Here is a 69,254-nt window from a genome sequence, read left to right on the forward strand (position 1 = left end):
CTTTTCATATTGCATTACCTTCCCCTTAACAAGATGGGTCACCAACTTTTCTTAATATATATTTTTTTTCTAGAAACCTGAGGGGATGGATAGAAGAGCAGAATCTGCAATATGTTGAAAATGGAAAGGAAACAAGAGGAAAGCTTCTTGAAGTGAAGGACAAGGTACTGATTATTGCTGGGGATATTTTAGCTGAGAAATGACTGTCAACCATTTCTCATCTGATCTCTTGTTGTACAGGAGAAACTTTTAAAGCAGAAGATGAAGAATGAGGTGGCTGAAGCTATTATCGCAAAAAATGGTGTTCCTCTTTCATTTTCAGAGCATGATGCTATTGTGTCACAAGTAAAACATGAAATCACCCAGGTTCAAGCTGAGATGCTGGAGATGAGCAGGATATCCAAGAGTACGTTCTAAGATCTTGATGTTTGTTGTCTGATGAAAATTTCCAGTAATTTGAGTCCTTATGGTAATGTAAAACAGAAAAGGGTTCTCTTAGGAAGACAAGTTCCAAACATTTTGGTAATAGAAAACTTTGGTAAAAGATTTATTATATTTCTTTCTTTTCAGAGGACCTTGAAGGTGGTGGTACATTAGAAAAGCCTCTGCTAAGGTGTAGTGGGTGTCAAAACACTAGTAATTTTGCCATTTTTTTCCAAGTTGTAAAAATCCTAGTGAGTTTGTCATTAGATTTTGCGGTAAGGCTTCATCTTAGCAATTGCCTAACATGTTAACTGCTAGTACATAGATCTGTTTCTTTGTGGAATTCAGCTAGGACGAGAGACTATGCATACAACTGTATTAAAATTATACTCAGCTGGTTATGGTAGGACTTTCCAGAGACCCTATCACACGCACTTCGTGTTCTGGCTTTATGTGGTTATTGAGACTTGAGATAGTCGCACATCAGTATATACTGAATTGATTCTTGTCCTAATTGCATTGTCTTTGGCTCCACCAAATGTAGATTTCTTAATTCTCAGGATATTTGTGTGCTTTCAAAGCATAGTTTCTTTCTCACTTTACGTGCTAATAATGTTACAATGGATACTAAAAATTATGTAGAGGGGCAGAGATCAGATGCCGTTAGAACAGAGCCTGTCATTGTGGATGGCCAGGGGCATACCTTTTGGAAGTTGAAAGTGTACAAAGGTGAACCTGATGTATTGCTTCAAGGTTGGTTTTGACATACTGCTAATTTCATGTGATGTTAACTGGATAATATGACATTTTATCTCTGTTTACTTGCAGATGTTATAAAGCGTGATTCAGTTGTAGCAGAAGAAAAATGGACTGTCTTTGATTCAGAAAAGAAACAAGAAATTGACAGATACATCTCTTCAGTGTAAGTGTGCTAATAATATTCTATTAAAAGATGTTTGGTTTTTTATGTATTGCATTTATGTGACTTCTCTGTCATCATGAATTTTTTGTGTCAAGCTTGTTGTGCAATAGAACATTCGTAGACTCCTTCAAGAGTAGTTGATGTCTTTGTTGCATGTTAATTCTTTTCGGCCCTTTAGGAACCCTGTGGTGGTATTATTAGACCGGTGTTAGCTATCCAACTTTCCCATCGTCTGTGTCCTCCTATCTCTTTACTTTTAATTGGATAACTGCTCTTGGTTCAAGAGTACTATCATGTGATGCTCTTAAAAGAACATCCCTCCCTTTGTGGCTTAGGACTAGGCACAACTTACACTGAAAAGCTACAGTCAATCTTTTTCTTGAAAACCAGAGTTTGAATTTAAATTTCTTGTGCGAAGATGAGGAGCAGTGGCATGACCTTGGTTTTTTTCACGGAGTGCCCCATTAACATTGTTCACTTTATAACCTTCATGGAGCTAAAGATTCAAAGCCTTATCAGTATCATTTCACAAGATGATTGCCAACTATTGATAACTTAATCTAGTCAAATGACAACTCAACATTGACATGGCTTTGCCATATATGACACATCTAGTGTACATCTAGATTTAAATGTTCATGTGGATTAACTCTTTATGAATGACAAGCCGGTATCTTCAAAATCTCAATTCCGTGAAACTGGAGTAGATGAGTACCTTCTACATGACAATTTGGTGTGTACATGCTGCAAGGTCAATTTTGAAGATATATCTACTGAAAGCAATGGGTGTTCCTATGGAACGATTTCTCACCAATATGTATATTGATGCACTGCACTAATTTCTCTTTTCAATCTTGCAGGGTAAAAAGATCCAGTATTCAAAAGATCTACCCATGCACTAACTGATTCTTGAGAGCTGACGCAAAGAGAACGTGTCTTGACGACTCATGGGCTCAGCCTGCCAAAACCCTTTTTGGCCCCCTGTAGTAACAGTTGAAAGAGGAGTCCATTTTGTAGCCGCTGTACGACTCCTGGAAATCAGGAAGCGACATGTCGCCCTGTTCTAGCTGTGATCTTTAACCTGTAATGCAATTGCAATGTAGTATAATTCGTTTGGGTAATCTGATACGGCATCAGCCATTGTCTTATGGACAGGGTTGGAGTTCTTTTTTTTTAATCTTTTTTCCTTCTGAAAAGACCAAGCTGCACCTGATTTGAAGAATATTCACTAAAGAAAGACTAAATTCGAACCAAGGTCGCACTCCTCTCTCCTCCACACCCTGTCTATTCCAAAGCTAGTCATTGCTGAGCTGAGTTGAGCCCTCCGTTGGTGCTTGCTTCCGGCCCTTTAGGAACCCTGTGGTGGTATTTTCCTTTTTCTCGAGATTTAGGGCTTATTTGATAATGTGTCAAATAGTATTTGATTTTGTTTTTTGTTTCTTGAAAAAAAGGAGAATAGAAATTTATTGTGCAATTTTTTTTTTTGTTTTTAGGAATTAAGAAGTAGAAAAACATTTTTTATTCTCGGCAACAACTCTAGGATCAAGTTAAATCAGTTGTTCTTTCTTTTCTTATTTTTCTTTTATTTTCTTCTTCCTCTAGCTGGTTGCAAAAATATAAATAAGTTATTAAAAAGTTAAAAGAAAATTTGAAAAATATAATAAAGTTATATTAAAAATATGATAAAATTATATAATAAAATTTAAAAAATATGTAGTATGTAATTAAAAATATATAATAAAATCATTTTTTAAAGAATAAAAATTAAAAAATAAAAGAAAATTTTTAAAATATAATAAAAAATTATATTAAAAATAACAAAATTGCTTAAAAAGTAAATCCATGATTAAATCTAGGAAAATAATTTTTAAAAAGTAAAAATTACTTTTTAAAATACAATTGGATCTTGGCACTTGGGTATGAGAACCCTAACGCCAGTGCTTGGATGCATAGAATTCAAGCTTGGGACCTCGTTGCCATCCCAAGTCTTTGGTGGCCATGTCTAGGTACTCGACCTCTGCCCCAATCCGAGTCCACATATGTTGGGCCAAGGTCCTCAAGGCTAGGCTCTAGACCCTAGTGCTTGTGCTCGAGTTTCCAACGATTGGGCCCTAGAATCTTTGGTTCCTACAAACAAGACCTTAAAACCTAGGCTTGGGGGTCCTAGCGATTGGGCGGGGGTCCTCAAGGCTAGGGCATGGTCCCTCACCTTGAGCCACGGTCCTTGACACTAGGACTTCAGCATGTGGGCTTGAGTACCCCAATGTTGAGCCCAAGACCACAGCACCAGAGCCCAAAGTCCTTGATTCTGGACCTCTGAGACCTAGGATTTTATTTGAGACTTTTTCCCAAAAAGATGTGTTACGTAATTTTTTTTCTTGAAACAAATATTGGAAAATGACTTCTATGTTATCTGCAAATGACAGCCCAATACAGGAAAATATCATTTTTCTCGAAAATATTTTCCAAAAAAGTTCATTTTGCGTGGAACAAACGAAAGCCTTTAATTGCAATGAGAAGCGTATGACCCGAATTCATGGGGAAGAATAACTAAAAGCATAAGGCTACCCCAGGAGGGGATACATGATGATCTAATTCCAAGTTTCACAGAGCCCGAGGCTCCCCGAGCACCAATAAAAATGCCCAAACTCATCCGATAGTCACTGCAATATTCTGAAGAGATTGCTGTCCTATTAGCGAACAATGGAGAGGATTACTTTGCATATCACAATCCTAAAACGCAGTGGCGTCGCAATCGGATGTGTAGGACCGGTTACGTGCAAAACTCACATCTGAATAATTTTTTTGAAATGAGCATGATATTCAATTGATTGGCTCAGCAAGTTTGAATTTCCTCCGGCAATTTTAACCAAGAGAAACAGTCATAGTTCTGATAGTCAACTGGTGAAAGAACAGAGCAAGAAAAGACAGCAACCAGCAAAAAATTCAAAGTTGCAATGACCACCTAGCCGTTCCTTTTGCTTGGTTCCTCTTTAACAATGAGTGAAATCCGAATAATAATGACCGATTGGGGCTTTATTATTTTGAGACCAGCTTCCCTGGTCAACAGACATCCCATGTAATTAGCAATTATTGTGAGAGCCGGCACCTTATCCTTTGAACTCAAGAAGATTCTAAATTTTTGACAAATTTCTTTGCCTGCAATAGAGATAGGGAAAAAGTGACTTGTAAGGTGTTTATGCATGCCAAATACTACACGCGCATCAATATTTGGTGACAAAATGATGGCTAGCAAGTCATACCTGCTCTAACGTTAGGAACATGATCACATTCCAAGATCCCAGCCTTCCGAAATTTGGAATGAAGCCCTTATAGAATGCTAAAGGCCCCTGAAAAAGAAAATAAATTGGGAGTCAATTATTCCCATCTTCAGATGATTACAGCATTCATTTTTAACAAGAGCTCTTCAGACAAAGGACAAGCTCACAAAGATCAGATAGCAAATAAATAGAAAATGGACATGCCCAGATACTGAGATGTAATGGTTAGCAGTAAAGAAGCCAATAGGGATCAATCGTTTTGCTTGACAAGAAAGTACCTTTCTAACAGCTGCTAGAGTAAGGTACTTGAATGGATTTAACTACATAATGGAGGTGCTTAATTCTCCCAGTACAGTATAGGATAGAAAGATTAAGACTGGAATGAGTGCAAGCGGCAAACAAAAAAGAGGAAAATAAAACTGCTATCCTTCTGTGGTTATGCACCAGGCACTACAACATCCAAATGCAATCATAAGCAGCAAATGCGACATTCAATTGAAAAGGCGCCCTAAGAGACAAAAAGAACAGGAAAAGTGGAAACAGAAAAAAACCATGGACAGTACAACATTGTACATTCTACCCAGTTAAAGGACAACAAAAAACTGGAAAAGATGATAAGTACATCAAACAATAAATTGCAAGAAATGACCCTACATCGTTTCTCAGTGTCTTTGCGAAGCAATCAAGGGTGCTTTTGTAAGTAGGATCTCCCATCATTCTACTCTTGACCTGCCACAAACAATGGGAAAAGAAACTTCTTAGTGCTCCAGGAAAAGTCAGAAATGTCAGGATGTCAAAAATATACTCTACATAATAAGAAAAAACTGTACAATCAAAAAAGTGAATGAGCCCATTTATGGAAATGCCAGAAAGAAACCAAACACAGTGGAAAAAAAGAAAGACCGTGGATCCCCACAAATCTATTATGAACTTGTGAAAGCAAACAGTAGTCACAAAGCACTCTAATGACCTGTATGAACCACTAGGCATAAGAGGCTAGCATACCACATCAACTGGAGAGCCAATGCAGACGGCAAAAAATCCTGCCCCGAGACCAGAAAGGAGATGAGTGAAAACGTTGTCTGAGAATCCCGGAATTTTCAAAACAGTCTGCACACGGATACAAGTTAGAATCTGTAATAAAGATGCTGCCCAACAACCCCCTCCCCACTAGTGAAGCTTTTCAACAGGTGACGCTACCTCCTTGATTTGATCATAGCTGGCAAGCTCAGCAGCATTGATTATAGCATTTCGTGCTATATTTGGTCCAACACCCGTCCAAAGAGCAGCCACACCTTCCTAATTGTTGATTTGAGATCAATAAAAGAACAGTGAAAGACATAAAAGCTAGGCAGGTTTTTAAGTTGAATGCTACGTATATCTCAAATAAGATGCACAACCTGTCTGATAATTGTCGAATAAGCGCTAAGTGCTCCAGAGTAGCGTCTAGGTACACCAGGGGGCAATTTTCCTTCAGATTGAAGCCTCACTTTCACGAGATCAGTTGGGTTTGCCACTGCAATTCCTACAGCACCTGTTTGAAACAACACATATCCACTTTACAAGACTCAACCAGAAAGCAGTAAAAGTAGTCAAGGAATTGGTCTAAGGGCCTGTTTGTTTACACTCAAGCAAAAGAAAAAAGTACTTTTCAGCTTTCCTGCCAGAATTAAAAGTGTCATTCCAATTTTAAAAATTAGGATGAAATTATATGTGGTTCATGGGTCAACATTTGAGTGTTATGAAAATTTCTAGGGTTTTGGAATTTAAAAATAGTTTAAATGTGTGGATTCAAAAATTTAGGTTAAGCGAAAAGCTAAAAGGAAAAATTAAAAGTCAATCCAGACAGGCCTATTGGACAATGTACAAATCTAGGGCCTGTTTGCTTACACTTAAAATAAGCAAAAATCATTTTTTTTTCCTTTCCCAACCAAATTCAAAATGTTACTTAGATTTCAAAGTGATTATGGAAAAAGTCTATGTGAATCTACTTATCAACATTTGAGGGTTGTGAAAGTCTCAATAATTTCTGATTTGAAGTAACTAGTGGATGAGCTGCAAGAGGTTAAGCAGAAGTTGAAAAATAAAAGTCAATTAGATATGCCCCTTAATAGATGCACCTCATTGTAGCAAAACAAACCAATCGTGACTTAGACCTTGTAGAAGTCTGCGCACTAGGAAGACACTGAAAGCATGCATCAGTAAGCTCACCAGTTGTGAGGGCAGCAAGAATTTTCTTGGACAATGGAACATCTCCAACAAAGTCTTTACCCACATAGAAGGTCTTAACCTGTTACAATGCGCAATTTATGTACTGTTACAAAGGGAATTGCAGCAAAATGCAAAATAAAATGGAATAGACATTTTCAATGACAACACATAAAATAAAGCTTACCGGTTCATACATCCCGATTCTAAGCCCTCCAAATAGACACTGACGATGTATCCCTGGCACAATGCCTTTCCAAAGTGAAGTTAGACCTTCTTCCCTTGCGATGGTGGCAACCGTGCCAAGCATGCCCCTATACTTGGGCAAGGCCAGGGCGTCACCAGGAGCAGCTTTCTTTTGAAGCTGAAGCCTGACTTTGGCAGTATCCAAAGGAATAGTGCAGATCTGCATCAAAGTTAGATGAATTTCCATAGCAATTTTAGATTATAGAAGTTGTCAGAAGAGCAACTCAGCAAGAGGTGTGTCATCAAGCAAAAGATTTCCAGAAGTCTGTGAGAAGTCAAAGAACTATTCCCATCAGTCTCTATAGGTAGTCTTTCCAGAAAAATATGCTCTTCCAATGTGTAATCATCAGTCCGCTGGGAACTTCATTATGGAGCCATTTGACTAAATTTTAAGACATATAGATAAGCATGCAGCAGAAAGTCAACTATATCCCAATCAATGACCTGCTTTTCTTGTATCTACTTATATTTGTATTCTTTCATGCTCTCAGCACTAAATTGTCCAAAGCCATGGTGCCCCAGTATTCCCATTCAACTTGAAAAAGAAGGGTCCAATTTGCCACGGATATAGTTAAAATTAGCAGGAAGTACTCCATGGGACAAACTACGGAAAGTAGTTATAAGATTTTGCATGTAAGAAATTTATGTACTCCTGAGAAAGAAACACAGTATTCAAATATATCCATTTAATGTTCATATGGCCTTAGTACTATATTGAAATTCACATACAACAATTCATTTCAGAACTAACTCTTCCCGCACTGGTAAAGTAATTAATGCTAAGTGTCAGCCTATGAGTAAGCCAGAGTTGTTAGAAGTACTTTAACTTCACTGCACCTCCATTGGCCAATTTAAGCTTCATATCAATGGGCTGGGTTTAAGCATTCGCCTAAAATAAATCTTGCCAAATCTTGGAATTTGGATGCCATGCCGGAGAAAAAGTTTACCAAGAATGGAATGCACAAATGTGACAAGAAAGCTCTTCAAGTTCTTCCTTTTACCCGACAAAAAGTCTTAGCGGGTATAAGGATATATTTTCTGACTATGTATAGCTTGATTGAGTTTTTCAAGCTTCCAAAGTAATATTGGATTTCCCGGCCTTTCCCCAAATTATGCCCATTCCCTTGTGAGATGCAAGGCCGTTGATTCAGATTTTCCAACGCTAACTCATTAACTATCAAATACCACCCCACATAAAAACCCAGACTTCTTAAACTCTATCATACTTCCGCATATTTTCCAAATTTAGACATCGAAAAGTTCCCATATTTTTTGATGAATTTTGCCTTTAAAGTCCAGCGGTTATGCCAACTTATCACAGAATGAATAAATTTTACCAGAGAGAGAGAGAGAGAGAGGAGAGAGGGAGGGTGGGGACTTCAAATTTCCCCATAAAGATAGAAGTCAATACGAGAAAACATAAAAACAAACAGGTGTAAAGCACATAATAGATGTTAATTCATTCCTCCAAAACGATTTATTTCGCAAATTCGCTGCAACCCAGATGAAAAAACACGCGATCTAGTACACTCAGGCGCGCGCGCCACGAGAGAGAGAGGGGGGATGGAACCAGCTGATCAAAATCGCACGCAAACAAAACCCAGCTCGCAGCACACGACGCCACGCCGCAGCGATCCCCCACGAAGGCGGAAAGAAAAAAGAATCGGATCGGTCACCTCGGCGAAAGAAGCGGCGAAAGCGCTGCTGGCGAAGGTTCCGGCCAAGGAGATGTCGGACCTGGACTTCCCATCGGCCACCATCTTTCCGCGGACACCCCCACCCCCCACGCTCCACCCCGGATCAACGCGCGGGCAACGCGACGGAAGAGGAGAGAATCGAAGGGACGCCGAAGCGAAAGAGGGAAGAGGGAGCTCGCGATGCGAAATGGGTCCCCGCTCTTATATAGGCGAAGGAGGAGGGGCGCCGGGGATGAAAAGTGCAGAGCTCGAATCCAGCCCAGCAGAGGCAAATGCAGTAACCCAATAAATGGTGGGTAAGGTAGAGAGAGAAAGAGAGGGAATCTCGAAAAGAGAAGCCAAAAGGAGGAAGACAATCAAGAAAATGGAAATGGGCAAAGCGTTGCAAAAATGGCGTCTTGACTGTCTTTCCTCTGTTTCCTCTGTTTCTGCTCTGCTTCGTCAGCTCTTCTCATTTATTATTGGCCAACTCGCCGCCCTCTTTTCGTTTCTTTCTCTCTCCTTTCTTTCGTTTTTCCACCCGGATCGACTGCCTCCCCTCCTCCCCTCGGTGTTACTGAAAAATCCCACGATTCGATCCGAGTCATATGTCCACGTCTCAATAGGGGATGAGCATCGGTCCGGGGTGACCCGGGACCGACTCTAGACTGATCCAATCTTGTCGGTCTTAATTTGATTCCTAAAGAGATAGAGATTGGGTTGGTCCTTGATTTTGAGATGCCTGAACTAGCATTGTGCGCGAATTGATTCTCGATTTCGGTCTAACCTAAATCAACTCTAATTGTGTTTATTATATATAATATAATATTTAATATTTCATTTATAACACTTTTGCATATGATGTTACGAGTATTATTGATAGATGATTATAAGAACTTCCCAACTTGTCTCATAGTGGATCTTGTCCCACAGTGGTTTTAATCATTTTTTTCTTTATTTTAGTAGGTATAAAATTTCTATTGTTGCCTTAATAGCATTGTCAATGGATATGTGATTCCAAATGATAGGTTTATATTTTCAAGAAGTACAAAAAATGAAACAAAAAAATTATTAATTAGTCTTGGGTTAACCTGGGAACCAGACTGAATCCATTGAGTTGGTTTGGTTCTTGATCCTAGACTCAATAAGGTCAGTCCCGAGTCTCGAAAATTGAGGATCAATATTGTACTAGTTAGTCTTAGGATTAGGGGTGGATTAGCTCAACTGGACCATGCTTGTCTCCACACCTCAAATCCTTGATGCTCAATTGGAGCTCAATCGAGAATTGAGTTTCCCATCCGAGATTTGAATTGAATAGAAAAATCGAAATGCTCCTATCCGGTTGAGCTAAGCTAAGTTACAATTAAGTAATGTGTGTTGTGTGGCTCCTAGGATCGTCGCCCTTTTTCTATGACTATTAAAACATTTTAAAGGAATACATACGAGTCCGATTAAGTTCTCACGAGCACATCAAATCCAATATTGCTGAATTCGCGTATGAGTTTAAATGGTAAGATAGCAAACACTGGAAAGCGATCACTATTTATAGGTTTAATGGATATATTTGGCAAAATTCTAGTTGTCCCATTATCAATTATTTTCCTCTTGAATGAATTCGGCAAAACATTACTTATTGTATTTATTGAATCTTTTACTTAATTGAGCCTTTCAAATAAATGCGAATGAAAGTTATTGAATTATTTGCTTTGGACCTCATTGTGCCCTCATGATTTTGTTCTTTTAGGTTTCGTCCAAAAAACACGTATATACAAATAGAGAATCCAAAATCTTATAGGCCGGTGCAAGACTTTTTTTAGGAGATGTGGGACAAGAGACACGCCCCTAAATCTAGGACTGAGGTATGAATGTACCACCATCCCTTCTCCCCCTCCCCGTGCACTGCCACCTAGACAGCCACACTCTCCACCTCTTAGGAGTGTAGTGTCCTCCTTGTGACGCCACGTGCGGTCGGGGATTGTCTCTGATATCACCTATAATGCCGTCACACTCTCCACTGATGTCACTGTGGCCCCCACACGTGGGCACAACGTCCTTGCTATGCATAGCAATTTTAGGTTATAGAAGTTCAGCAAGAGGTGTGTCATTAAGCAAGAGATTTTCAGAAGTCTGAGAAGTCGAAGAACTATTCCCATAAGTCTTTATAGCTAGTCTTTTCAGAAAAAAAATATGCTCTTCCAATCTGTAATCATCAGTCTAATTGGAACTTCATTACGAAGCCATTTGACTGAATTGTAAGACATATAGATAACATATAGAAAGCTTAAAACCTCCATTCATCAAAATGGATAAAATATCCCAATCAATGACCTGCTTTTCTTGTATCTACTTATATTTGTATTCTTTCATGCTCTCAGCATTAAATTGTCCAAAACCATGGTGCTCCGGTATTCCCGTTTGATAAAGAAGGCTCCAATTTGCCAAAAATATAGTTAAAATTAGCAGGAAGTATTTCATGGGACAAACTATCAAATACCACCCTACTTAAAAACCCAGGCTTCTAAAACTCTATTATCATACTTCCGCATGTTTTTCAATTTTAGACAGCCCAAAAATTCCCATCTTTTTTGATGAATTTTGCCTTTAAAGTCCAGCGGTCATGCAAAGTTATCACAGAATGAATAAATTTTACCACAGGGAGAGAGAGAGAGAGAGAGAGTGATGAAACCAGCTGATAAAAAATGCGATCAAACCCAGCTCGCAGCATACGACGCCACGCCGCAGGGATCCCCACGAAAGCAGAAAGAGAAAAGAATCGGATCGTTCACCTCGGCGAAAGAAGTGGCGAAAGCGCTGCTGGCCAAGGTTCCGGCCAAGGAGATGTTGGACCTGGATTTGCCATCGGCCACCATCTTTCCGCGGACCCCCCCACCACCCCGGATCGACGCGCGGGCAACGCGACGGAAGAGGAGAGAATCGGAGGCGCGTACCGAAGCGAAAGAGGGGGAGAGGGAGAGGGGAGCTCGCAATGCGAAATGGGTCTGCGTTTATATAGGCGGAGGAGGAGGGGCGCCGGGCATGGAAAATGCGAAGCTCGAATCCAGCCCAGCAGAGGCACATGCAGCAACCCAATGAACGATGGCTACGGTAGAGATAGAGAGAGAGAGAGAGAGAGAGAGAGAGAGAGAGGGAATATCGAAAAGAGGAACCAAAAGCAGGAAGAAAAGAAAGAAATGGGAAATGGGAAATGGTGCAAAATGACTCGACACTCTTTCCTCTGTTTTCCTCTGTTTCTGCTCTGCTTCGTCAGCTTCTCTCTTTACGTTTTCTTTCTCGTTTTTCACCCGGATCGACCGCCTCCCCCTGGCTGTTTACCCAAAATCCATGGTTCAATTCAAGTCATGACAATCAATCACGGGCAATGTATTGTTAAAGCTCATGCGCAATTCATCTCAGATCCTCGGTGCTCAATCCTAGCTCGCCCGAGAACAATCAAAATACCGTCATCCATTTGATTGAGCTCGGCTCGATTACAATCAAATAAAGTGTGCTGCGTGGTTCCGGGGATTTTTGCCCCTTTTCTACAACTACTAAAACATTTTAAAGAAATACAGAGAAGTTTGATTAAGTTCCCATGAGCACGTCAAATGGAGTATTGCTGAGCTCGAGTAGGAGTTCGACATAATGAGATACTTATGTTACTCGAGCAAACATAGAAAAATTATCATGATCTATAGGTTTGATGGATATATTTGGCAAGATTTTAGGTGTCATAAATTATTTTTCCTCTTGAATGAATTCCCCGAGACATTACTTACTTACCATGGTTATAAAATCTTTTACCTAATCAAAAGCCTTGCAAATAAAAGCTAATGAAAGTTATTGAACATGATTAATTCATTAAGTGCAGAGAAAAATCCTTAATTAGATCTTTATGATTTCGATAAGAGAAATAATTACGTGATAATCTTGAATGTACTATGAAAATAATAGTTTATTATGAACTATAAAAAATTAAATCATAAATAATTATAAATTATTATAAGATTACTTTTTAAAGAATTTATGATTTACAATATAACGTTATTCTCACAATATTCCAAGCACTATTATACTAGTAAAACTCATTTGAGAATTCCTCTCGTTTCATTTTTGTTGGATTTAAATATACATTGCCCACGACTAGCTCGTGGCGCCGCGTAATAGGTGAGCTGGTTCGAATCGAAGTCGTCGTTTTTAAGGATAATCACTGGAACTGCTGACTCGTCTGCACCGTGGATGGATGGTCACGTTGACCAATTCGATTTATTTTTATTTTTTTGAGGTAAGAAAATCAAATCATTCCGACAGAAAATGACGACCTTCGGAGTGGGGACACCAGATATACCAACGAAATAGAGCTTGAATTATTTGCCCAAGAATATATATATATATATATATATATATATATATATATATATATGCGGGAATATATATATTTTAGAGTAGAGAGAGATAGTTATTCCACGGGAAGCATGAATTCAACTCTCTCTTGGAATATTTGCCTTTTTTTTTTTTTTTTTTTTTTTTTTGAGTATATCACAAATGAGATAGGACAAAGGAGTTAGTTAATTAATTAAGGGAAGCACGCTCGAGTACACAAGATTAGACAAGAGTTTATGGAGCCGAATATGTTATAGTTTCAAGAGGGGACGATTTTAAGAATCATCAAATTAGGTTATAAGCCACTCGGTTTGCTTGAAAGAAAGCTGAAAGCTCGTTATTGAAGGGTAAAGCTCTCGAGAGATGTGCAAGATAGCATGACGGATTGAGGTGGGTTGGAGCCCCATGTTGAATATTGATGCTTAGAATATTTGCCTAAATTAAGTCAAATTACAATATTCCTGTAGATGCATTGTAGGAAGACTGATTCCCTCGCCTTTCTTTTCTTAGGATCTATTTCTTTGTACTTCAAGATAAGCAAAACATATTTTTTGACTTTTCCTTTCCAAATTATAGAAGAGCCAAGATGTGTTACCTATAAGAAATAAAAATCAGTCTAGACTGATTCTTAATCCTAGTGCTGCCACTTGCCATGACTGTCTAGTTTACTTTGGACTTTCAATACAGTGGTGTTGAGTAGTTATAGTTGAAATGAATATTTGATAGTGGGCGTGAGATCTTTAAAATACGTTCGAAGGAGATCACTTGCAGTACTGTCCCTCCCCAAACTTTTACTTCGAAAAAGCAAAAAGAAGAGAGTCGAAAATGCTTGTCTTGACGTTACTTCGGTGAGGCAAGACCCCAAAAACTTGTTCGATATGAATCTATACCAAAACCCTAATGAGGGCATCCTTATAGATTCTTGCAGCCACGAGGCCAAGCAGCAGCTCAAGTTGGACATTGAAGAGGATTCTAATATTCACTTGGCAACCGATTCTTTACTTAATCGCGACGCTTGTCTAATTTTTTTTTATCAGCTAGACAATGATTGGAGGCAACTAGAAATCCCCATGCACTACTTGTTCATGTACACTTTGAAATTCTCCAATTACATAGAACTCCCTCAAATTTCACTCATGATCTTAGTAACGAATGCTTTTGACTTATACTCTTTAGAAATTGTGAAGTTTTTTTTTTTTTTTTTTTGATGGCTATGTTGGCTTACAATCAATGGATTCTATAGGTTAATAATTTTTTCGAGTTGCATTTTGAGTTTTGATGTTGAAGTCTTAATTTCTTAAGAGGCAGCAAGTAAAGTATTTTGAGAGCATTCATTAACAATTGTAGCTTTAAAAATAATTAATGCTCTTGCCCATGCTTCGCTTGAGTTCATCTCTAAGATTTATACAAAAATTGCTAATTATTAAAGAAAACTCATAATTCTAAATTCCACAAATCATGATATGATTAGACGTGTTAATAAATTTCTCTCTACCTCATAAATATCGTAGATAGTCAATCTTATCGCATATATAAATGCGATAAATTTCAAAAGATTTTACTCTAGTTCTCAATTTCTTGGCAGATTACTTGAACCTTCTATTTGGAAAAAAAATAAAAATTCATTCCACTAGATTTACTGCACAATCATTTAGTTATCAGGTTTCCTTAGCAGAAACCTTGTAACTTGGACAATACTTTTCTGTGTAAGAAACATTGCATTTCCTGCACATAGGGCACTAAAGCGGAAAGGAATGTGGCATCCGCATGGACCACTTTGTCGAATGCAATAGCTGGTGGTCTGGTGGATGATGAGCATCGGGTACCAGTGGAATCCTCTCTCATGTGCATGTCACAAATCATCTAATTATCCAAAGATCTTAACTCAATCGTCCAAAATGGTTAACTCGCTCTTTTATCAAAGCGTTCCATGGTCTCTTAAGATTGTAACAATTTTATCATAATTTCTACACACAATATCCTTATAAGAAAATAATCGAAATATTTTCAATAGATAACTGATTTCCTTTTTCTTTTGCATAGGTAAAACAGGAACTTTTATCTAGGAATGAAGAAGCACCTCCACTATCAAAAGCTGTAATCTTCTTGCGGGGATGTCTTTTTGTTGCTTTACAAAAAAGTTTCTACATAAAAGGTGAAATGATAGGATCACTGCCATTGACAACATGGTAATATTGCTCACGACAAGTTGAAATCTGCATCAACCTTTTCGGATATAAAGTCGAAGCACCAACTTTATCTCTGAGCATGCGAAGAAAAGGTTGATGAAATGCTTTCTACATTGCGTTCACGGCGTTGAATACAAGTGGTATCGTCCAATTTGCTTTGTACCGTTCGCATCGTGCTCACAGGATATGGACATGCATAAAACAAGGCCAATCAGTGAAGTCGGGGAATCAATATAGGTGAGAAAAACACAACCGAAATCACCAACTATATCACCCTCTTGGCTTCCCTCCACCATCATATTCTTCTTCTTTCCCCCAGTTCATAAAGGGCCAACGACATCATATTCCATATCCTACACAAAGCTGCCATTCGTGGATTCATTTATCATCCCACACTGAAAAGCTTCACCGTCATTTCAGCAAAAACCTATACAATACCAACCTTAATTTACTATGAATGCATTGATCAGATACAATGAAACATATTTTTTTCCTTTGCTTATTTAGCTACGATAGTAACGTGCCTTCAACAACACTATGCCACCACAAAGGCAGTAGATGAACCGGCGAAATGCTGGATGTTCCCAAACAGCGACTTTGCAGCACCAAAGTGTCGGATTCTGTAAACTCCTGGAACAACTGAAGTAGGGACCCTCCATTCTATAGTTGCATGGCTCCTAGGGCTCAGTTTCACAGGCCTTGACCATATGAACCTCAAGCAGAAATCGTCGTCATCGTAGGCTGGGATCCATGCCTTCTGATCCTGAAGAAACTCTACCAGTGCGAAAGTGCCCTCAGTCATCAGGTCATTTCTAGGACAAGCAGACCAAAAAGTGACTCTTACTAAATCTCCTCTTTGAAGGTGGAATTCAGGGGGATATCAGCCTTAACGTCTCCAAAGTTCACACCGGGAGGCGTTGCATCCAAGATAACTGGGGGGAGCAAACTTATTTGCCTGTCAAGGAGATCCGGTGGTTCCGGACCTGGTTCCATGGTTTTGTCAGTGGTGAGAGCTTCGACTAATTTCTTGAACTCCTGAATGTAGGCACTGTGAGTGTGGGGACCGTAAAGAGTAGAGGCGCCCTGGTGAGAATCAACAGCTACATCTATAAGTCAAGGTGGACGTGGAAACCAAAGATTCACATCCACTATCAAACAGTCAAGTGGACAAAATGCTACTGATCTGAAAGGTAAAGCCAAGCTGAAGGAGCTCTCCCAAACAGTATCATTGCTAAATTTTACCTCACATTTCCAAGAGATAGGCCCATCCTCAAACTAAAATGATGACATTAATTCATCCTCCTACCGACAAAAGCAATTCCCTATTTAGGGAATTTAGGCTAACATTATGAATATGTGGCCAAACAAAAAGAAAACATAATGACTAACTGATAGAACAGTCATGTAACTTGTAAAGGCTTCTTCATTTATGTATTTCAACTCAATATATGACCAAAGCAGGTGTAGGTATTGGCATGTCCAGACAACCAGGGCATCTGAATGGTTCATGCAGGCACCTTTACACAATTAACTTACCTGACATCAGGAGTGGGGGAAAAAAACTAATGAGACACTGATGGAAGCCCTAATGGGGCAGTTGAATCCGCACATGTGGCAGAGGGCACATATTACAAAGAGAGCAATCAGCTAGGAGTATCCATGTAGCTCCCTTGCACCTTATACAAAAAGGCTTACGTACTGCTCGATGTATCAGACATAAACAACTTAAAGAAGTTAAAAAGATATCTCAAAACGGCATTTTTGATGATCATTAGGACAGCAATTTATGCTGCTTAATCCCACAATACTCATGCAGTGTATTTACAGTTTATCACTTGGGAAAACCAATGCCCTAATGTGGGAAAAGATAAGTTTGCAGGGTAGAAGTTTGGTGGCACAATATGAAGTTAGACTGAATATCTAGGTTTGTTCATGGCAGTCCAAGCCATGGACAGAAAGACTGCTCTCCACCAGTCAAGAAATCAAAAAAATGCAGAACAAATCGCGGCCTATGCTTAATTTTTTTGGTCACTGACGGTTTCAGATTCAAAAACATTGTACAGTATTCACTTATGAATCAATGAATTACCGAGGCAACCGACATCTGTGATACACACTGCAAATTCCCCTGATAATGAACCACTTGTACAAATGATGAACTTGGCAATCGCACAAATATACGAAATAATGCTCTAACGAAGATGCTAATATGACCTGAATCAATAGTAAACAGAGGAAGGAAGATTCAGACCTCGTATCTCTGCACTTGATATTCCTCAAATGTGGTAACATACTGAGAATAAGTGTTGGAAAGCCCTGCGATGACGACATGGACATTACTATCAAACTTGTCCGCTCTAGAAGCAAGCACCATCTTGACAGCATCGCGCAGGCGTCTACCAGCCATAGTTGTGAACTCTGCAAGTGCAAGCAACATAAGCATTGGTGGGCGAAATAAGACACAAACCATGATAAACCGTGGGAAATCATCAAGTAATCCCAGTCATCCGTTAAATATACATCATTTTGTTCAATTATATGAGCTTTCTATCTGAGCACCAAACAATTTGTCCAGCCGCAGTTCATGTGCTTCCCTAAATGCTCCAACATATATTGACAGAGGAACAATTAAACAATTTAACGAGACAAGAAAAAGCAACTATCAGGGGCAGGAAGCACTTTTGTTGGTACCTGCAGGTGCGGCAAGAAGTACTAGTTGCCCTATTTGCAGAGTCTGTAGAGGAAGTATTGAAGGCTGCAGTTTGGATAAAACAATTTATGTTAGAACACCAATCAGGCATTGCTGGTAGTTTCAAATGCTGAATAATCTACAGCTAGGACTCCCTTACATTAACTATTGTCTAACGGAAGTTGCTGAATTTCAATTTCTAAGTGAATATTTACACATCTTACTAAACGATACTGTTCCATGAACTCTTCTCCACTTACCGCCCAGTCATATGGTTCCTTCATTTCTCCAGTGTCAAGTAGAATAGGCTTTGGATGCTGACAGTCAATCTGCTCCTGACCAGGTGTTTTCAACAAATCCCTTACCAGCCTCCAAAAGGGATTACCCTGGAAGAGAATCCAACAAGAAACCACTACTGGTTAGGTAAATCAGCCATTAAAAGCTGCTGATGGCAATTGTTAATGCAGGCAATGGAGAGATTTGACCAGCCTTATCATCGCCTTGCTTGAAATCAAAAGCTCCAGGGCCATCAGTTGTTCCAGCAGCAAAAGCAAAGCCCATTGCGGCAGGACATGTTTTAACCACCTGAGTGCCTCCACCAGGTTTAGGAACTGTAACCTCAATGTTAGAGAAATCCACATGAGCATGCTTATATCTGATCTGCCCTATCAGCTGCTCCGACGCTTCATCAAAGAGTTCTGCAGCCTTTTCAAATTGCCTTTCTCCTATTATGCGTGTGCTCTCAAATTCATCAGGATATCTTCCAAATAAACATGGAACAGATTAAGACTCTTACAAACTGAAAGTCATTTGTACATGCTTCCAGGAAGAGGAATCGTACATACCCTGGCCCCCGTCCATAGCACAACTCGTTCTTTCCATTGCAAGTGCTATGATTGAATTCACAAGGCAGTCCAGAGTCGATGCAAAATGAACCAAGAATGTTCGGGCTAACATCGCCACAATTTGTTTGACAGAATGCAGAGACAAACTTTGGCCTATCATCCTTCCTTGAGGCACTCCTCACTCTCCTTGTGTCACGCAACGATCTCATTATAGGTCTTCGTCGAGAAGAGTGGAGCGAACCAGCAAGCGTCTTCTTCATATCTGCATTAATAGGTAAGTTTTGCATTCACTGACCCAAGCAACATCTGTTCTCTGGATAAACTCTCTAATTTTTAGGAGGTAATTGATAATCCATATTTATCAGCGGATATCAAGGCACATCATTTTGGAGATATGTGGTTAAGATGCCAATGACCAGAAGAATTTACTTCATGAGATGCAAGGCACTGAAAAAAATTCACACATCATTCTGTTCGCAAGTTTCCCGTTACATCAAGGGAATCCACATCCAAAGGTGATGTTAAATTTGAAACTTTCTCACTTTAAGGTCCATCTTAGTTTCAATATTTAATTTTTTTAAGCAAAGGGTAGCTAAGAAGTCAGGCATTTAGGAGAATGATGAAGCTTTGGGAGCGTATAATGCAATTCTCCCCTTGATTCTGTTATGGAGTCAACTAGACTGGGTTTGTGTGGTTTAAAATAAGCTAACACCTTCCACATACTACTTACTAAACTTTCAAATGCAATTTTTCCAAGTAATTGGATATTTAAGCCGTACATACAAACATTAGTCAAGATTTCTGTCCTGCACCAGTGATCCCTACAATTATCCTCACCTGTCATTTCGGTCAATATGCTCAAAAAAGCATCCTTTTATGATATGGGAGGACATTTTATTCGGTCTGAAAAAAAAAAAAAAAAAAAGAACTACAGTGCCACTTGTGGATGAGCATAAAACACATAAAGAACCTTTTACCTTAGAAAATTATAAGATTCTCCAGTAACTTAAATTTTAAATATTTCACAGCACCCGATTGGCTGGATTTCTTCTTTATTACCTAGAAGATACCATATTTGTTGCATAAAATTATTTCTCGCCACAGTGGCATTGGATGACAAGGACTGGCCCTTCCTTAGAGTTCCAAAATGCGGTCTTGAACAATGTGACCAAGATCTTTACCAAAAAAAAAAAAAAAAAAAAAAACAATGTGACCAAGATATATAATTCAACATGCAGAGGTCTTCAACTTACGTGTTTGGTCAGAAAAGAGGCATGAGACTCTTCTAGGTATCCTATCTGTTCTAGAGTCATTAAGACGTGCACCTCCAAAGCCTTTCAAAGAATTATTCTTCTCAAACCAGTCTTCCATGAATCGTGCTGCAGCTCCTTTGTTGTCACCGCTAATTAGGGAGTTAGTTCGACTCATTGAAGTTCCATGTGTTGCAAACCAGTTGAAGCTACCAACAGGACCCCATTCATCATCTACAAACTTTATAAGAGTCATTTCTTTGTCGACATTGTATTCGTATTTCTTCCGTTCAGCCTCAGGATTATTGAGATAAGCACTGGGACTTCGGTTAACACCAGCATCAAGAAGCTCTCCTGCAAAACCATGAGGATGTGAAACTTTAAGTACCAACTGAAACAAATGTAGCAGAGACAACAGACATAAAAAATACATAGAGTGGGTTGTTCACTGATTAAGTCTGAAAAAATTGACTTTAATTCAATAGATGCTAATGGTAAACAGAAAGAAAAAGAAAAAGAGCAAAACCCATAAGGTAGAGTATAAGACACTTGCATCGGAAACTTAATCGGGGACAAGACCACGAGTTTTCATCTTCTGCATACAAGAATCAATTAGCTTCACTGGCACTAGTTTCCTTTAATTCCTCAGGTTGGGTTTCTCATCACATAATGCATAATGCAATTAAGAGTGCAATCCAGATAAATCAACACAATTTACCACTTGGACTGAATTAGTCAATTAGCTTCATAATTAGGCTCCATAATTAAGATCTTGAGTTCAGCTAGTCCATCTAAATTACTGTTTTAAGGATGTGACATCAAATTGAAAATGATCTTGCACCTGAGAAATGAGGTACTGCTCAAACGTTTGCTCTCATAGGAATCTAAAACATGTTAAAAATACAAAAGAGAGACAAATAGTCTAGAATCAAGAGGATAGCCAACTCCTCAATTTAACTATGAGGACGGGATCTTTCTGACCCTTGCCATATTCAAACTTAATGAAGATTGTAGAGTTAGAATTGTTCAGCAAATCCAAGTCAAACTACATACAAGACAAGTAAATAAAACAGAAAGAAAAGGGAAAAGAGTAAATTTAGATCATGACTTTTTAATTCTTCAAGTCGGCATTTGCAGTCCAAGGAACGAACTGTCACTGACTACAACTATTAAGCTAGATTCACAGCATGCATAATCGTTCTTGAAGCTAAGGAAAATATTTGTACAGTCTAGCAACAATTGCTTGAGTGAGTATGGTAGCAAACTCAAATAAGAGATACCACCAGGCATCAGCTATTCATGCATGGACCATCAAACTATCATCACCAGAATGCATCATTGCAATTTAGAAACATGTCCAGAGATACGGATATCTCCAATTAGAAAAAGGGCAAAGAGGTGAATGTAGAAGTTCACTAATGGATTAACTCTTGACCAGTTGATTCTTTCTATCTCCATCTTAACAAGAACTCACAACATAGATTTATAGCCATGGCAAGCGGTGAAAGATGGGATAAAGAAGCGTAGTAAAAATATGAAGCATTTTTATCACCTCTATTGACAAAAATACTCCCTGGCCGAAGATTTTCATGAGCTTGTATAATGCTTTTCTCAATCCCATCAACAAGAGCATCAAATGACTGCCTTACAAATCCGAGTGATGTCACTATATATACAATATATTGGAGATAGCCTCCTGGTCCAGCATGAGTGTGAATTCCACTAATTGCAACATTCTCTTCAGTATAAAGATTCCCATATCTGAAAAGTAACAAAGTTGGATATATGATACTATAAGGCTCTTTGTTCAAAGGTCATACCATAAATTTTTTCATAATATGCAAGAGATTCTTCAACTGCATTATTCACAATCTTGACAGTTAGTCCACTAAATATAGTTGCACCATTCTATTTTCTCCAGTGAAAGAATGAAGATGTAAAAAGAAATTGCAGTTTATGCACTTCTTAGAGAGAAGATGATAGCAACTATGTATGTCATTCTCATGTAAGCAGAGATGAATTTCATCCAAATTAATGTCAAGAAAAACAATATTCCAATGAAAGAATCAAGGTCTTAGACGAGTGGGGTTTACACACTTATCAAATAAGATGAAAGAAATAGGTACTTTATTTTTTTAGCTGAAAACCATCCAAACTAATGTCGAGCAAAAGAATTCTCCACTGAAAGATTGAAGATGTAAGAGTGCAGTTTATACATACTTACTGAAAAAGATGAACAAAATATCTACTTCATCCACATGTAAGTGGTATAGTTGAAATTCATCCAAACTACAGTAACAATTCTCCAAAGAAAGGAGGAGTCAGAAGTGTGCATTTTAAATGCTTAATCTAAGGAGATAAAAAAAAAAATGTACTTCATGCTCATACAAGCAGAATTCCATCGACTCAAGAAAAGTGTAATTCTAGAATTGATAATGTGAGGGTAGAAAATTGTATCTACACATGCATGAAGGTCCAAAAGTACATTCTGGCCTAAAAGTTGGACTTAGAATGGCAGCATCTAAAGTTGGATTTAACTCAATGTGGGAGGGATTACCTTGCTTTTAGTCTCTCGAGTACTTTATTAGTCACGATCTGTGAAGCCATACATGCATCAAGATTTACAAATGCTACACGATTCCCTTGAGGTTCTGCAACAATAAAAGTCCGAGCCCGCAATCTAAAGTGAAGTCCAGATGCAATTTGATCCATGTTTGCATATCCCATCATATTAACATCTGCAGCAGGCCCTGTTATATCATAGCTCCCAAGGCCAATTAAATAATTGGAATCAGAGAAATTTCCTTTGATGTTCTGGAACAAGGCCACCAGGAACAAGAACCATCTAGTCATAGAAAACCTCTTGACAAAGAAAGACGTCGCCATATCCTCTTTCCACCACTTGAAATGGCCTCGCTCAGTTCATTTTATCTATGACGAAAGAAATGCCAACTCGTGAATCATTAATTGAGCAAAATTTGTAAAGTAGAACGTATGAGCAACCCAATCGAAGTAAGACTATATGGTTATGCCATGCACGTCATTTCACATCAATAATCAGAGAAGGCCAGATTGATACTCAAGGTTCATGAAATGCAAACTAGCCCAGGACCATAAAGTTAAACTTCTTAGTGACTAACTGCATGGGGAAAGCTCAAAATTCCGTCTTCCCAGCGTCCAAGGTGTGGCATGCGTGTCCCAATACAGCTACATTCTTTGGTTTAATCTAATCTCTTGGCAATTAAGTTCCACCAAATCTAGTCCTGGGCATAGCATGGAAAAGATTCGACAGACTTCCGCATGTCATTCTATCATAAGCTGCTGCGAGTGAGGGCGACCCATGGCAAAACCAACAGGGCACACCCTCAAACAAGCGGCGGACTTCATAACACGCATCAAATCCTTTTGACGCAAGAAGAGTCCACTGATTCAGCTGGACAACAGACCCGGCAGCCTTGAACTTCCATCTTACAATGTTGAAATTCCAATCACCAACAAAGAAAAAAAAAAAAAGAAAGAACGTACTGACAGTAGTTTTATAAGTTCCAGCTTTCTCTATCTACGAATCAAAGAGAATAAAGGAATTCAGCGAAATGTAGCAGTAAAAGAGGAAAGGAGCGAACCGAGTGAAAGAAGCAAGCATCCCATTTCTTGACAACGCACAACACGAACGCGTGCCATTTATATCGCGGGAAGTCGCTAAGTAATTACCTCTTTGCGGGTGGGCCCCGCCGCCATTAGAGAGGGCGGCTGAGTCGAGAAGACGCAGCTGTCTCCCTCTCTCTCTCTCTGTGCGCTTTGCTTCATGGCGATAGGATCGACCCGGCGGTAAAGTGTTGTCGGAGCTTTTCTTGAGCGAAACGACGCGATGCTGGAGTGGAGTGGGGAGGCGTGGAGCGCCATCGAAAGATGGAAAAAGCGAGAAGCTTCGCCTGTCCATTCCGTCACGGGCCGGCACCCGCGGGCGGGGAACGCTCCCGTTTCGGGCGCCCGCCGACGTCGGCTTCAAGTCTTTTTATTCTAGCAAAGCCAAACGAACGATGCCCAACTTCCCAAAGAGCGTCGTACCGAATGCGACCGCTTCCTTTCGGAAAGCCCCCCCGCCTTGCTTAATCACGACACTTTTATATCGCCCGATCACTTTATTGTCGTGACCCCTTGTACCCACCCGGGTCATTTAATGTCACGACTTTCCGTGTCGTGCAGAATGCAACAACTTCCGAAAGCCCTCGCTTAATTACGACTCTTTATTTTCCGATTACTTGGATGTCGTGATCTCTCGATACCATTTAATATTATAACTTTCAATTGACCATTTAAATTTTTATTTCATTCCATTGCTAGTGTCATGCCACATTAGAACTTTAGCACTTATGAGAAGTGTTCTTTTATTTTAAATTTTGACACCAAGTTAACGATTTTTAAGGACTCGTGACGTTTAAGTGATCAAAAAATAATATGACACTTCTATGTGAGTGTTGTAAAAAAATGATAGCATCCATGATGTTCTTTTCCTTGATTCTTTCTTTAGATTGACTTAAGGTTAAAGAAGACGGGATGAGGTACACAAGCTCAATTGCATTTGTAAAGCTCGGGATTTATTAGATATTTGATGGGAGAATCACAAGAAGTTTAAGTAGCCAATGAGTTCAGGTGAATTGTATTTTGTAGGATATTGGTTAATTGCGCCCACTCGTCTTGACCTTTGCAATTTACCCCAACTTCGTAAAATTAGTGACAATGTGCCTCACTAGCATTGACTCTAGCTGAATTTTTGTCAAACATTTTACAGCGCAACTACATGAGATTCGTTACGAAAGATAGAGTGGTTATATATAATCCATATATGTAAGGGAAACATGTAGGCATTATTTCAAAAGACATTTCAAGATAATGTATAAATGTGCATTTGGTATTTTGGTCAAATTCTTACTAGAATTTTGATCACCTGCTCTCAAATGTAATAATTTTGAATTATTCTTTTACTTTTTTACATGTGTATAAGATGAATTTTTCCTCGGATATCAATCACAGGCTATCAATTCGACAGAGTTTCAAGCAAAGTTTGGTTGGAGTCTTAACAGCGGGGGACACATTGCGACCTATTTGTAAAATCACAGGACAAAATTGCAAAATTTAAAGTGTCGGGAGGCAATTTGCGAAGCAACTAAAAAAAAACTCTGGGGCGCAATATGTAATCTACCCTGTTAAGCTCTCTGTTTGGATGCATTTGCTTTGTGTCTAAATTAATGAATAGCTCAACTGTTGTCTCCAGGCACGAGGTTATTTAAACCGGGATAGATGAAACTAACCAACTAGATGCATTTACAATTTATCTCTGGGTTATACATTGTAGGCTTGTACCGTGCATTTTAATGCCTTTATACGTTCGCACACTATTGGGAATAACACATTCTATGTTTGGAACACAACATCTATAGTTCCTTAATCTATAACTCCGATCCTATCTCAATTCTTATTTCTGTCTCCTGTTGTATTATTCTTCAAACCCAAAAGAATGGTTCAGACTCCAGAGATGTCTGATGGTTCAAGAACCATCTCGGGACACCAGCAATTCACCCTTGAATTCAGTTCCTTCATCCCATAATATAAGCCGAGGATGGACCAATCCGCCATTCATTTGTATCAATGCCATATTTATATGGTACAAACTGCTAGTGAAGAAAACAAAAACGAAAACAAAAACCTGAGCTTCTCGAGCATGGTTGAGGATCTCAGAGAACTGCTCTCATTCAGAGAGTCGGCCAATCATATATAATCACATGTCATGGTGCTAAAGGGCCGTGCAAGGACCTCTTGTGATCGCTAGGATTCTCGACAAGGAGATTTCCGGAACGTTCCAAGGGCGGGCAATATGGTAATTGAACCAAAGTCTAGAACACTCTTGTCATTAGTGTCGGTAGTTGGTAGGTTTGGCGGTACGATCTTGTCCACCGGATGAAAACTCGATCAATGGATGTAATCTGAGGGCCTCAAGTATAAGAAGGGTGCCCTCTCCTCATTTGCATCCATCTAACCATTTCAGTTTATCTAAGGCTTGACCGATTGATCCGAGCAAGCCTTGGCTTAAGCATCCCGACAATCCGATCCAAGTCGATCCCAAAGATCCAAATCGATCCAAAAGAGCTTGAGTCGCCGCATGGTCACGATTCCAATCGATGGGCTCGTGACACATACATCTATAAAGCTTATTACTAAACCAAAGAAATTGAAAGCTGCTTGCAAATAGACCTGCTAGAGCAAGTAATGAGACAAACTTACAGCATGCCGGATGAAGAGAAACTCAATCAGTTTCTGAATTATGCAGGCATGGAAATCTATAAAGGCTCCAAGCAGAAGGCAATAAGTCAGCTCCGTTTCAGTTAAAAACACAGAAAATAAAAATAAAAAAAAATTATTGCTCATTTGGAGATGTTAAAAAAGGATAAGGAAAGAACTTTCCTCATTGTGAGGCCGCTAAGCCAGCGATACAGCTCAAAATAATAAAGATTCAGATCATTTACTGCTACAAAGTTATACTGTCCCCTCTAGTCTCAACTGAAGAGAGTACAATGGTCCACCAGTCATCATCGAAAACCAGGCGTCCTCTCACTGAACTAGCTTGAATTGGTCCGAGTTTGATAAGCTGGTTTGGACATAAAAACCATCTTTGACCATCAAAATTTTGAGAGTACATGAAACTCCTTCGTCCTAATTGTTTCCAAGGACGGAACCAAGTCCAGAATAATGAGGAACCGAGCTTGCAGCTCATCAGCCGAAGAAGGAAACCACAAAGCCCCATTTCATGTCGCTCAACAACTTTTTCAAACAACTAGGAAACTTTCTCTATTCGTCTGGCTTCACAACTGAAACTTCTATCACACGGTCCATTCACCACATTGATGGCACATAAACCTGTTCTTTTAAATTCTGTGCTGCACTTTCAGTAGGAAAACCTCTTATGGCACCGATCGTCCACTGTGATATAATGCCTGCAGCAACTGCAAATCGAAGTTGTCTTTCCAAAACGTCTTGATTATTAAACATTTCAGGGCAAGTTGTCAGCTTTCTCAAAATAGCAGCCACAACAGCATCTCCGGAACCTGTCCTATCACAGGTGAAAGGTGTAATGAGAGCATCTTCCGTACCGACGACAACACCATCAAACTCGGGGGCATAATAATGGATCCGAAGTGTTCCATCAGTTACAAATATGAACTTGAGCTTATCATGCCACAATGGAGAGATTTCCTCCCGGGTGTAGTGATAATAATCTCGCCGGTCCTTTGTTTGTTCGAAATTTTCAGCAAAGTATTGAGGTCTATAATTTCTCTTCCTCTCGTAATGATCTTCATCTAGAAGAAATTCCAACTCTTGCCTAGACACTTCAATAATTTCAGCCTCATCCCATGCTCTCTTAATCATCTCCCTTGTCTCATCTCGTGATCTCCACAACGGTAAAGGCATATTCAAGTCGAAAAATATAAGGCTGCCAAATTTTTTAGACCATTTGATAGCTCTGAAGAGCGTCACATTCATTGAAGGGGAGGTCAGCACTTCAGAAGTAAAGTGGAAGATTCTAGCCTGCATCCATATCGATCATCACACCAATCTCAAAATCAGCCAATAATAATGATTTGCCAACCCAAACTACATCATATCATATCATATCGTTTGTTATGTATATTTATATATAAATCATGCATCAACATCAACAGAGCATCGCAGTACTAGTTTCAGACTCTCCATGAATACCCATCTCCTACACAATTCAGTTAATACATCAGCATTTCACAAATGAAGCATCCATTGAAGCCAGCATGAATCCATGCTACTCTCAACTATGTAAAATCAAGTTTCATTTATAAAAATTAATCCTCAGCCTCATCCCATTACATCGCTTCATGCCTCATTTGCGCAAAGGCATATAATCACAAACCATCTTTAAATTACTAAACCATGGAACAAGCACGGCATTTAAAACCTCATGCACGGAATCCATTCAATCCGAAACTTATACATTGACAAAATCAAGCTCTTTCATTTTGCCATGAGCAATCAAGTCCTTCCAATCATCACGATATTGCGACCTCTACCAAAAACAATTCAGGATTTGATTGAACCAATCAGAAAATTCATATCCCAATAGCATTTTGTAAGCAAGACTGAAAATTTTCAGTAAACCTTCCCATTATCCGACAGTCTACTCGAACATATAATCCTCGACAATCAACAGTGCACAATTACGACAGACAACACGACCGGACAGTCGACACAAGAACAATGAATCGAGTCTGAGTTTTACCTCCTTAAGCACAGCCAGGTTCAGTTCGGAGCTCGCGAGCGAGTCCTCAGCCGACTCCTTCACGGTCTCCATCCTCATCCGCCCTCCATCGAACTTGACCTTCATGTAAGTACGCGCCGTCTTCACATCCCCATCGAACTTCACGGCCCTCGTCTGGACCCTCTCCTTGTTCATCGCCAGCACCAGCTCGCTCCCGAACTCGTCCCTCCCGACCTTCCCCATGAACGCCGCCCGCCCCCCGAGCCGCACGTGCGAGATCGCCACGTTCGACGGCGGCCCGCCGGGGGCCCGCGCGAACTCCGGCGGGTCCCACTGCAGCATCTTCCACTGCGAGTAGATGTCCGGGTGCAGCGGGTTGTGGTGGACCCGCACCGTCGGCACGAACTCCCGCTGCGCGGCGCCGAAGCAGCAGACCAGCGGCGGGTCGTCGTAGGAGTCGATCCCGTCGTCGTAGTCCCAGTCGTCACCGCCTTCGTCCTCCTCTTCTCGAGCTTGAGGCTCGACCTCGACCGCGACGGCGACGGCGACAGCGCCATTTTCGGCCTCGATTCTCGCCGAGCGCTTCGCCTTCTTCCCGGCCGACGAAGAAGAAGGAGCTGAAGGAGTGGAAGCGCCCTTCTTCCTTCCTCGTCGAGCGGGTTTCGGGACTCGCCGTCGCCGCCGTCGCCGCCGTTCGCGGAGGATTTAGGAGGAGCCGGGCGAGCGCCGGAGGAGGGAAGGACGGAGAGATGAAATCTGCGAGCGACTGAAGCATTGGGGTCGAATGGCTTACTGGGTTGGTGAAGGAAAGGGGGAAAGCGAGGAAGGAGATGGAGCGATGCTGCCATTGCAGAGTTCAAAAAAGGATCTTCTTCTTCCTCGGGGTTTATCCGTTGAGGAGCATTTCCGCAATTATCCGGTACGAGTCGGGGGTATTGTGGGAATAACGCGCGGTTTCGGTTTGGATCGAACGAAGCTTTCTTCTGGGCTCGCATCTAAAATCAGATCGAACAGTTTTATTTGGGCTCGCAGGCCCTCGCCCAGTCGCCGGCGAGGGTCGCCGGGCCTGGCTGATGTGCGGCGGTCACCCACCAGCCCTTAGCAATTAAAAAAAAAAAAAGTAAAGAAGGAAAAAGAAAATAAAAATTAATAAAAATCGAAAAATATTACAATATTATAAAAAATCTACGTGGTCATGATACGTAAAATAATTAATATTCACATTAGTGATTTTTGATAAAAAAATGGAATAAATACAAAAATTAAGAATTTAATTAATACAATTAAATATTTATAATTGAATTTTTATTACATTTAAGACTTTTTAAATAATTTTTTGAGTTTTTTTTTTTTCGAAAATAATTTTTGGGTTGAAATGCTTAAATTGTGATCAGATGTGAAAATGGGCCTCTTCATTAGGCCGTAATGTCTGGGCTTTCATCACCACCATCAACCAGAGAGACAAAAGAGACCGGAGAACGGGAAGGCCCCACGATTCTAGGGTTTCGCATTCGCGTCGTCGCCTCCACCGCCGTTCCCCATCTCACCCATTTCAAAGGGCCTCTCTCTTCCTTAAGCTCGTTTTCTTCCCTTCTTAAGCTGATGCGATGCCATCTCATCTCTCCCTCTCCCTCTCCCTCTCCCTCTCGCTCTCGCTCGCGTTTTCTTGAATAGATCGTTATTTCGCGAACAAGTCCGTGCTCGCCGAGCGATGCTTTCGTCTTCCGATCAGCTCTGCCATCTTCAATAGCACGCGTCCACGGGTTGCTTCGCGACTTTTTTTCGATGCGATTGGGCTCGCTTTGGATTGATTTCTCCGTTTTTTTTGGGTTGGGGGAAGCATCGATGATGAGTTAATCCAAAATGTTATCCTTGCACTATGATTTTTCCCGTGAAGAAACAAATTGGGGAAGGTTTTATCCTCTGAGATGCTGCTCCTCCTCTGTTTCGTCTCATCAATGAAAGACCTTTCTTTTTTATTGTCTTGTCGTCTTGGAGGATCGATGATGTAATTAATTACTGCGTTATCTATCTGCAGCTTCCCCCCGTGGGAGTGAAGAAATCGATACACGCTGAGATCCCCATCCTTATTACTTCTCTTTGACCCTACTCCATCCACTCCTCCGAATCTAAGACTCATTTTTTTGTGTTATGCTATCGATTGTGGTCGACTCGACTCTGCTGTTTTCTTTTGCTTTTCTTTGGCCATGATGTGAGTTTTATGTATCGTTACTCCAAAAATTTTTTTTTTTTTTTAAAAAAGCATGTTGTTGTGTTCTTGAAAAGAATCACTGGGAGACAATTATATGGCAACAGAGATTTTCTGTAGTACAAGAGTCCGCAATGTTTTGTTTTCATTTGCATTCGAGTCAGCATTTCGTTTAATTCCAAGCATCGTATGGCACAATGGGTAGCTAGAATTAGACGGTGAGGTCAGCAGAAGATGGGGGTTGAATCTTATGCATCAGTCTCGCAAGCATTTTGAGTCTGCGCCGAATAATGGCGCTGCTGCTTCTTGTTGTTGTAATCCAGATCAAATGTGAGCATGCGCGAGTCAGCCAATCAATGAAGCCAGAAATAGCACAACCAGTTAAATGATTGAGTCGATTGAAATCATCCCAAAAGATTTCTAGTCAGGAAGGAAAAATGGCAGTTGCAGCTTCCACCTCAAGTCAAACCCAGTTGAGAGAATCATCTTGATATCTAAATTTGACAAATCATTAGAGATTTTCCTCTTCCACAGCTACGGAAAAAGACATCACAACTAATCAAGGAAAAAGAAACATAATGTAGGAAGTTGTACATTTTGTGTTAGATGTGAGATAATGAGATTATATCGAATGTAATGATGATCTCTTTTGAGATTGGCAAGTGTGTGGAAGATATTTGAATTGGAGGCAATGGGTGACTGGGTTCTTTCCTTCTGTTGCGCATTCATTCTCTGCAGAAGCAGAATGTTGCTCAAGGTATAACTTAGCAAACAAGAAAAGGAAGGGATAAAAACAGACACTCGATAAGAACCAGAGAAGCAGAGAAGCAGTGGGAAAACACAGCCAGACTGTGGGAAAAAAGAAACAAATAAGCATTCAAGCCCAAATGCTCTCCTAATGTAGTTTAGCATAAGATGAGAGAAACTCATCAAGAAAGCTGGGCATTGTAATACAAATAGGAAGCTTTTCTCCAATCAGTATCGCAGCAAACAAAAATAGGAAGCTTCTCTCCAATCGGTATTTCAGCAACGAAAGCCACGTTGAGAAAGTAATAATAGTCTTTCTCATGTCCTTATGAAAAAAGATAAAGGATAGGAAGTAGCAACCTAACACATACCGAATCTCTTTGGACGTTACAGTAGGAAACGTACTTCAGAGTCCTTACAGAGCCGGGGCACCAATCTCAAAGAGGATCACATGGCTTGCCCCGCCTTAAGTTTCGCAAAACCTCGTCTTCGAAGAGATCGGAGTTACTTTCCGCCATAGTTGGGGCGGTCGAATCAGCTCTCGTATGAGCCCGAGGGTTCATCACGGGCGGCAGCAGCTGCTGCTGTGCTCCAATCTTCTTGATGTTAACATGGCGAAATCACTTCATCAATACATTAGGACAGCTTTGAGATGTACGCATTTAAGGTACTGAAAAGAACCCTCTTAAGTGCTTTCAAACTGGATAATATGTGACAATAAACTACATTTTAGACAGTTAATTATCAGATTACAACAACACAAGAAAGCTGAAAATGAAAGAACCAAAGAAGACATCAATTTACAGCAAGAAAAGACCAACAGCAAAAATCTCCCCATCTTCAAACACCTAACGTGCCACCATCTTCTTTGATGGGCTTATCTAAACACCAGTCAGCTTTCACTTGGTCGCACTCACATCTTTGACGGCCTCCTTATCTACTACAATCACCTCCAATTTATTGCACTTCTTCAAATCCACAGGCTCCACCACAAACTCCTCCGGCGCCACCGGACGCCGGTTCCCGAATATCGTCCACAGGTACAGGACCACGAACGCCCCCAGAGCGCCGCTCCCCGTGCCGAAAACCATCGCCGCGAGCACTTTCAAGAAGCAATCGTTCTTCTCATGGGCTCCCAGATTCTTGGCGTTCTGACGGATGGCTTGAGGATCCACCGGCTCCGAGTGCATCGATCGAGGGACATGCCTGAGCTTGAAGCTCCAAGAATGGATAAAGCATGCCTGGCTCGAGTTCCCATTGGATGAGCTCAAACCCAGAAACACATCGCCCTCCTTCCACATCGTCCACAAGTCCACGAATCGAGCGAGGGTCGGATCCGACGGCCGCGACTCGGAGGACCGACTCACCCTGACCTCCAACCTTCTCGACCCAGCTTCGTAATCTATCCAAGAATGGAGCTTGCTCCCGCTATTCAGCACCAAATCAAGCGAAGACAAGTTCTTCGCTTTGACAGGCCCGAGGCCGCCCGCATCAATCGCCACGGCATTCTTCACCGAATCGAATTCAACCGCGACGGTCCCGTTCGAGGTCCCGTTCTTTCCCAGAGGAAGGCCGAAGGGACTATCCATGTCCCCAAATCCGTCCGCATTGAAGCCGCTCGGAGACAGAGCGAACGCAAAGCCATCTCCACCGCCTCCGGACAAAGAAAACGCGAAGTGCGTCGAAAAAGAGACCAGATTCTCCGGATTACCTTGCACGATCTTGATGGGTCTCCTGTACGCGACCGCCCCGGCGCTCGGGCCCCCCGCGCCGGTCAGCTGAACCGAGGAACCCCCGGCGGAGACCACCTTGGCGTCTCCGTACAATGCGACGTTGGACTCAAAGTAGGCGTCTTTGGCGAACCCGCGGAAGGAGAAGGAGGGGCCCGGGTCGTCGGCGAGCGCTCCGAGGGAGACGACGACGAGGGCCAAGGCCGAGAGGGGCCCGACGCCGAGGCGGCGGCGGCGGGAGGAGGTCGCGGCGGCGGCCATGGACGAGGCGGGGGGCGCAGAGCTCCGAATCTCCGGCGAGGCCGAGGGCGTGGGGACTGAAGAGGGAGGAGAAAGCTACTGGGTCTCTAGGGTTTGGCGTGGGCAGGATGATCCCGCCTGCATTTACAGCGAAGTGAAGCGCAAAATTTTTTTTTTTTTTTTGGGGGTCGTAGTAGCTTTTCTTCTGGGGGGGATTGCAGTGAGGAGGAAACCAGTGGAAGAGAAAGTAAAGAAAGGGGAAGAGAGAGAAAGTAGAGAGAGAGAGAGAGAGAGAGGGTTGGAATGGGGGTTGTGAAAATTAAATACGGGTTTTACTCGTTTCTGCAAAACACACTGACTCGCTTTTGCTCAGTGCTTGCTGACTGAGGGAATATAATAAAGCCCCCTTTGCAGCCATGCCCCTCGGGTTTCAGGAAATTGCAAGATCGCGCCTCGTATCGAAATCCATCCTCACTCACCAAAATCCTTCGATTTACGTCTCTCCCGAGCTACACCCACATCAACCCACCTTTCATCCGAAAAACTTACGCCATCTCTTAACCCATTTTTACCTTTTCACTCTACGTCTCCCTTCCGTCGCCCTCCTCAGTGACCTTACTTCGCAGCAACGTCTCTCTCTCTCTCTCTCTCTCTAACCCCTTGTCGGCACCGCCCCGTCACCGTCGATGCCCCTCGCCACATGTTGACACAGCTCCCGATCGTGAGAGAGCTCGAGCTTGACTCGATCGGGTGGGGATTCACACACATAACGAGCTCCATTTACATTTTTCCAGAACGAGATCTTCCGGCTAAAGGTCGTGTTAAGATTGTCACCGGATGTTACACATTCCCTTTGATCACGGCCAGAATGTCGTGCTAAATTTGACGCAGCAATAAATTGTCCTTCATTTTTTCGGTGTTTGGCTTATATTTTCCTTGTGTGGCTTATGATTGTCAATAGGTCTTTGTTTATAGAAACTAATAAGAAGAGGGATATTTAGTTAGGCCTTCCCGACCGACAGTCAAATCATGATATTTGGGCAATCGGTCTTTAATAATTAGTATTGTTCCTTCCTATGTTTAGTCTGTGATATAATTGATTGAGCATGAGCTGGTTTTATGTGAATTCACGAGGCTGGTTGCTGTAGTTAGGGTTTAGCATTAATGGCCTTAAAAGAGTCCAAAAGCATGGGGAAGTGGAAGATCCTGGAAAGGACGAATGATGATAAGTAGTAAAGCCCCTTTTAATTTAATTAAGCTTCGGGGGCCGGAGACCGTATTTATTGATTTCATCTACGTGGAAGATGTCTCGTATTTCAAAATTGTTAACAAAATGAATGCGATGCAATTAAAGAAAAAAAAAAGAACACGTAATTATGCAGATGTAGACATTAGCCATCGCTTTGTTTGAGAAAGCTTTTTAATTGCCGAGACTTAAGATATTACCCAAATTTAAAAAGATAATAAAAAATTACATAATACAGATTTTATGCGTCAATATCTTAAGTATCATAAACACTTAGAATATTTCAAATTAAAAAAGAAAAAAATCAAAATGTATGTGATACAAATATAAGCAAAATTTTAGATGAAGTAATAGACAAAAAAGTAACAAAGTCATCGAGGCATAATCCATCCAAACTATTCCAAACTTTCCATTTAATCATTTGTTGGTATCGATAAATTGGTTGTATATGTAAGCATCATTCTAATCTTACTTTTATATCACCCTAAAACACAATTGTGTCAACCCCCATTGAATTGATAAGCCGATGGAGAGATCGACTCGCCATCGAAGTGGGGCCGAAGTTACCTCACACCTCAGCAATCTCTTCAGCACAAAACCATGATGTGCGATTTGCTATACGAAAGACCGGCCATATACAGGGAGACTAGTCAAGAAACGCCTAACAAACAAATTCCAGGGTCCGGCGAAATCCACGCCGACGGCACCACTCGCGAGGTCAATGCGCGACATGAGCGAGCGGTGGTGCGGGTCCAAAGATGGGCGTGCAACCTTAAAAGCTCTGCTCATCTTACCAAGAGATTCCCCCCACGAGATTCTTGGCTTCCTCCCTCTTTTAATTCTCTACAGTCTTAATGGACTCTCTCTCTTTCTCTGTGAACTCATTGCCCATTTGATTTGTTTATAATGTTAGTTTGATAAAAACAATGATGTAAGGCCGAAAGAGAGAGAGAGAGAGTGGGGATTCAAGATTCGTCTCGCGTTGGAGGACCACGTTGAAATTTGCGTAGCTGGCAACGGACCCGACCGACCCTCTTCCCCCTTTTTTCATATTAAGTAATTCTTTTTCCATTCTTCTTATTTGCCCCCTACTCTTCCCTCTGTCTTTTTAATATGATAACTTTTCCTCAACCCTCAACTGGGGGTTGCTAAAAAACAAAAGGAAAAATTCAAGGCAGGCGGGCAGGCGTGCGAAGAGGAGGGGGGGACACACCCACACCTCCTTGGAAAGACGCGATTCAATGGGGGGAGGGGAAGGAGGAGGGGGCCAGAGCCAGACAGACAAAGCGGAAAGTGGCGTCCCCTTCCTTGGAGCGAACCTTCGACACGCCACTGTCCGATCCCCCTGACGAGTCACGCCCCCCCTCCCTCCCTCCCTCTGAAAATCGTCTTTATCCCTTTCGCTTTTGCGTACGTTACTCGGCACACACCCATGCTGCTCCTTTTCCCCCATTTTCTTTTGCTTATTCTCCGGGGAAGAAGATCCTTCTTTCCCGCGAAACAAACGGAGCTTCCGTGTAAATTAGATCTAATATGAAGTCTGATGCGTTGTCGAGACAGCCAACTCTTCGAGAGCACTTTGATGATGACACATTAAGTACTCCCCTCGATTCCCTGGTACGAGCGGATCATGCCCGCACGCAGGTCTTGTTAATTTTTGGGCAGTGGCCCCGGCTAGACGGCTAGATTATGTTCACGAGCACGAACCGGTCGAAATGGAAGTTGAGCCGCGAAACGGGCAATTTGAAAGACGAATGCTGGCGTATGAACTATGAAGTCTGACTTCGGATTCGAGTTTCAAACGGATGACGGACATCCGAAAAATCTGCACTAAGGACAAACCCACCGCCTCTCATGTGCAGCCAACGGCTAAAGATGGACTAGCTCTTTTGTCTATTGAGTCACTGGCGCAACGGGCGCTCTCCCAAGCGCTCTACAGTATAACCCAACATTGTTCTAATGGAATTCAGCTGTTATTTGGCATTTTCCTCTCGAACTTATTTGAAAATTTACTTCTTTGATAAGATAAATACGGTTTTTCAGAAAGATTTGGCAAAGACCGTTTTGTAAAGTGGGTTCTCAATTTCAACGTATGTCCCACTCTAGAGTCAACCTGAAAACTAAATCAAGTCAATTTTTCTAAAGATCGTCCATTAAATGAAATATTCTCACATTAAGGTCGTTTGATTGGTTCTCATTTTTAAAATGGATTTCTCAAGAGTTCCTACAGCAATCAAATGAGCAAGAAAAATCCGATAGGCATGACCATAATGAGAATTCACGCTTTTTAATTTGAGTCTTAGCTTTGATTCAAATAGAGTTAGGACGATTGTAAATACTCATCGGAAAGCTTATTAATATCATCTGTACCTAAGCAATCGCTAAACCCGTTCTCGGCATCGAAATCCACTATTTTTGCTATTTAATTTATTTGTTTTTCACTTTTAATTGTTTTTTCTTAATTTTTTTTTTTATGGCCAAGCAAATATTGGTTTCATTATTTCAAGGTCATCGCTCAATTAAAGTTTTCATAATAAGTAATTCAAAAACAACTTAATTCTCGATTACACATTCGGTGAATCAGCTAGGGCCATATCATGCAAGCAGTTATCACTATTCATATTCATATAATGTTAGTTCTTGGCCATAAGAACATAATGTTTTCTTTTTGCCAGCATAGGAACATAATGTTGGATAACCAGTCCTAGGAAGCCAACTCGAGGAAAAAAGGCCAACCATCCTCGTCAAGTACATGGTACAAAAGCATCCACTCTTGTCTAGATTTCATGTACGCGAATTGAGAGTGGTTGTAGTGAGATCTGCTCCGAATTGTCCACTACTTTTTTTTTCCCCATATCTAGCGACCGTCACAGTTCGAATTTCATTTAATGTGAAACCCGTGAAATCTTTCAAAACACATAAATATCCACGTATAGAACCACCATATACGATCTTCATAATTTTTCAGAATTTAAAAGTCTAATATCTTGTTTGCTAAATTTTAGGTGGAAAACCCTGTGGCAAACGGATTAAATCTCTCAATATGTTCAGTGCCGATATCTTTTCTAGTTGGTTTTTCTTCAATTCTTAATTCTTCTGGTAAACTAATTAATAATTCACATCAGTGGAGATTATTATAGGGAAATAAATCATAGCAATGATAAGACAAGATTTTTAAGTATAGGGTCTCTCCAATTTGTTCTGCGGACAAGATGGCATGCGACAAGATCCGATCGGGATTGAATAGTTTGTGAATCTTGGTGGGATCGACCAAGTGGTTGGGCTTTCAGTGGAGTCGCTTGTTTTTCCTACTACGATAAGATAGACAATCGATTGACAACGAACAAGAAGAATTGCTCGCAATGAAAAGAAGATTGACCAGCTCGAGCACTACAGACCCCGGCCTAGCATATTCTTTCTCCAACTCAATCAGACATTCTGACGATCCGCTGGATAGAATTTTCTACGGGTCATTATGATGACAAGACACTAATTCTCTCACCTGGTATCGAGTAGAACTTGATCTCTAAATGTTTTCCATTCACTGCCGACAGAAAACAACCCGATCAAAGCGTACAACGGTCAATGGACCTATGCGCCTGCATGCCTCTGGGTCAATCACCCTGCAAATTCATCGTCGAGGGATTAAAACATAGCCATCATCTTCACATTGGAGCCTGCCTGAAGAACGTCAATGAAAACTTAATCAACCCAACATTATCCCTGTTGTCAGGCTTGGCTTACACGCATAGATTTTAAAAGGAGACCGCGGATCATTTTCTATGCCATTCAAGTATGGAAAAAGTGTGCGTTCTCTGATGATATTGTGGGATACATATGACTTATGTCCCAATTACAGCTCATAAATTATGTAAGTGTACGAGAACGCAATCTTACCATGTACCAGGGATTCATCGAAAAGATTCAAAGGTTATGCCACCTCCGGTACAATTTCATCCACATCCAAGTCTACCAAGCTTTCTTTCCCAAATAGTGCAAATCCAATGGTTGCCTACAAAAGATGAGTACATTGGTTATGTTTCTTGTTTCTTGACAAACAGATGCATGAACCACCATTGGCCATTTGAGAAGGTATGGGAAAATGCCTTTGGATTAATGTAGGCAAAAAGTATGCAATATGTCAAGGCATGTTACCTTTTTATTCTTGCGATTCAACTTCTTGAGGCTGCCTTCAAAGCCTGCAAAAGTTCCTGATAAAACTCTAACAGTGGAACCCGGGACAAGAAGCTTGTATTTTTCTTTAGCAGATAAACCACCAACTGTGCTGGAAGATTTTCGGGACTTGTGCTTTGGCTTCAACGCAGATTCCAAAGAATCATCTGTACTTGAATGTAGGTCTAGATCAAGCTTTTCAGACTTGAGCTTTTCAGACACTTGCTCCTCCTCAAAAGCTCGGTCGGTCTTCTCTTGTTCTTCTTTTGCCTTCCTGAAGATAGCTTCCATGTCATCCTCAGATACTGGCCGAGGCTTGTTTATCTGCCTTTTTCTGAATGAAAAGACCAGCACCATAGCTAAGAAAGAGAAGCATGTAATTTAAAAGCAAGTCCGAGGGTGTTCAAACAACTGTCAGAAAGATGAGTTTTGATTTTTCACGACACTTGGAAAGGCAGCACATGAAAATAAAAGATTCTTGTGCAGACGGGGAATTGTAATCCTTGATGGGTAAGAAAGAAGTACTTCTGGCTTAAGAGATTCTCACAGGGTAAGGAAAAAATGTGGCTAGAGAGATTCTCAAAGGATAAGAAAAAATTTGACTTCTCATTTTCACATTATACATCAAATTAGACTGCAGTGCACAGTGGACTGAACATTAACACAATTGAAGGATCATAGTTACAGCTAATGGTATACTTAAGTAGATACAAATAAAATTTTTGTCTTCAGAACAGCCAAATGAAGCAATCAGACATGCTACAACTAAGCCACAAACCATCCTATAATTCTAACAAAGAAGAGAACAAGTCAGATGAAGCAAAGTACAGAATTGCAATTGCTCACGTATTTCCAACTTTCGATCCCACAAAGCCTCCAACTCCATCACATTCTCTAATGAAGTCATGTAACTCCTTGTTTAAAATGCATCTTAAGAAAACACATCCTGGAAAGAGGGGCCTTGCTTTAACAGAATAAGAACCATTCTTTAATTTCCTCTTTTCTTGGACAGCTGGTGCATATACCTGGAAATTACAAGCTAGAAATATAAGAGCACACAAATGAGTAGATATGGTTCCCTGGTGGCTACATTTAAATCACAATACAAGCTGATGATATTAATCAAGCAAGAAAGAGATAGCACCTAAAAGATGATCTGAACAACACATTCAGAAATGGCACTCTACCGTTAAATGATGGAACGGCATCTGTCGATTTGACAATTTCATTGAAGAGGGAGAGTAAAGTAGCTTCAAAATGAAGCATATCAAATGTTATAGATACATAACATCACGAGAAAGCTTTAAAAAGGAGCAGGACTCCTAAATTGACCATGCATCATGAAACTAAGCAGGCAACTCCATGTCCTGGATTGTCACTAAGATTGATTATTCCTCATGATGAGGGGGGTGAGCTCATTAAATCATGTCTATCACACCTTCCACGTTTCATGTCCCCCAGTTCTAACCTGAACATCGAGCTTCCCACCAGAAAGAATACGCTTCCTACCCTTCCTCAGCAATTAGCAAAATTCACCTCACGTCAGTCATAAGGCCACTGATCTCAAAGCAAAAATCTTCTTAGCAAGTACCAAAACATGCGCTACATCTCAGAAGACTAATGCTCGATGCCAAGCAGGATTGTTATCGAGTCAAATCTTAGGTATGGCAGCCAAGTTCGACTTAAAAGTAAGCTGGATCGTCGATTCTCAATCGATTTCATACATAACTCTCCGTATCAGCATTTTGATTAACTACATGCTGAAAATGTAGGAGGAGAAATCCTCCAAGTGTAGCAAAATGATTTCTTTCATCATCATCCACTGTTCCGAGAATTCCTCATTGGTCTCAAACGATTCCACAATTTTAGTATTTTTTTTTTTTTTAAATTTTTGGCTAAATGACCGGTTTACACGTACAGATACTTGGACCAGCTACCAACTCGTACCAAAACATCGAAATTACCCTATATTCATCCTAGAATTCAACAGAAACTTCGCGAACGCACCGAACACAGACTCAACCTCCCTAGTCCACGAATTCTAACGAGACTCCGCCAACTCCTCGTCGAGTATCGAGGCCAGAATCGATCGGTCCGGAAACTCACCTTGAAGTCGACCTCGGGGAAGTTCCTGATGAGCGAGCGGGCGATCAAATCGGCGGTCTCCTGGCCCCGGACGCGGGAGACGCGGACGATCCACCACTGGGGCCCCGGCTCGGCGAGGGTGTCGAGGTTGAGCTCCTCGGTCCAGGAGGCGTACCGCTTCTTGGGCTTCTTGATGAGCCGCTCCTCCACTTCCTCCCGCCAGTTGTAGGCCGCCCTGCTCTCCCGCCTCTGGTTCCGGAGCTGCCTCCGCTCCCTCGCCGTCAGGGCCTCGGCGCCGGCTGGCGGCTCGAGAGCCGCGGAGACCGCCGCCGCCGCCGGAGGAGGAGGCGGCGGGGGCCGTCCGGCGACCCTGGCTATACGGATTGGCGAGCGGAGGAGGAAGGAGGAGGAGAGGGAGGGGCGGAGGTGGTTGCAAGGACTCCATTGGAGAAGTCCTTGCTTCATTTTCTTCTGTGGATACTGGATAGGATGTGATTTCTGTTGATTTTTCTGATTTTCTTTTTCCTTTTTCCCACGGAGATTCAAGCCAACGACGCTATCCAAAAATTATATATAATTTTGCAAAAACTGTAAATTTTTTTTTTTTTTTTTGAATCTTGCGCCTCTCCACTAGTGCTTTGGCTTTTATTCAACGAAAATTGTCTACAGCATATCGCGATATGTAGATATTAAAAATATAAAATAAAAGAATACTCTTTCGATTTTCCGAAATTTTAAGGACTTCTCTCGTTTTTTAATTTCGAGAATGAAAATCTTAAAAAGTAATAAACAACTTCTAAATAGGCAAGGCCCGACTAAATGACTCTTTTTTTTCACACGTGCCTATGGGCCAGACATTAAAATACCATTTAAATTATTATAAAAAGATTCTTTATGAATATGTACATTGATATTTGTATGTTTTAAAAAATTTCAATTGTTCCGGATAAAAGTGAAATCTCTCGAATTGCAAGATTTTAAAAGAAAAAAATTATAAGTAAAAAGTTGATATTTCAGGCCTTGACCGTTTGAAATAGTAAGATGGGAAAAGTTATTATCACGTCAAATGGATGCCCTTGTTGAAGGGTCTAATTTGGCTTAGACGGGGAAAGTTGTTGTCACGTCAATTGTATTACTTGATCAAGGCCTCTAGGAAAACAAGTCTATGCATATTGTGATTGGCACCTTAAGGGTAATATTTAAATATGATGACATATATAGTTGTTTATGTGAGCTTGCCTATATCTTGAATTATAACCTCAACAAATCAAGTAGTCATTGTTTAAATTGATGTATTCTGCCGGCACGCCTAATGGTAGTGTCCGAAGATTTCTCATTTGACCATCATTTGAATGGTTGATTAGATCTATCAAAATAATCATAAATCCATTTCTTAACCTATATATAATAGGCGGAGTTGCTATAGGTTAGTCATATTCAATAGAATTTGGGTATGTGTTAGGTCAATAATTGGTTTGGGAATCCATTGTGTCTGGTGCAGGTTGTAAAATTTGCATTGCATGAAAATAAGTTAAAATGAGACTACATGGATGAAATCATTTCAACTCAGCCCAACCCCGGACCTCCGTCTTTACGTGATAGCACTGGTGATTCTCTGGGCCTAGGAATAGAAACGTCATGGATCGATGGGCTTTAAGCCCATCTGAAGTCCATCAACCATGGCCTCTCACGTCATAAGAGGGGTTCCATGACCGCGACCAAGGGGCCAGTTCCCATCCTACGTCTGGATGTTGCGTCTTCGACGTAAACCCAACCGAACCGAATCGAATTGCTCGATAAGCAAAGGAGAATTAATCCGCCCCAAAACTAAATCGATAAACTAATAAATGATTTTGAGTTGATTTGATCGGATCCATGTTGAACACCCCTGACACGTCAAAGCCATTCGACGAATGTTCATGCTCCATCAAATACGCAATCTCAGGGATATTATATACTCACTTGATTTTTATTTTAGAACTATTCTTGTCATGCATATTTCTATAAGGGAATGACATATTCAATATCTGAGCGTTCAATTTGAATCTATCATTTTCTTTACCTAAAATAAATGTCAACCTATTTTTGTACGTATTTATTTAATTTTACATAGGCAGGTTCGACCCTGGTTTTTTCGTTTATTCAAAGTAGTCGGACCATTTCTTATTGACTCTGTCAACATCTACTTCTCATCAACAATCTTTCACCAACCCGACAATCTTTCCCAAACCAATACTGGTTGGTTTGGAAAAGTTCCGATGCTTTTATCTGTGGTACTTCGGCCATCTCTTAGTATATACGTTGAATTGGCTAAAAGCCCATGAAATATCCAACAAACCTCTCTTGAATGGGTTGAATCTGAGCTTTTTTAGGGTTTATACAGATAGTTCCACCATAGAGCAAATTGAATGTAGAGTTGATGAGATTCGAACGAGCTATCTTTAATTTGCTGAACCGAAAATCCCTAAATGCTCTGACTAACTACTCCGACTTTTGAGATTTAGAAAAAGAAAGAAAAAACATTGGCTTTCATTTTCATTTTATAAGAGATGACGAAATGCAGCAATCGAGCTTAAATTGTATTTGAATATGAACGCTTCGATATTCAAAGTAGATTACAGAGCTGCACCGTCATGTTAGAGTCTAATCGGAAACGCGATTGAATTAGGTTGTGCAAATATAAAAGCTATTTTGTCAAGGGTTAGTAACTTATCCCTAGAAGAAAGAAAGAAAGAAAAAACAAAATTCACAGAATTGATCATGTCGCAAGAAACATTCATCAAGACGGAGTTTCTTTGTGCAACCACGGTATGAAACTCCAATGTTGATTAATGAAACAACATTTCAAATGTCTCCAAGGTTCATTTACAGGAATTGGTAATTTAAAGTGACGCAATAGACGTTGGATGAATGCTCGACTAAAATGATAAATCGGTTTTAATACAGGCTGCATTGATCTTGTCTCTAGAACATCGATTTGATCGTGTAGACGCGTTTCGCCGACAAGCTGATCCCGTCGATGTTCACACGGTAACCAACCAACCAACCAACCCGCGGCGGCAGCCGTGACTCGGTAATCGGAACCGACTTGACCGGTCAACTTCCGAAGCGTTCGTGCACACGTCTTCCTCCGTCCCTTCGTGTTTCCTTCACGCCTCGGACTCTACAGACGCCATAACTGACGAATCTCGGGAATTTCCGGAATTGAAAATTAGGAATCTTAGCCCTGTCCTGGTGAAGATTGCATATATCATTACAGTATACAACGCGTCTAAACATTTGACGTTTCTCATTTTTGGATTTTTCCTTGGCAAGTTTACGTAGGCGGGCGAAGAATTCGAGGTGTTCTATAAATCCGGTCGAAACCATAATTAAGAAAATAATACGCGGAAGAGAAAAATATGAAATTTGCAAACATTCTGATACATCTTGATTAAGAGTACATAAGCTTATTTATAAATTTTATTGTACGACTATTTAAAAAAAAAAAATATGTAATACAAATTCGAATCAATTACTATATTGATAAGCTAACATGAACTACTAGATGTTTCCCTTGGCATGTGGAAATAAAATCGAGTTTATGAGTGATCACTTTTTAGACAGACCAAATCGATGGATGTGCTGTGCCTAAAAGTCCTTATCCATACCTGCTCATAAACATGAAAAGATGGGGTTTTCTTGATAAGACGATTGGGGCATGGTCGGGCTTGATCGGGGCTAAGCAGGTGAGCCAATGAGCCGGAGAGTATCTGCTCTTTGCTTAGACGCGTCCAAAGTGCGCATTGAGCTGGATAAATCCAAGCAGGATCATTGTATCAAGAGATCTACGATTAGATTTTTTGGTATGATGAATAAGTAGACATTGACAAAGATCAACCATGACCTATTTCAAGAAAAAATCGGATCCCACTTTCTGACCATACACGGCGAAGTATCGAGAGAGAGAGAGAGAGAGAGAGAGAGAGAGAGAGAGAGAGAGGCTTTAGGTGAAGTTGAAACTTCAAAAACCAAACGCCGAGGCACGTCGGCATGAAACAAGCGAGCACGTATCCTTTGGGAAAGACTCCGAAATCGTTTCGCATTTAAAAAATGCCAAGAAGTATGTCACGATTTGTGGGGAATTCCGCCAGAAGATGGCGGGAGTCGTGACAGTCCACCAGCTGGTAAAACATCAACCCCCCCTCCTTCCAAACGCGCCAAAATCCATAAGAAAATAGCAAAAAGAGGGCTAGTGGCTTTGACGCATTCCCATCGATGGTGGAGGAGACAACGAACGCACGAAAAGAACCTCGAGCCGGCAAAGCAAAATCCAAGTCCTCTCTCTCTCTCTCTATAAATAGTCAGCATCGAACCATCGTTTACTTCGTAGGGTCATCTCTCTGTTTATCTCTCAATACATCCACAATCTCCTCCCTCTCTCTCTCAACCTCCGCACCCACCGAAAAAAGAACAAAAACCAACAGAAACCAACGCCTCATCTCATTCCTTTGATTCTTCTCGACCTCAACGCAGGGATCAACAGAGCGTTCCATCCATGGCCGTCCCTACCAAGCTGCCTCTCCTCCTCTTCGTCTCCTCTCTCCTCCTCCATGCAGCTCTAGGTACGATCTCCATCCCATGCATCTACATCGCTCGTTTCTCTTCTTGTTTTTTATTTTTTTTTCCCTCCTCGCGTTGGCGTTTCTTGATGATCTCCTTTGCGCTGCGATGTAGCTGAGATCACATGCGAGGAGATACCCAATGACATGTGCGCGTTCGCCATCGCGTCCTCCGGGAAGCGGTGCTTGCTGGAGACCCTCACGTCGGCAGGTGGCGAGGTAGAGTACCAGTGCAGGACGTCGGAGGTGGTGGTGGAGAGGATGGCCGGGTACGTCGAGGGCGACGAGTGCGTCCAAGCCTGCGGGGTCGACCGGAGATCAGTCGGGATCTCGTCCGACTCCCTCATGGACCCGCAATTCACCTCCAGGCTCTGCGCTCCCCAGTGCTTCCAGAACTGCCCCAACATCGTCGACCTCTACTTCAACCTGGCCGCCGGAGAAGGTAAACGACTACACGTGTTTATCTAGACATTGCTGGAACTTCACGAATTCTAGCGACATTTCTTGGTTAGGGCGGTAATATTAGGTCTGATTGATCAGCGTCACCTTTGATGCGTCATATACTTTCCTTCTTCTCTACTCAAGGGATTTTTTCCTTCTCTCTCTCGCTTGGAAAAGAGCTGTCGCATTTGGATTGACTTTTGAAAATATTAAATATCTAAAGTTTTTCAGTTTCTCAATTTGGGAGATGAAATGTCGTCTTCAATTTACCTTAAGACTCAAGCGTCGTCTTTCGTTTGAATGCAACGATTCACCTCCCGAGTTTGAGAAGATATCTAACCCGACACTTGAGTTCAGACATGATCATTGTTTGACAAATTATATCAGACGTTTATCTGATTATGGCTTTGCTTGCATGAACTCTTGCAGGGGTGTACTTGCCGGATCTCTGCGATGCGCAACGCGCGAACCCTCACCGCACCATGATCGAGCTCTTGAGCTCTGGAGCAGCCCCCGGCCCCGCATCGGCCCAGTCGTCCACGCTCTTCGCCATGGCCCCATCTCCCGATTCCCTGTGATGACCGACGAGAGAGACATATTCAATTCGTTCACACGCGTTTTGGTTTTATTTTGGGTTTTGGCTCTGGTGATTACATGTTGAAGGAGGAATAATAAATACAGATATATATAGGCAAAGAGGGACGGGATATTTACTATGTTGTTATCATTTTATTTCGCTTCCAGATTTGGCGAGGATTCTATACTCGCAACTGAGGAGTGCTTTTGGGATTGTTCCGATTTCTCTAATTCATAATAAAATTCATTTTTTTCTGAGCTCTTTCTCTGTGATTTGATTCTTTGCGATCCGGTCCATTTTGGATCCTGAGTGCGCAACCATTTATACGAAATTTATCGTGGAGAACAGAGCATGGTTAGGTTGTTTCCCATGCGACGCGTGCCCGACAATGGCTGCTTTAGGGCGTTTTCTTGAATTAAACACCATGCTTGTTGTGATCTTTAGAGACTGAGAATGGCATTCTTTCAAGACAATGGCGTTTTCTCGAATTATCTAGTGAGAATTCTTTGACCTTGTGCCATTGTTGCTCCTTCGCCGAAAGGCCCGCAAACATGCGCGCACTTGCACGTTAACACCGAAATCTAACAGAAATAAACAAACAGGTTGGCTTTGCCGACCTCCTCAAGCTGTATGGATAAGAACGATCTTCGTTGAGCCGAACTATAAAGTTTACGGCACCATAAGAGAATACCCAAAACTAGGCATCAACAGCAACACCAAACAAACAGCAAAATACAGTACTAAGAGGCATGTCTAAGGTATGACTCTCGTTCCATGGGGTGGTTAGCAGTGCTCGCTCGGACAAAGCTTGCCTGGAAGATATCGGGTGGGGACTCCATTGGCACAGGGACAAATCTGTCTGGGAGAACGCCATAAAGGTCTTGTTGGGGAACCAAAGGGGGACACCGTTTGCATCTGTACCTGCTTGCTCCGCAAGCAAATCCGCAATTCTGTCGGCTTCCCCTTATGCATGCTTTGATGTCAGTTGGATCCAGCTGGTTGAGGTGTGTCCTTGACGATCCCTGATACGATAATTCGTCCTCTGCCTGTTGTTTATCTTACAACGTGGAATGCGCCACCATCAGTCAGTATTTAGCTTGTGCCCAGCGACTCAGGCCTTTCCAATCCAACTTGTGTTCAGGACTCCTTGCTTTTTCAAGACTCGGTTGTCGGAAACATGTAGTTCTGGTTTCAGTTTGGAAACTCTCTCTCCTTTTTTAACCAAGCAGTCTAGATTTTCTGGTGTTTTCCCTAATCATAGTCCCAAGTGGAAGAAAAGCTACTGCTAAGTGCCAACACTTGGGACAATCGAGACATTTCCAAAACGAAGCTGTCTCTCGACAATTCCTAAGAAGGCTCACGACAGTCTCATTGGACAATTCCATGTCCACCGCCAGTTTTTGCCATGAGTACGCCTTCCGCACCTTTGGCAACATGACAACCTTTCTTAAGACAGAACTCACCGGTTGCGCAAAAATCTAGGGAGCCCGACCCCGTCCGAGGCTTGGGCCCAGACCGAAAAAGACCAGGGCATTCCGGGCTTGACCCGGAAATGGAATTTTTTTTTTCTCATGTAATAAATCATATATCAAAATTTCATCATGTAGTTGACACCCAAAAATACTCCTACAAGCACGTGCTGGTTATGAGGGATGGAAAATTCTAAAAATCATCGCCATGACCATATATGGGCCATAATTTACATCGGTCCAGCCCATAAGTAGTCATAAAAGGAAGGATAATTAAGGATTTTGAGAGACCATGAGCTGAATTTTGACAAACATACAAAGACATATAATTCCATGATGAAGCAACTAGTTGCCATATGTCGAGGCCAAGGATCACTGATGAAGATACAACATTGACGGTGTAAATAGGCGGGAACAGTTAAAATGGTGCCAAATTCAAGAGGAGCGTTTAATACTTGTTGAACAAGCCATGAGAATATTGTTGAATAAGTCAGAAACTAAATATGGATAAGGTGGTTCAACATGGAATGTGGAGTGACTCTTGAGGAAGAGGTAACCGACCATTGACAATTACCAAATTGGCCTATAAATACCACAAGCAATCCAACAAATGGCCCCCCGAACAATACACAAAATTATTTTATCTTGCCTTTATCCTTACTAAGTTTAGACTAGCTATAGCTTAAGATTCTCATCGTAAATTCAATTTTGGCAAGTGTCTACATCCTAGGCAGTGCTATCGGTTAGATTCCAGTGCTAACCCTTAGATTTCGACGTTATGTCCTTATCCTCATCTAGGAACAATGTTCATTAGGTATTGCCTTTGTCCAGTGTCGTTGATTAGATTTCGACATTGTGTCCTCATATGCATCTGAGAGAAGTGTGCACCGTGTGTTGTTATCACTGTCTAGCGTTGTTGGTTAGATTACGAGATTGTGTCCCTTATATCCATCTATGATCATTGTTTACTAAGCATTGTTCTTGTTGTTTAGAGTTGTTAATTAGATTCCGACGCCGTGCCCTCGACTTACTAAAAAGTAGTGCTTTTTAAGCATCTTGTTATCCATTGTTGTTGAAGTACCTTCGATATTGTGTAAACTACTTTACTTTTAATGGGTTTTCATTATTACATTAAAGTAAGTTTAGATGATGTCACTAATTAGGTTTCAACATTGATTATCATTGATATTAAGCTCGTGTTAAGTCGGTGATTTATTTGAATTCGAGATTATAACGTGTGTAGTCTCATTTGCATTTGACCCTCTCTGTCCAAAATTAATACAAAACTCGAGTCTCCTTATATAAAAGCTAAAATATAACACTTGATGAAAGATATTTTGTTGTGGGATCCAAAACCGGTGAAACACATATAAACCTGGCATAAAATGTATGTCAAAAACCTTGATAAAAAGTTAAAAACCTAAAACAGAATAATAACAAACCAAAAACCTGTTATGATATAATTAAAAAAGACCCGTAATACAATAATCTAATCGTCCATCATGTAAAATAATCCTGAAAAGAAAAAGACGTTTCATAAGTCACCGTAACGAGAACTGCACGACCGACCATAAACATCATTGAAGAACAAGCCTCACAAGTCTCCAACATCCAGAAGCCCAGATTAACCTAGTACATCAAGAAAATGTAATTTTCCGTTCGAAATTTCCTCCTAATCTATCTTTAACTCGTGGAATTTACCTCACGCGTTGAAGCAGACAAACAAAACTCGGTCATTGTTCTCTTCTAGAGTAGGAAGGCGACCTAATCTTGCCTTCCATGGCCAACTTCTATCCCATCGTCCATTACCAATTACCTTCGACTTGGTTTTACCACCCATAAGGAAAATTAGCTTATGTCATTATCACTAAATCATCAGGGCTTTTGTCACATGTTACCCTGAAGTCCAATCAAAGTAGATTGTTCTCAGAATTGCAATTTTTCTGATTGATTTTTCTCCACCATCAATGAGTATGAAATTCGAGCAGCCCCATCGAAAATATTTTTAGAGAAACCATAGAATTGAAGAAAATCTCAATTTAAAATTGAACAAAACAAATCTATCATTTCATTTCATTGGATTACAAACCAAAGAACGTGAACTCCAATCACTCGATACTAGAACGATTTTTTTTTTTTTTTGAAGGGAATGAAAGCAATAATTCCTCCACCGCCTGTTGTTTATCTTACAACATGGAATAAACCACCATCAGTATTTAGCTTGTGCCCAGCGACCCAGAGGCCTTTCCAGTCCAACTTGTGTCGAAGACTAGGTGCTTAATGATTTTGGTCTGTTCAGCAGCTTTTTCAAGACACGGTTGTCGGAAACATGTAAGTTCTCGCCTCAGTTTGGAAACTCTCTAATTTCTTTTTCAATTAAGCAGTCTAGATTTTCTATTGGTTTCCCTAATCTTAGTTCCGAGTGGAAGAAAAGCAGATGGTGAGTGCCAACACTCGGGACAATCGAGACATTTCCAAAACGAAGCTGTCTCTCGACAATTCCTGAGAAGACGCACAACAGTCTCGTTAGACAATTCCATGTCCACTGCCAGTTTTTGTCATGACTAACTTGGCCTCCCACACCTTTGGCAATATGACAACCTTTCTTAAGACAGAACTCACCAGTAGCGCTAGAATCTAGGGATCCGACCTGGCCCGGACCCAAAAAGACCGGGCCATTTCGGGTCTGACCCGGAAATGGGAACTTTTTTGATTTTTTTTTTTTTTTTTTTTTTTACATTCTCATGCAATGAAACATATATAAAAAAACCCATCATGTAAACCTGACAAAACGTGTGACGAAAACCTCGATAAAATTCAACCAAAAAAAAAACTTGATAAAAATTTAAGAACCCACAACAGTATCATAACAAACCAAAAACCTGTTGTGATTAAATTAAAAAAGAAACCCTGTAATACAATAATCTAATCGTCCATCAGGTAAAATAATCCTTAAAAAAAATAAAAATAAAACACATTTCATAAGTCACCGTAACAAGAACTCCACAACCAACCTCAAATATCATTGAAGAACAACCCTCACGAGTCTGCAACATCCAGAAACCCGGGTTGACCTAGTACATCAAGAAGATGTAATTTTCCGTTCGAAATTTCCTCCTAATCTATCTTTGACTCGTGGAATTTAGCTTAGGCGTTGAAGCAGACAGAAACAAAACTTGGTCATTCTTCTCTTCTAGAATGGGAAGGCGACCTAATCTTGCCTTCCGTGGCCAACTTCTATCCCATCGTCCATTACCAATTACCTTCGACTTGGTTTTACCACCCATAAGGAAAATTAGCTCATGTCATTATCCCTAAATCATCAGGGCTTTTGTCACATGTTACCATGAAGTCCAGTCAAAGTAGCTTGCTCTGGGAATCGCAATTTTTCTGATTTATTTTTCTCCGCCAGCAACGAGTACGAAATTTCGTGTGGCCCCGCCAAGAATATTTTTAGAGAAACCACAGAATTGAAAAACTCTCGAATTGAAATTGAACGAAACAAATCTATCATTTCATTTCATTGGATTACAGACCAAAAGATGTGAACTCCAATCACGCGATACAAGAATGACTTTTTTTTTAAGGGAATGAAAGCAATAGTGCGACTAGGAATTCCGTCCTTGCTACAAGCTCTTTCTTGCCTCGGAAGGAATGGCAAACGAATTAAAAACCCAAACAAACAAAATAATGAAAGAGAGAATAGTGAATGGGGGAAAGAGCAATAATTCTTGCGGCGAAAATACCAAATAAAAAATAATTCGAGAAGCGGGTTAGCATGTCGGCAGGTCGCTCGGCGGCGGGGGCAACGTGGACGACGGAGTTGGCCCATTTTCGACGACAAACGCCGTGGCCAGGCCCAACGGCAAGTGGACGTCTAGATGGCAATGCATGATCCATGCACCTGTAATAATATAATACATACCATGTTGATTGCTATGATTATAATTTGCTAAAGAAAATCGCACAAAACCATGATTAAAGAGGGCGCGGGGCGTGAAATTCACCTGGATTGTTGGCTTGGAATCGGATGGCGGCCCACCCTCCGACGGGGACGCCTATGGTGTTCCGGATCTGTGGGTTCACGAGGTTGAACTTCTTCCGGTCGGTCTTTGGGTTGAAGTTGCCGAAGCCCTGAGCCAAGACGTGGAAGTTGTACCCGTGGAGGTGCATGGGGTGGTTCTCGACGGCGATGAACGAGGTGTCCTGCAGTACCATCTCGACCGTGGCGTTGTACTTCACCTTCTTGACGCTCGTCTTCTTGGGCGCGAAGATGAGTGCCTGGTTCATGCTGTTGTTCTGGTTCGTGTAGTCGAACGCCACCGGCGGCTTGTTGGGGAAATCGGTGGTGTAGATTCCTCGGACGTTGAAGAAGAAGGCTTGCAGGATGGAGAGCCTCGTGGGTAACTGGAAGGAGGCGTTGTTCATGCTGGCCGAGAGCCTCTGCCCGTTGGGCCCGCCGCAGGAGTTGTTCCCGGGCGCACCGCACGGTGCCAGCCCCAGCCCCACGGTCACGTACATGTGCTCGTCGATGTGCCGTGGCACCGGGATCCAGTGTGGCCCGCCGACCAGGCTGGTCAGGTTGCTGTTGAACTTGTGGGCCGTGGGGGTGTCGTTGAAGGCTGGGAGGGCCGGCATCCTCGGGGCAGAAACTGCGGCGGAAGGGGCATTCTCGTAGATGAAGATGCCCCGGGTGGTCGTGTTGTCGAACGACACGTTGGGGGCGCTGGCGTATGGGCTGGCCGCCATGTAGTAGGCCCCTGAGGCCTGGTCGGTGGTGAGGAGGACGTCGGTGGTCTGGCCCGGGGCAACGAGGACGACGTCCGTCACGTACGGGTTGGTGTACGAGGCGTCGACCGCAACGACGGTCATCTTGTGGCCGGCGACCTTGAAGAAGAGCTGGTTATTGAGCGCAGCGTTGATGATGCGCAGCAGATAGGTCTTCCCTTGCTGCACCTTATACGTGTACGTGAACTTGGCTGAAAAATGCAACAAAGCATAGTTTAAAAGAAATATGAACTCAATGTGGGAAATGCGCACGTATCAATTTAATTTGCTTACGATTTTGAGAGCAATTATAGAGATTTCCGGGCCTCCCGTTGATGGTATAGGCGTCAGAGTTGTTCGGGGCGGCGCCAGTTGCCAGCGCTTGGTTTTCGACGTCAATGACGTTAGCATTCCACCACTCTCCTGCGGTTGAATCGGATGTTAGAATTTTTCCCTTTGAAGACAAAGGTTATTAGTTCTCGTGTGATTATTATGAAATATAGGAGGTAGCAATAGCATTACCAAGTATAATGGGAATTTCTCTGTGGGGCTTGGGGAACGGGTACTTGTGACCCGCCCGGGGCCGGATGATGAGGGCTCCATGGACTGTCGCGCGGAGCCACTGGACATGGGCGTGCCACCAGAGAGTCCCCTCCTGTCCGGTGATGGTGAATTTATAGGTGTAGCTGCTTCCGGGTCGGATCGGGCATTGTGTAATGTATTCGGGTCCGTCTGCCCAACCACTCAGTAATTGAAATATTCCATGCCTGTAGATATATCAATTTTATTTATCATTGATTGATTCAAGAAGCCATTTGTTGGATGAAAGAAGTCATTTGAAGAAAATTTAAAACGGTGGACTTTTAACCTAGGAAAACGTCAAAGTGATTTTGACTAACAATGGAAAAACTGGAAAAATTAAAATTGTTTGAAAATGCTGTCATGCATATCGCTAATCAAAGTCAAACGAATTGTAGTAATAAGAATGGGAATTAATCATTATTATTAATAATGTTCGATAACACAAGCTTCTTTGGAAGGCTTTTTACCAGTGAATAGTGAGGTTGTAAGGTGACTTGTTGAAGACGTGGACGACAAGTGTGTCGCCCTCCTGGACGTGTATGGCCGGACCCGGAAGGCTTCCGTTGACTGCCGTGATCACTCGCCGTTGGCACAACCGGTTCACCGTCAGATTTTGCACCTGAAAGTTTTGGCAAATGCTTCGTCAAACATTTGTAATCTAACCAAAGAATCAAACACGTGGAACATGCATGATGAGGAGGGAGAGAAGGCTGACAAAACATAATGGCGTGCGCATTACATGAAATGTGTGCTCCACGATCGCAGCCGAAGCCATGGAAGACAAAGCCGCGAGAGCCAAAGCCCAGAATATCAGGGACTCGGGGCGCGCCATGTCGGAGAATGAAAAACGATTCGAAGGTGCAAGAAGGCGATTCCAGCAACAAGAAAAGGTCGTCCTTTCTAATGTTGCTGTTGTGAAGTGCTGTCGTTCTAGAGAGAGCTTGCACAGGATTGGAGCTCGTGTTGCCTGCTCTGCATGCCTCAACCCGAGATGCATGCAGCTATATATATACAGAACGGAGAGAGAGAACTTGTGAAACCCTTTCAAAGCCATTACGTAAGAGAGAAAACGATGCTGATATACAATAATCGTCGTCCTTGACGATCGATCCTCCGGGGTTGGCGTTGGTAGGGTTAGCCGAAGCTTCGTTATCTAACAGTTTGAAGTTGGCCATCCAGATGCCCTCAAAAAGAAAAAGAAAAAGTTGGCCATCCAGAATACACAAAAAAGAAAATAAAGCGACAAAAGTCTCAGCATCTCGGTTCTTCAATCAAGCGAAGTCCTTTGAAAACGTCAATGCCGCATCCTCCCGGATGATAATGATTTGATCTCCAACACTAACGTCCGTGGAATTTTTGCCTTATTAATGCCGTGGGTTGCATTTTCATCGATCCCTTTTGGGATGGTATGCAATTACCATCGCGATTTCTAGATCTGATGAAGGAAGGTCGATGTCACTTTGAGAAATCCGGACGCTATTTTATGCGTAGTAGGCCCTTTTTGGCTTAAATTATCTAATGGTTTGTCCAACCGAGGGACGTGGAGATTGACAAAAGACAACTTGGGAAGGAACTCAAATGGGCTCCATGCCAATACCACGTCCCCATTTAACGCTTATTTTGTCAAAAGTCACCTTTCTCGTTTATTCAAGCATAATTCCAGACGACCATCGTCTAGAATTGCTACCCTTTCGGCCAAAGTTGAAGCTTTTGTTTATCCAACCGGATTATAATGAATCGATGACATAATTGAAGTAAAGATAATTTCACTTATTTTCCAAGAAACAGCTGGGATCCAAGAAACATAATTAGCCGAGTCAATTTCTTGCCAACTTCACTTCCTCTAGGGATGAGTGAAAATTCAAAGTTGGACTCTTTGTTCCCTTTGGTCCTCCCCTCCATTTTTTCTCACTTCCAAAATAAAAAAATATATTGCATTACTATCAAATCTGACTTCCAACTATTTTTGCAATTTTTAAGTTGGAGACAATGATGCAGCCCTACCATGATAGAATCATTCCACATGTTGCATGCCAAGAGCCCTTGCAAGAAAGTGGAGAAAAATAAGTCAAAAGTAACCCCCAAAAAAAAAAAAAAGTATTTTATTTAATATTTACTTTGGTTTCTTGGGGCGCGCCCATGTGGAGGATGCACGACTCTGGATGTAATAGTTTTGCCTTAGTTCGTTAATGCTGTCCAAAGCGCCCAGTAATGTTGCACGGATCTCCTTTTCCGAATTAAGAATGGCTTTGCTCTTTCCTAGGTCTTGAAAAAAAAAAAAAAAAAGGAGAGGCGTTTTGGAGTTGAAGTGTTCGTTATGGATTAGGTAGCGGTTGACTTAAAAAAATAAAATTCCAGCCGATGGATGAGGGTTGGCCACTTGCCTTGATCGAGAGATCATTTGCATGGTAATGATACATGAAATTGATCCAACAGTCAACCTATTGAAATTATGTCTCCAGTTTGAGCCTATTAAATAAATCGATCCGAATTAAATAACTTGGTATGTGAAAGTTGAAAACCAAATAATGCAGATATTGTTTCTGTATTGGATTTGCCTGGTTTGAATATTCCTGCTTGGATTTTGGATGCACACGGCAACTTCCTTGACAAAGAGAGGAAATAAATAAATAATAAAAAAGAAGGGAAGTCCAACTTGGACTAGGATTGCCAAATTGACATATCTCTTGCACATACCGATTGAAGTATTTTGAAATGAACATGAACTGATCATAACATGGATTTCCTATTTCATGTTGATTTCAGCCTTTTCTTGAGCATATGTTCCTTTTGTAGTTATTTATATATATTCTTACTTGTTTCCCATGCAACGTGGGCCCGACAATGGCTGCTTTAGGGCGTTTTGCTGAATTAAAGACCATGTTTGTTGTGATCCATTAGATATGTCTCAAGTTTGAACCCGAAAATAAAAATTTCCTTATTCAAATAAGTTTTTTTATTTTGAATAGATTTCCTAATTGAATGGTTTTTCTATATGAAGAAGATTTCCTACTTTTTGATTTGATCCTTGCTTATATATAAGAAGTTGAGACCGAAAGAGTCTAAGCTTTTTAGAGCCACCTTTTGTAATCCTTGATTTTTATAGTGGATTTTGCTTATATATTTTTATGGAGGGATGTTTTGCTTTTGTGTAGTTAGAAAATTGAAAAACTGGATTTCTATGAGCATTGTGCCTTTGGAAAATGAGGAAGACTCCAGGATACAAGGCTCTCCAGGTCATAAGAAAGGAAGACTCCATGATACAAAGCTTTTGGAGGATGTAGGGTCATAAGAAAGTGAGAAAGAGATACAAAGCCGGGTCATAAGAAATTGTACAAGGTAGTTAGAAAATTGAAAAACTAAGAAGTGATGTAGACTCAAGGATACAATTTCTATGAGAAGATTGTGCCGGGTCATAAGAAGAAGGAAGACTTTGGAAAATAGAAAATGATCAATTTCATAAGAAGAAGGAAGAAGATACAAGGCTCTTCGGGTCATAAGAAATGAGGAAGACTCATACAAGGCTCTCCGGGTCATAAGAAGGAAGACTCCAGGATACAAGGCTCTCCGGGTCATAAGAAAAGGCATTGGATCAAGGCTCTCCGGGTCATATTTAAAAGTGAGGAAGACTTTGATCTTTGAAGGATACAAACCATAAAAAGTGAGGAAGACTAAAGTCTCATCGTGTAAAAACGATTTTGAAAGGCCTACGAACGGGTTTCGGACTGGAGGCGGACAAGCGTGGTTTACGGGAACCCACCAATCTTGGAAATGACATGGTTTAAGGTTTCTTATGGTTTAAGGCTGACCATGAACCTTTTTTTATGGAAGCACCAGCTAAACCCACCTCAAACTTGAGCAAATGTCATTAGAGATGTCATAATAATTGAAGTTTTCTTTAGAAAAAATGATTTGACGCAAAATTGTCATCTTGCTCATGGATATATCATTTATTTTCCAAAATGCCAAACTAGAGCTTCTTAAAAGCACTCTCAATAAAATGGCTACTTGATCCCATTTTTATTATATTTAAATTTGCAATGAGCACAATCTAATCAATCAAAAAGGTCTTTTGAAAACACTATTGCTTTGAGGCCAACAAAGGAACATTTGTCACTATCTTCATCGGCTTTACAAGTCGAGAGCTTGGAAGATGAGACAAAGCTTATTGGTGGTATTCTCATTTTCACTCAAACCAAATAAAATGATTAAGCTTAAAATTTTCAAGAGGGTTTTTAAGAGTTGATCATCATGACATCAGATAATGGACATTTCCAAATCATTTGGCTTTTGAAATACAACGCATCTCGAAAGTCCCTTAACTAATCTTTTATGCATGGGAGCTTTGCTCCTTTCTCTAATGTCCTTTGCTCTTGTGATGATTTTTTTTTTTTTTTTTTTTTTTTTGCACAAGCACTTGGACCTTGATAATTTTTTTCACATAAGATGCAACTTTTGGCTTTTTTTTTTTTTCTTAACGGGCATTGGCCTTGCTTTTACCAGCACACTTTGCTTTTTCATGCCCCTAGTTTTAAATTTGCTTTTGAACAAAAGCTTTTATGAAGCTTTTCACATTTTCTCGTGTATCATTGTATTTTATCATGCCTTGAACCCCACGGAAGGGGATGGTTTAGAAATGAATAATCAGGCCCAAATTGGTTAAAGCAATGGATACCTTTGGGTAGAAAAATGCCTTCTTCACTTTGGGTTTAGGCAAGGAGTTCTAATGAGAATTCATTTGAAACTATCAGCGGAAGATTGATGCTTGGTTAATAGAATCTTTCTCAACCTTTCGCTTTACAACGCACCATAACCTCCTATGTTGCCCTAATGTAGGGTCATTCTCAAGTACTTTGAAGGATCATCTTTATTCGGCTCAAAAGGGTAACAAGATGTCAGCTTGGTACTTGGGATTGATGAATGAAACGCTTTTGTCATTTCGATTTTTGTGCTCAACGCGAATGAATCTTTTCCTAAGAGAATTCTTCTTCACTTTCAAAAGTGTTTAAAGGACGTGTTTGAAATGGGCTTGCCTTTCTTCATCTTAAGCACTTCTTGTTTGGCATTTGCATATGTTCAATGAATGATTCAAAATGAATAATTAGAAAACAATTTGGGATAAAAAGGATGCTCAAAAGTTTGTAATTTTTTTCTCAATTATTCATTTCATTTTTTTCTTGGTTAGGTTCTTTTTTTTTTTAATGAAAATTCTTTTTTTCTTTTTTTTACTTAAAAAAATTAATAATAAAATAAAAATTATTTGAGAAAAGATGTTACTTTTGATGAGTAACTGTAAAGAATGTTAAAGAATATGTTTCAAAAATCTTTAGGGAATGAAAGAATCATTATTATCTCGCTTTCATCTTTTGGGCACTAACATCTCTTGGATTCACATTCGTGGATGTTTGTAACTCGACAAAATTCCTTGCAAATTTCTTCCTGATTCCTTGGTGGAAGGCGTTGCTCCTATGGTTAAGGTGCGTAAGAAGGAGAGATGAAACAAGTTATCTCCATTCTTAGTTAGATTCAAATGAGGAACGATACATCCTTTTGATGAATTTGGCAATGTTGTTCCAGCACACTTCATTGATGGGTGAATGAGAGATTTTTCTCCAAATCAAATGTTGTTCTCCCACTCCTTATATGGCAAACCTTTGTTCCGTTCAGTCTAGCCTGTACCAAAGAAAAGGATTTGTCATTTTTTATGCTAAAGAGAAATCAAGTTTAGGAACGAGATACATCCTTTTCAAAGTCGAGCGATCAACATCCCAATGTATCTCTCATGGAAGAAGGGATAATATTGCCCATTTGTTTCATCATTTGAATATTTCTTTGTTTAAGATGAACATGACTCAATAATGCTCCATCGCATTTATTGAAACATTACAAAAAGATGTCTCTTTTAATTTGCCCTTTTGGAATTTGACTACTCCTTTCATTTGTCTCATCATGTAAAGAATCGATGGGTTATTTTGGCATCTAAGGCATTTCCGAATAACAAAACTTCTTAGAATGGAATTGTTATGGAAAATTTTATCGAAACCTTATGCATGCTTTCGAGTTCAATGAGCTCAGGAAAATGACTACGTGAAGAAGGGCATTAAGCAACTTTTCTTGAAATTCATTTTGGAAGGTGAGCCCAAAACACTTTTATTTGCTCTCTTTTTTTTGTTTTTGTTTTTTTTTTTTTTTTTATCTTTTTTTTTTTTAAATGATGATTTTCATGAAAGATTCCATCATTAAAAATTTGAGTGCGATTTACAAAAGCAACAATGTTCAAAACTCAAAAAGAAAAAATGTTCTTAACAAGAATAAAGATTGATAAAATACAAGAAACTCTTGTATGTAAAAAAAGTTCAAACTCTAAAATTCACTTCTCTATGTGGTCCAACACGAGAATGTCAAACCATAACCTGCAAATAGGACAATGTCAAAATGGGAAAATGATACTGAGATAAATAGGTTTTAAAAAGAAAGTCCTTGAATTTATTTTGCCAAGATTTTATTATAAGAGAAGACATCGGGTTCAAAGCCATCAATCGAATGCCCACTTTTATTCCAAAAGTTTCGTATGTAAAAGTGTCATTGATTTTTGAAAGATTGATTTTGATTTTAATGATGACTTCTATTTTGAAAAATTTTACACCGTTATAGTCCCAAAATGTGAGAATGAGAAAATTTGATAAAAAATGCAATTTAGATTTTTCAATATAATCACATTAGTTTTAATGTATAATTTCGAAATGATTTTGAGCCCCTAAATAGAAATTTAAACAAAACCATGTGTTCAACAGGGCCAAATCAAAATGTTTAGAACTTGCATTCAAAATGCTCACTTGTCAAAAGTGATTGTCAATTTTTCAATCATAAGCTTGCATCACCGAGGGCATTCAATTGATTTCCGCAAATTTCAAGATGAAAAAGCAATACAAAATGAGCAAATAAAAAAGGAAATGATACTTACAATGGGTGCCGACCTTTGTCTCATGCTTTTTTTTTTCAATCACATAGACATGCACATGGAATGTGGTTCGATTTCTACTCTATACGGCCCAAAATGGAGCCATAGGATCACAGGACTGAACCAACAAGCTCGTGGCTAGGTCGTGTTACCCATGACTCCGGCTTCGTCAAAGAACCGACCCGTGTCGCGTGCTCGCAGACCGGGGTGGGTACCTTCGACGTGAAGAAAGAAATTTCGGGATAGAGATGGGCGACTCGTACTACGCGGTTGTAGTCGGAGTGGTATCCACCTCAACACCATCCTAAGGGATCCTATGCGGCCTAGGTCCGGCGGCAGGTTGTGTGTGCTAGGGTGTAGTGCAATGCAAAAGATACATGCACAACAATTTATAAACAAACAACACTTCGTACATAAAAAATAAACCATACATTCTTGCAAGACATGGTGAGCAAAACTTGATACCTCCCAACAAAAAATTTAACACCTTTAATGTTAGGGACAAACCTAAGAAGTTTTTCAATTTGAAGGTAAGAAAAATCATACCCGCGTCGTTGGGATATTTTTCATGAATTTTGCACAAAATGAGTCGCCATTAGCCTATTGGGGTCGGCTAGAAACCAAGTGAGGCATGGGAGCGTGCCTTACTTCCTACGCAACCAGAGAATCTAAGTTCGGGGACTTGATTACACTAATTAACCAATTAGTGCCCTTTCGATACCTAATCTTGTTCATTTTAACAAAATGATTTTTCACAGCAGTTTGAATTGATTTTATACTTATCCACTAACATATGAGATGATCATGCGGGTGCGCAATCATTAAAGTAATCATCATAATTATCAAGATTCTAATTGCCATAAAATTAAACACATGCAATCAAACATAATTAGATTTGCAAATTAAACATGCAACATAATCAATATACGAGCACATAGAGGTCTAATTACGCTAAAATGGCAATACATAGCAATTCCTAACCAAACCCCATCATTTTTGGATTTTCGAAATTTTTAATTTTTTTTATTAATTTATTAATATTTTTAATAAATTTTTTTGAATTTTTTTAAAGTTGTTTAAATTTTTAATAATTTAATGTTTTTTTTGGATTTTCGAAGTTTTTTTTAAAAAAAAAAAGTTAATATTCTTTTTGGGCGAACCGGGTCGGGTCGGGTCGAGTCGGAGACCGGACCCGGGTTCGGCCCGGGTGGGCCGAAGCATAGGCCTAGAAGAATTCCTCTCTCCTCTCTTTTAAAACAAAGCAGGCCCACAAGTCTATACTAAACCAGCCCACAAGCAAAGACAGCCCAAGCCCAACCCTAATAAACTCGGCCCGAAATATTCAAACCCTACTCGGTTCGCAACCAAAAACCCGGCTTCTAACCTTCTTCTCTATATGGCCTGAAGCATTTGCCTTGACAATTGTGTAAAAGGTTTGATTCGTCTATGGTACAAATTGCGGTGGCTCGGCGAGGATCAACGGCACGACACCGAGGCGCAGTGGTAGCGAGGAGCAAATATGCTTCTTGACTAGCCATGTATATCGAGCGCGCAAACTTCCAATTGGCTCTTTTATTTATGGAGGCGGCAAGCGACCGGCGGGTCACGGCGGCTAGTATATGTTGGATGATATGTTGATCACAAGCTCTTTTTTTTTTTTCCTCTTTTCCAACCCCTCTGTTCTAAAGATACAAAGGGAAACGGGCTTCACAAGGGAAAAAGCTGCATTTTTGTTGTTGATTTGTTCTTTTTCTTTTTCTTTTTCCTTTGTTGTTTTGTTATTTTTCTTTTTCTAATAATTTTTTTTGTACATGAAAACAAAAATTAGGTGTCAACAATAAATGCTGAATTTAAGATGAAGGATTTTGGTGTAGCAAAGAAAATCCTGGGCATGGAAATTCAACGAGATCATAAAAGAAAAATTATATCTCTTCCGAAAAAGCTACATTGAGAAGGTGTCAGATTATTTTGGCATGAAAAATACCAAACAGGTAAGTACTCCTCTTGTTGCTCATTTTAGATTCAGATAATTTATGCCTACAAATAAAAGAGGACATAAAATATATGTAACATATTCCATAATCTAGTGTAGTTGGTGAGGCCATGATTTGTACTCGACCCGATATTTCACAAGCTATTAGCATGGTTAGATATTTATCATGCCTACGAAAAGTTCATTAGCAAGCTGTGAAGTGGATTTTGAGATATTTGAAAGATACTTTTGATTTTGGTTTAGAGTTTGGGAAAACTGATAACATTCTAACAAGATATGTTGGTTCTGATTATGCTAGTGACCTTAATAAGATGAGGCCTTTGATTGGGTACATCTTTACTATTAGAGGTTGTGCAATCAGTTGGAAAGCTACTTTACAACATATAGTAGCTTTATCTACTATAGAAAGAGTATATGGCTATTGCAAAAGCAATGAAAGAGGTCATATGGTTAAGAGGCTTATTTAGCAAGCTTAGTGTGAATTATGGAGTGACTATTTTCCATTGCGACAGTCATAATTCTATATATCTTACTAACAATCAAATGTATCATGAGAGGACAAAACACATTAATGTGCAATATCATTTTATTTGAGACATTCTTGCGATGGTTATATGAAAGTCTTAACGATTGGTACAGAAAAAAATCCAGTTGATATGTTAACGAAGCCTTGGCCTTTCACCAAATTCAAGCATTGTTTGGATTTGGTTAATATATGTTGTAACTAAGTTTTACTCTATTAAGAGGAGAAGATTGTTTGTTGCTTATGCAGAATTCAAGCCAAGCAATTGTAACTTCACTAAAACATCGAGCCAATGTGGAAATTGTTATATATGTCTTAAGTTTGAGCCCAAAAATGAAAGTTTCTTAATTTAAGTAGATTTTCTATTTTTAATAGGTTTCCTAATTGAATGGTTTTCCCAATTAGAGAGGATTTCCTAAAAAGAGGTTTCCTACTTTGCATTTGATTATTCCCTATATATAAGAGGTTGATACATAAAGAGTCTAAACTTTTTAGAGCCACATTTTATAATCCTTGATTTCTATAGTGTATGTTACTTTTTCTCACCCTGTGATTTTTCCCGCAAGGGTTTCCGCATAAAATTTAGTGTTCTTTTATTCTTCTCAATTTCGATTTTGTTATAGTTTCCGCATCTACCATAACATGATCTTTAGATACTAAAATTGGCATTCTTTCAAGACAATTGTGTTTTCTCAAATTATCTAGTAAGAATTCTTTTACCTTGTGCCATTGTGGTAAGCCACAAAAGTGCATCCCATAATTTCCATAACCAGAACTAAAAACACATATAGAATCAAGTTAAAAGATTTATACACATGATTTGGATTATTCTTAATGCGGAATAATGACAATCCAAAGCTCAAGCACTTCTCCTCCAATGCCCTATGTATCATTGGTTCAATGAGACTACTCCTCACCTTTAGTGTTTAGTAAATGTTTTTTATGTGAGGATAATTGTGTGTTAGGATTAGATGAGAGACTTGAGCATTATTTATAAAGTTTTCAGTCAAATCATTTCATTATGGGCTAGGCTCAACTCAACTTATACTAACCAGCCCTATATTAGACTAATTAAAAAACATTTTATCTCATCTTATCAAACCAATATCGTAAAATAGTAAATTATAATATTAATTAATGTAACCTACATCATAAAAACTATTACAATTGTTGCTTCTTTGCCGAAAGGCCCCAAATGTGTGCGCACTTGCACATTAACACTGAAATCTAACGGAAATAAATAGACAAATTGGCCGACCTCCTCAAGGTGTTTGGATAAGAAAGATCTTCACCAAACTAAAAAGTTTACGACACCATAAGAGGTTATCTGAAACTAGGCATCAACAACAACACAAAACAAACAGCAAAATACAGTACTAAGAGGCATGCCTAAAGTATGACTCTTGTTCCATAAGATAGTTAACAGTGCTAGCTCAGACAAAGCTTGACTGGAAGATATCGGGCGGCGACTCCATTGGCACAGGGACAAATCTGTCCGAGAGAACGCCATCAAGGTTTGCTGGGACTCCAAAGGGTGCCACCGTATGCATCTGTCATTGCTTGCTCCGAGAGCGAATCCGCAATGCCCGTCAGCTTCCCTGTATACATGCTTTAATGTCGGTTGAATTCAGTTGGTTGTGGTGTGTCCTTGACAATCCCCAACACCATAATTCCTCCACCACTTGTTGTTTATCTTACAACATGAAATACACCACCATCAGTATTTAGCTTGTGCCCAGCAACTTAGGGCCTGCATGTTTGTGTTTTTTTTTTTTTTTTTTTTTTATAACCCAGGGAACCTCCGTGCGCCGCTTCACGCGGTGGAGTAAACCCTAGAGGGAGTAGAGTCACCACTACCCTTGCTCCATGGGTAAGTCGTGAGTTCCTTTCCAACAAAGCAGACAATGCAGGGATTCGAACACTGAACCTCTTGTGAAAGAAACCGGCACTCAACCACTACGCCGCCACCACGGGTGGTTGTGTTTCTTTTTTTTGTTCATGAACAGATTTTCTGTTTTTTTGTTCGGGAACAAAATTAGAACAGAAATAAGAAACAAAAAAAGTTTTTTTTGTTAAGAAACAAAAAAGTTATAGAAACACTTTTGAAGAATTGAAAGAATAAAAACACAAAAACAATTTTTTTTTTTTTTTTTTTCTTTGGCCGGTCGCCGACCTCGGCCATGGCCAACGACCGACCATTGAGGGCCGGCGACCTCGCCGGAGGGTCACGGGCTCCCGGCGAGGCCGAGCATCACCGGCCCTCGTTAGCCGGCCGCCGGCCATGGCGAGGCCGGCGACCAGCCAAAAGAAGAAAAAAATAAAAAATAAAAAAAAAATATTTAAAATTAAAAGAAAAAAAAAAAAAAGAATAAAATTTGCAAATGTGTTTCTATTCATTTTTAAAGAAACAAAAAAAAAATAAGTTTACCAAAACGTATTTCTATTGTTTTTTGTTCCGGGAAACAAGAAATAGTTTTTGTTCCCGGAACAATTTTTTTAACAAACACAAACAAACGCACCCTTAGAGGCATTTCCGGTCCAACTCGTGTTCAAGATTCGGTGCTTAATGATTTTTGGTCTGTTCAGAGCTTTTTCAGGACACGGTTGTTGGCAACATGTAAGTTGCGGCCTCAGTTTGGAAACTCTCTAATTTCTTTTTCAATTAAGCAGTCTAGATTTTCCAGTGTTTTCCTAATCTTGGTCCCAAGTGGAAGAAAAATTGATGGTGTGTGCCACCACTCGGGACAATTGAGACATTTCCAAAACGAAGCTGTCTCTCGACAATTCCTAAGAAGGCGCGCAACAGTCTCATTGGACAATTCCATGTCCACTGCCAGTTTTTGTCATGATTAACTTGGCCTTCCGCACCTTTGCCAATATGACAACCTTTCTTAAGACCGAACTCACCGGTAGCACTGGAACGTAGGACCTGGCTCGGACCGAAAAAGACCGGGCCATTCCAGGCGCAACCCGGAAATGGGAACTTTTCTTCCTTTTTTTTTTTTTCATGCATTCTTATGTAATGAAACATATTAAAAAAAAAAAAAAAAAAAAAAAAAAAACCCATCATACCTGACACAAAAAGTGTGTCAAAAACCTTGATAAAATTCGACCCAAAAAAAAAAAAAAAACCTCGATAAAAATTTAAGAACCCCCAACAGTATATAACAAACCAAAAACCTGTCGTGATTAAATTAAAAAGAAACCCCGTAATACAATAATCTAATCGCCCATCATGTAAAATAATCCTTAAAAAAATAAAATACACATTTCATAAGTCACCGTAACAAGAACTCCACAACCGACCTCAAACATCATTGAAGAACAAACCTCACGAGTCTCCAACATCCAGAAACCCAGGTTGACCTAGTACATCAAGAAAATGTAATTTTCAGTTCGAAATTTCCTTCTAATCTATCTTTAACTCGTGGAATTTAGCTTACGGGTTGAAGCAGACGGAAACAAAACTTGGTCACTCTTCTCTTCTAGAATGGGAAGGCGACCTAATCTCGCCTTCCATGGCCCACTTCGATCCCATCGTCCATTACCGATTACCTTCGACTTGGTTTTACCACCCATAAGGAAAATTAGCTCATGTCATTATCCCTAAATTATCAGGGCTTTTGTCACGTGTTATCATGAAGTCCAATTAAAGTGGCTTGCTCTCGGAATCGCAATTCTTCTAATTTATTTTCCTCCGTGATCAACGAGTAGGAAATTTCGAGTGGCCCCGCCGAGGATATATTTAGAAAAATTATAGAATTTAAAAAATATCGAATTGAAAACGAACAAAACAAATCTAACATTTCATTTCATTGAATTACAAACCGAAAAATGTGAACTCCAATCGCTTGGTACAAGAACGACATTTTTTTTTTTTCGAAGGGAATGAAAGCAATAGTGCGACTAGGAACTCCGTCCTTATTACATGCTCTTTCTTGCCTTGCAAGGAATGACAAACGAATTTAAAAACCCAAACAAACATAATAATGAATGAGAGAATATCGAGGGAAGGAAGAGCAATAATTCTTGCGGCGAAAATACGAAATAAAAATAATTCGAGAAGCGTGTTAGCATGTCGGCAGGTCGCTCGGCGGCGGGGGCAACGTGGACGACGGAGTTGGCCCATTTTCGACGACAAACGCCGTGGCCAGTCCCAACGGCAAGTGGACGTCTAGATGGCAATGCATGATCCATGCACCTGTAATAATATAATACATATCATGTTGGTTGTTATGATTATAATAGAAGATCGCACAAAACCATGATTAAAGAGGGCGCGGGACGTGAAATTCACCTGGATTGTTGGCTTGGAATCGGATGACGGCCCACCCTCCGACGGGGACGCCTATGGTGTTCCGGATCTGTGGGTTCACGAGGTTGAACTTCTTCCGGTCGGTCTTTGGGTTGAAGTTGCCGAAGCCCTGAGCCAAGACGTGGAAGTTGTACCCGTGGAGGTGCATGGGGTGGTTCTCGACGGCGATCAGCGAGGTGTCCTGCAGTATCATCTCGACCGTGGCATTGTACTTCACCTTCTTGACGCTCGTCTTCTTGGGCGCGAAGATGAGTGCCTGGTTCATGCTGTTGTTCTGGTTCGTGTAGTCGAACGCCACCGGCGGCTTGTTGGGGAAATCGGCGGTGTAGATTCCTCGGACGTTGAAGAAGAAGGCTTGCAGGATGGAGAGCCTCGTGGGTAACTGGAAGGAGGCGTTGTTCATGCTGGCCGAGAGCCTCTGCCCATTGGGCCCGCCGCAGGAGTTGTTCCCAGGCGCGCCGCACGGTGCCAGCCCCAGCCCCACGGTCACATACATGTGCTCATCGACGTGCTGCGGCACCGGGAACCAGTGCGGCGCGCCGACCAGCCCAGTCAGGTTGCTGTTGAACTTGTGGGCCGTGGGGGTGTCGTTGAAGGCCGGGAGGATCGGCATCCTCGGGGCGGAAACGGCGGCAGAAGGGGCGTTCTCGTAGATGAAGATGCCCCGGGTGGTCGTGTTGTCGAATGACACGTTGGGGGCGCTGGCGTACGGGCTGGCCGCCATGTAGTAGGCTCCTGGGGCCTGGTCGGTGGTGAGGAGGACATCGGTGGTCTGGCCCGGGGCAACGAGGACAACGTCCGTCACGTACGGGTTGGTGTACGAGGCGTCAACCGCAACGACAGTCATCTTGTGGCCGGCGACCTTGAAGAAGAGCTGGTTATTGAGTGCAGCGTTGATGATGCGCAGCAGATAGGTCTTCCCTTGCTGCACCTTATACGTGTACGTGAACTTGGCTGAAAAATGTAGCAAAGCATGGGTTAAAAGAAATATAACCTGATTTGGGCAACGCACACGTATTAATTTAATTTACTTACGATTTTGAGAGCAATTATAGAGATTTCCAGGCCTCCCGTTGATGGTATAGGCGTCGGAGTTGTTCGGGGCGGCGCCGGTTGCCAACGCTTGGTTTTCAACGTCAATGACATTAGCATTCCACCACTCTCCTGCAGTTGCATCGGATGTTAGAATTTTTCTCTTTTAAGACAAAGGTTATTAGTTCTCGTGTGATTATTATGAAATATAGGAGGTAGCAATAGCATTACCAAGTATAATGGGAATTTCTCTGTGAGGCTTGGGGAATGGGTACTTGTGACCCGCCCGGGGCCGGATGATGAGGGCTCCATGGACCGTCGCACGGAGCCACTGGACATGGGCGTGCCACCAGAGAGTCCCCTCCTGTCCGGTGATGGTGAATTTGTAGGTGTAACTGCTTCCGGGTCGGATCGGGCACTGCGTGATGTATTCGGGCCCGTCCGCCCAACCAGTTAATAGTTGAAATATTCCATGCCTGCAGATATATCAATTTTATTTATAATCGATTGTTTCAAGATGTCGTTTGTTCGATGAAAGGAATATATTAAAATGACTCGGATGAAATGAATATGTTGAAATGATTGGGAATTTAAACGATGGACTTTAACATGGGAAAACATCAGAAGTAATTTTGACTAACGATGGAAAAGCTGGAAAAACGATGGAAAAGCGGGAAAAATTAAGGTTGTTCGACAATGATGTCGTACATATCGCTAATCAAAGTCAAACGAATTGTAGTAATAAGAATGGGAATTAATCATTATTATTAATAATGTTCGATAACACAAGCTTCTTTGGAAGGCTTTTTTACCAGTGAATAGTGAGGTTGTAAGGTGACTTGTTGAAGACGTGGACGACAAGTGTGTCGCCCTCCTGGACGTGTATGGCCGGACCCGGAAGGCTTCCGTTGACTGCCGTGATCACTCGCCGTTGGCACAACCGGTTCACCGTCAGATTTTGCACCTGAAAGTTTTGGCAAATGCTTCGTCAAACATTTGTAATCTAACCAAAGAATCAAACACGTGGAACATGCATGATGAGGAGGGAGAGAAGGTTGACAAAACAGAAAGGCGTGCGCATTACATGAAATGTGTGCTCCACGATCGCAGCCGAAGCCATGGACGACAAAGCCGCGAGAGCCAAAGCCCAGAAAATCAGGAACTCGGGGC

At 40.9% G+C, this 69,254-nt stretch overlaps 9 protein-coding genes and 2 non-coding genes across 14 annotated transcripts in view; 4 read left to right on the forward strand and 7 right to left on the reverse strand.

Annotated features, from left to right (window-relative positions):
- LOC104426396 overlaps window positions 1–2,654 on the forward strand; it is a 6,340-nt gene extending 3,686 nt beyond the window's left edge. For both annotated transcript variants that reach the window (XM_039304040.1, XM_010039445.3), the window contains 5 exons: window positions 74–164; window positions 241–406; window positions 1,066–1,176; window positions 1,252–1,345; window positions 2,206–2,654. In XM_039304040.1, coding sequence (XP_039159974.1) covers window positions 74–164; window positions 241–406; window positions 1,066–1,176; window positions 1,252–1,345; window positions 2,206–2,251 — 508 coding nt within the window. In that variant the 3' untranslated portion in view covers window positions 2,252–2,654. The remainder of the gene's footprint in view (window positions 1–73; window positions 165–240; window positions 407–1,065; window positions 1,177–1,251; window positions 1,346–2,205) is intronic.
- Window positions 2,655–4,134: 1,480 nt separating this feature from the next.
- LOC104426398 (mitochondrial uncoupling protein 1) lies at window positions 4,135–11,755 on the reverse strand. Of its 2 annotated transcripts, none has more exons than XM_018865602.2 (9): window positions 11,543–11,755; window positions 7,022–7,240; window positions 6,838–6,916; window positions 6,027–6,160; window positions 5,827–5,925; window positions 5,632–5,736; window positions 5,281–5,355; window positions 4,609–4,695; window positions 4,135–4,504 (listed from the first exon to the last, which is right to left on the reverse strand). In XM_018865602.2, the coding sequence occupies exons 1-9, from the start codon at window positions 11,624–11,626 to the stop codon at window positions 4,469–4,471; spliced, it is 918 nt and encodes a 305-aa protein (XP_018721147.2). In that variant the 5' UTR covers window positions 11,627–11,755; the 3' UTR covers window positions 4,135–4,468. The 2 variants fall into 2 exon arrangements, with proteins under 2 accessions (XP_018721147.2, XP_010037750.1); XM_010039448.3 differs by lacking the exon at window positions 11,543–11,755 and adding an exon at window positions 8,757–9,306.
- A 3,781-nt stretch (window positions 11,756–15,536) lies between these two features.
- LOC104426397 (neutral ceramidase 2) lies at window positions 15,537–24,039 on the reverse strand. The gene is given in 11 exon segments (XM_010039446.3): window positions 15,537–16,192; window positions 16,195–16,408; window positions 17,577–17,743; window positions 18,017–18,080; window positions 18,275–18,400; window positions 18,504–18,774; window positions 18,860–19,121; window positions 20,113–20,463; window positions 21,662–21,870; window positions 22,667–23,040; window positions 23,733–24,039. Coding segments are annotated over 10 exon segments (2,325 nt in total). The 5' UTR covers window positions 22,996–23,040; window positions 23,733–24,039; the 3' UTR covers window positions 15,537–15,860.
- Window positions 24,040–26,714: 2,675 nt separating this feature from the next.
- On the reverse strand, window positions 26,715–29,098 carry LOC104427849 (fructokinase-like 1, chloroplastic; the record flags this gene model as incomplete). Its single annotated transcript, XM_039305339.1, has 2 exons — window positions 26,715–27,693; window positions 28,415–29,098. Coding segments are annotated over 2 exons (1,377 nt in total), but the record flags the coding sequence as incomplete, so codon positions are not given.
- A 1,131-nt stretch (window positions 29,099–30,229) lies between these two features.
- Window positions 30,230–30,327, forward strand: LOC120290092. The gene has a single exon (XR_005547966.1). It is a non-coding gene; the product is annotated as a small nucleolar RNA snoR26 (small nucleolar RNA).
- Window positions 30,328–30,387: 60 nt separating this feature from the next.
- LOC120290093 lies at window positions 30,388–30,477 on the forward strand. Its single transcript, XR_005547967.1, has one exon. It is a non-coding gene; the product is annotated as a small nucleolar RNA snoR27 (small nucleolar RNA).
- A 1,527-nt stretch (window positions 30,478–32,004) lies between these two features.
- LOC104426399 (probable L-type lectin-domain containing receptor kinase S.7) lies at window positions 32,005–33,698 on the reverse strand. The gene has a single exon (XM_039305482.1). The coding sequence runs from the start codon at window positions 33,338–33,340 to the stop codon at window positions 32,249–32,251; it is 1,092 nt and encodes a 363-aa protein (XP_039161416.1). The 5' UTR covers window positions 33,341–33,698; the 3' UTR covers window positions 32,005–32,248.
- Window positions 33,699–37,783: 4,085 nt separating this feature from the next.
- Window positions 37,784–41,361, reverse strand: LOC104426400. 2 transcript variants are annotated; one of them, XM_010039451.3, is made up of 5 exons: window positions 40,845–41,361; window positions 39,585–39,763; window positions 38,721–39,072; window positions 38,463–38,577; window positions 37,784–38,246 (listed from the first exon to the last, which is right to left on the reverse strand). In XM_010039451.3, exons 1-4 carry the CDS (start codon window positions 41,286–41,288, stop codon window positions 38,497–38,499), a joined length of 1,056 nt encoding a protein of 351 aa, XP_010037753.2. In that variant the 5' UTR covers window positions 41,289–41,361; the 3' UTR covers window positions 37,784–38,246; window positions 38,463–38,496. The 2 variants fall into 2 exon arrangements, with proteins under 2 accessions (XP_010037753.2, XP_010037752.2); XM_010039450.3 differs by having other exon boundaries at window positions 37,784–38,188; window positions 40,845–41,360.
- Window positions 41,362–45,179: 3,818 nt separating this feature from the next.
- On the forward strand, window positions 45,180–46,703 carry LOC104427850. The gene is made up of 3 exons (XM_010040871.2): window positions 45,180–45,427; window positions 45,540–45,866; window positions 46,295–46,703. The coding sequence occupies exons 1-3, from the start codon at window positions 45,361–45,363 to the stop codon at window positions 46,441–46,443; spliced, it is 543 nt and encodes a 180-aa protein (XP_010039173.2). The 5' UTR covers window positions 45,180–45,360; the 3' UTR covers window positions 46,444–46,703.
- Window positions 46,704–51,397: 4,694 nt separating this feature from the next.
- LOC104426403 (laccase-7) lies at window positions 51,398–54,225 on the reverse strand. Its single transcript, XM_010039454.3, has 6 exons — window positions 54,000–54,225; window positions 53,728–53,879; window positions 53,201–53,445; window positions 52,973–53,101; window positions 51,919–52,890; window positions 51,398–51,815 (listed from the first exon to the last, which is right to left on the reverse strand). The coding sequence occupies exons 1-6, from the start codon at window positions 54,090–54,092 to the stop codon at window positions 51,685–51,687; spliced, it is 1,722 nt and encodes a 573-aa protein (XP_010037756.2). The 5' UTR covers window positions 54,093–54,225; the 3' UTR covers window positions 51,398–51,684.
- A 12,303-nt stretch (window positions 54,226–66,528) lies between these two features.
- The window catches only part of LOC104426402 (laccase-7), a 2,850-nt gene continuing 124 nt past the window's right edge, over window positions 66,529–69,254 (reverse strand). Inside the window, exons 1-6 of the mRNA XM_010039453.3 lie at window positions 69,169–69,254; window positions 68,897–69,048; window positions 68,316–68,560; window positions 68,088–68,216; window positions 67,035–68,006; window positions 66,529–66,938 (exon numbers count right to left, since the gene is read on the reverse strand). The exon at window positions 69,169–69,254 is cut by the window's right edge and continues 124 nt beyond it. Of these exons, the coding sequence (XP_010037755.1) occupies window positions 66,808–66,938; window positions 67,035–68,006; window positions 68,088–68,216; window positions 68,316–68,560; window positions 68,897–69,048; window positions 69,169–69,254 (1,715 nt within the window). The 3' untranslated portion in view covers window positions 66,529–66,807. The remainder of the gene's footprint in view (window positions 66,939–67,034; window positions 68,007–68,087; window positions 68,217–68,315; window positions 68,561–68,896; window positions 69,049–69,168) is intronic.

The sequence above is a fragment of the Eucalyptus grandis genome, chromosome 11 (genome assembly GCF_016545825.1).
Source record: "Eucalyptus grandis isolate ANBG69807.140 chromosome 11, ASM1654582v1, whole genome shotgun sequence".
NCBI classification, from domain to species: Eukaryota; Viridiplantae; Streptophyta; class Magnoliopsida; order Myrtales; family Myrtaceae; genus Eucalyptus; species Eucalyptus grandis.

Coding starts and splice junctions, on each gene's coding strand:
- LOC104426398 (XM_018865602.2), bottom strand. CDS start 11,626: ATGGTGGCCGATGGCAAATCCAGGTCCAACATCTCCTTGGCCGGAACC. Junction 7,241..11,542: donor TCGCCACTTCTTTCGCCGAG/GTGAACGATCCG, acceptor ACTTTGATGCAG/ATCTGCACTATTCCTTTGGA. Junction 4,505..4,608: donor TGTTCCTAACGTTAGAGCAG/GTATGACTTGCT, acceptor TCTCTATTGCAG/GCAAAGAAATTTGTCAAAAA.
- LOC104426399 (XM_039305482.1), bottom strand. CDS start 33,340: ATGGCCGCCGCCGCGACCTCCTCCCGCCGCCGCCGCCTCGGCGTCGGG.
- LOC104426400 (XM_010039451.3), bottom strand. CDS start 41,288: ATGAAGCAAGGACTTCTCCAATGGAGTCCTTGCAACCACCTCCGCCCC. Junction 39,764..40,844: donor TCCCCGAGGTCGACTTCAAG/GTGAGTTTCCGG, acceptor TGTAATTTCCAG/GTATATGCACCAGCTGTCCA. Junction 39,073..39,584: donor GGATCGAAAGTTGGAAATAC/GTGAGCAATTGC, acceptor CTTTTCATTCAG/AAAAAGGCAGATAAACAAGC.
- LOC104427850 (XM_010040871.2), top strand. CDS start 45,361: ATGGCCGTCCCTACCAAGCTGCCTCTCCTCCTCTTCGTCTCCTCTCTC. Junction 45,428..45,539: donor CCTCCTCCATGCAGCTCTAG/GTACGATCTCCA, acceptor GCTGCGATGTAG/CTGAGATCACATGCGAGGAG. Junction 45,867..46,294: donor CAACCTGGCCGCCGGAGAAG/GTAAACGACTAC, acceptor GAACTCTTGCAG/GGGTGTACTTGCCGGATCTC.
- LOC104426403 (XM_010039454.3), bottom strand. CDS start 54,092: ATGGCGCGCCCCGAGTCCCTGATATTCTGGGCTTTGGCTCTCGCGGCT. Junction 53,880..53,999: donor TCGTGGAGCACACATTTCAT/GTAATGCGCACG, acceptor CAAAACTTTCAG/GTGCAAAATCTGACGGTGAA. Junction 52,891..52,972: donor CTATAATTGCTCTCAAAATC/GTAAGCAAATTA, acceptor TGCATTTTTCAG/CCAAGTTCACGTACACGTAT.